Source organism: Streptopelia decaocto, assembly GCF_964273445.1.
Source record: "Streptopelia decaocto genome assembly, chromosome: 3".
In the NCBI taxonomy this organism is placed as follows: Eukaryota; Metazoa; Chordata; class Aves; order Columbiformes; family Columbidae; genus Streptopelia; species Streptopelia decaocto.
Window position 1 is genome coordinate 114,506,634 of NC_138656.1, and position 60,390 is coordinate 114,567,023.

Consider the following 60,390-nt stretch of genomic DNA (forward strand, 5'->3'; position numbering starts at 1 on the left):
TTAAAATACCTCCAGGGCTGGTGACTCCACCACTTCCCTGGGCAGCCTGCTCCAATGCCTGACAACCCTTTCTGTGAAGAAATTTTTCCTAATATCCAATCTAAACCTCCCCTGGTGAAACTTAAGGCCATTTCCTCTCATCCTATCACTTGTTACTTAGGAGAAGAGACCAACCCACCCCCTCCATGCTACAACCTCCTTTCAGGCAGTTGTAGACAGTGATAAGGTCTCCCCTCAGACTCCTTTTCTCCAGGCTGAACAGCCCCAGTTCCCTCAACTGCTTCTCATTAGACTTGTGCTTCAGGCCCCTCACCAGCTTCATCGCCTCCTCTGCACTCTCTCTGGTACCTCAATGTCTTCCTTATGATGAAGGGCCCAAATCTGAACACAGTATTCAAGGTGGGGCCTCACCAGTGCTGAGTACAGTGGCACAGTTACTGCCCTGGTGCTGCTGGCCACACTATTCCCGATACAAGCCAGGATGCTGCTGGCCTTTTTGGCCACCTGGGCACACTGCTGGCTCACGTTCAGCTGTCTGTCAATCAACAGCGTGAAGAGCAGCAGGGAAACCATGTGAGTCAGTGAGTTTGCAGTCATGGCTGCATTCAGGCTCTCAGCTGTAGGAAACATCCTCCTTTCTATGTCTTTTCACACCCAGCTCTTTATGACAAAGCCTGAGCTAACGCCACCACAAACACAATGAAAGCCCAGAGGGCTGTGGCTCCCTGTGGTGAGATCTCCACACTGATCTGCTCTGGTAGACAAGGAAGGTGCATCCTCCTGGTTTGTACCAAGGATGATATTTGGTCTTAGGAGAAGTCAGAGGAGGAATGAGTCAGGCTTCATGGGGCTGTTCCTTGTATGGGACCTACTGACTGCTCAGTAATTTTGTTACAGACCCTGTATAAGGAAATCTGCTTGTTGAACCTGATAGGTAGAGTCTTGTGTTCCCCCATTTCAAGGTGGGAGAGACTGTAAAGCTGTGAGTGGGAAGCAGAATCAGATGTCAGGGGAAGCTACAATGGGCAGCATTTGAGGGGCAGCAGGTGGGGAGTCGCCAGGGTGGTAAGGCATATCCCATACTCTGCTAGTTTCCATTGGAAGTTCCTAGGCACAAAGACACAGTCATCATGAAACAGTTGACCAGGTGCTGGTCATCTCTTCCTGAGGGAAACCCAGTGCCATGGACTGTGGGTGAGTCCTCTGGGACCAGCTGAAGGACCAGTGCTCCAGGTAACCTGACAAAGGCCTCCTTCACACTCAGTCCCTTGGGGCTGTTACAGACCCAAGGCCAAGCTCAGATCTACAATGATGGCGACACAAAAGTCACCTGACCTTCTCCTCTACCATCTCCATTTAAGCCTGTTGTGAATCTGCCCCATTGCTCCCGTCTGACCATGTCCTCCTGGGCATGGCAGAGGCTCAGCCTCAGGACAGGAGCCCGGCAGGCTGGGGCAGCCTGGAGGTGTAAGACTGGGCAGAAGTGAGGAGGGAAGCATGAGATGTTTGCTGGACCACCCATTTCTCAGGGGAAGCGAGAAGGGAGGTATCTTCAGCCCAACAAATCCCAGGACTTGGACGAGGGGATGATGAGAGGACAGTGGTACTGGCACACCTCCTGCTTGCCAGTCACCAGAAGGATGATGAGAGATTTCCACTGCTCTGTGTGCCAAGGAAAGGTGGGACAAGCCAGTTGGGCCACCGGTCCCCAAAGGACAGTGTGCCAGAGCCAGGGCTACAGCCATGCCCTGTGGCTGGGCACTAGCAAAGCTTTTGCTCTGTCTGGGCAGGCTCTTTGGTCCCTGAGCATTTTGTCCTCCGATATCATCTTTCTCTGCCTCTCTATCACACACATTTTTAGCATTACTGATGGTCATTCATTTTTAACACTGAATACACTTTTCCTGCTCAAAGCCTTTTCCTAAACACCCTCTAATGAAGCCTCTGCACTCCCCTTGGAGACTGGCAATAGGGCATGATTATCCCCGTGGCAAGGATTTGCCCAAGAGCATGAAACAGGTCATCTCCAGAGCTGGACTTGAGCCTGAAGCCAGAGAGCCCTGGGGCTGTGTTTGGGCCAAACGTGTTGTTCTGGAGCGTCCCACCCCTTCCCCTGGGAAGGGCAAACACAAGCAGTGAGTGAGGCCTCCAGCCAGGCTTAGGGTACAAAATGCCACATACTCTTTTGGGCTGATGTCCCCTGTGGGCTGAACTTCACACCTGAACTGCCATCACAGGTCTAGAGCCATATGCAGATTAGTGGGTAAGAACAGAACTGTCTGTCTGTACCAAGCTTGTCAGCTACAATTGCAGAGATGTTCGGTTCCCAGGAGAGACCACCAGTCACCCAGTTTAAGCCTACAAACAGCAGTTCCACAGTGAAGGAAGTGTGATAGTAGCCCCAAAGCCTCTGTGTCTGAAGGGTAAACTCATTAATCAGCCTGTCCAGGTTCTTGTTGCCCTGGTGTGCCTGGCCCTGGGAGCTTCCCAGAACCAGGAGCTGTCTGCATCCCAGCACTAACTGCCTTCAGGAATATTATTATTATTATTATTATTATTATTATTATTATTATTATTATTATTATTATTATTATTATGGCCTCCTCTATGTCTGCCTGCAGTTTCCTAGAAATGGCAAGCCACTAATGCGTTAGAGGAGCAGCGCACAGAGCAAGCAGAGCCAGAGGGGGTGGGGGAGCACCTCCATGCAAAAATATTTCCTGCTTTCCAGATCTCAGCTTTGCTTGCAAGTGGCAGCCGGATCAAGCTGAAGGGCGGGAGCCTCCGTGATCTGCAGTGCAGAGCTGCTGCATCTCACCACCGCAGCCCAGAGGTTCCTGGGGACGGCTGGGCACAGAGGGACGCCTGTGCCTGCAGGCTGCCTGCACATTCACAGCCAGCCCCTCGCTCTTTAGGTTGAGCTATTTCTTAATGCGTTTTCTTTCCAAGGTGGCATTTCATGGAATATGGAAATGCCACTGGTGTATTAAATGAAAGACAGGCTGAAATCCAGTGAAAGGTCCATAAAAATGAAATGTGTGTATGCATCACGCTTTCTCTTTCTACTCATATTTTTCCTTCTTTGCATCTGAAGCAAAACAGCTACAGTAAGAGGAAGAAAAACAGCAAGGAAGGAACTAGGCAGAGAGCAGGCTGGGAACAGGACATGTCATTTGCCTAAGCCCCAAAAGCCCATGAGTTAGAGTGGCAAAACGCTTATTTTTAATTATCATCAGCAGACCCAAACTGCTCTCTGCCCTCCGGGGCAGGGTGTCCAGGGGCACTTGCAAGTGCCTTGAGTCACACAATTTATTTGGAGCATCAATGAGAAGAAATAATACACATAGGGCCTTATTTGATGAGGCTGTTTTGGGGATTAAATAATATCTGTGTATAGGCACAGAGAGATGCTGTAATGGAGAAGTGCAGACCCACAGCCTTAGCTGGCTGTTATTTGAAAAGCAAACGCACAGACAAAAAGGTGCATCAGATAATTTAGTGTTTAGGTGATGCGTAATGATGCGGATTTGTATGTGCACCTGGGGAAGTTAGAGGGGGGTCTGTAGCATCGCTTTTCTAGAACATAAGTTACCCCAGATTTGCCAGAGAAACGCAGCAGCATGCAAGAATGGACATGATTGGAAGACAACTTTTATATCCAAAGACCTTGTCTCACCCCGCAGGATTATGACCGATAATCCCAGGGTGATAATAGGAGTGATTTTTGCTTCATCATTTCCTTCGCTCCAGCCTTGCCCGGAGGGGAGTGGTTCTGTCCCATCCCAGCCCCAGCAAAGCAGGAACACTTCTATCGTCAGCCACAGCCACGGAAACATTTGTCCTGTTTTATTTTTTAAATTTTATTTTCATCTCTCTGGCCTGAGGTTGCCATTACTGCAACGAGTCACTGAGTGCACGTACAAGAGATAATAATTGGCTAAATGCACAAAGAAACATTAAAATGTGCCAGAAATCAGTGAATTTACACCGGTTTTTACTCGTGGTGATTTCAGCCTGTTCGCCAAGCCAAAGTCGAATTTCTCCACTTTGTATATGAGCATCTATAAAATCAATATGTACAACCTACAAGGAAGAGAATATTCCTGGGTCTCCACAATTTACCGCCTTCCTGAAATTGTCCCTCTGTGAGTACAGAACAGATGTCGACATTATACTTCTAATAAATTCATTGGCCATCTTGTTTTGCATTCAGACATGCTCGTAATTTTTTGAAAATGGGGCAGAATTCAAAAAGATGAAAAAATTAGTTATCAACAACACCCTTCAAAATGGGAGAGTGCATGAAAAACCAGAAGACAAAGCCAAGATAGGAATCTGGTGCCTTGGAAAGTCTGCAAGCAGTTTTACATGAGTCATATTTAACCGTCTTGTCCACTGTGACATGAATCTCTCCCTAAATCTGCATGTAAAAATGCCACTGCCAAATTATTAGCTATTAATTATATGCTGAATTCAAGTGAGAATTACCATAATGTGCCATATCATCCATAAATATGAGATCCAACAGGGGCAGAATGGCCTTTTGTTTCCCTCTGCAGAATTATACGCATGACCCAGTTTTTTCTAATACTGCAGTGGCAGGAGAGACATAGCATTGTTTGTTCAACACAAAATGGGGAGGGATGAAGGGCTCTGTTTTGCAATGTACAGTAAATAAACTCTTGAACTGCAGAATAAAATCAGAGGAAGGGTGCTCGAATCTCTTGCTCCAGCCAGCAATATTAGCAGCAGCATCTCACAGCTAATTATAACATTTTCTTCAACTGTTCAGGGCCAACCTCAGAACCCAATTTTCATTCTAAATACCCCTCTTCTATATCCTGGGTGTCTTGTTTGTGATGCAGGTTGGCTTGACCTGCTGGTTTGAGTGGAAGATGAAATCTGTGAGCACCAGCCCCTGGTGCCTATGGGGTTTGGAGGGGCTCAAGGCTTCCCAGGTGGCCACAAAACCAAAGAGGGCTCAGTGCTCAGGTTTGGATGCAAGTAGGACATCAAAGCTGGGAGGTGCGTGGTCCTCACTCCAACCAAAGAAAACTCAACCTTCAGCCTGAGATGTCATTGGGATGAGCAGTGTGAGACATGTCAGCGAGCTCTGGCTTCGGATGAAGATTTTGGTGGCTGAATTTTCACAGCTGAGAACCCTCTGCCATGGGCAGGGGTACGTAAATATGGGAGATGGGATGATCTGGTTTTCCTGGAGAAATTCCAGTGCTGGGATAAGAGCGACCTGATGAAGGGAAAAGGGCAACACAGTGATTATCTACTATGTCTATGCAACATCCTCCAAGAATCTAGGAAAGAGAATCTAGAGGAGGCTTAGAGATGAGCTCATCACTCTCTAGAACTACCTGAAGGGAAGCTCTACCCAGGTGGGGATTGGTCTCTTCTCCCAGGCAGTCAGCAATAGGACAAGGAGGCATGGGCTTCAACTATGCCAGGGGAAATTTAGGCTGGCTATTAGAAAGCAATTCTGTGCAGAGAGAGTGGTCAGGCATTGGAATGGCTGCCCAGGGAGGTGCTGGACTCACCGTCCCTGGAGGTTTTTAAACTGAGATTGGACATGGCACTTAGTGCCATGATCTAGTAAATGGACTGGAGTTGGACCAAGGGTTGGACTTGATGATCTCTGAGGTCTTTTCCAACCCAGTCAATTCTGTGAAATAAATAAGTACGACATGAATTCTTAAGGCACAGCCACGATGATGACATTATACATGACCAACGCACAGCACAGGAACCTACTGATGTCCTTAGGGAGGAAATCTGGGAAGAGCAGAGGAAAGGAAGGCAGTGCTGGGAGGGAGGCGGCTGTGCCTGGGATGTGTCCATGGCAGGAGCAGGAGATGAGAGGAGGGGGTTCAAGAGATTTTTCCAATCATCAAGAACAGCCAAAGTGAAGGATGTCATTTTAATTACCCACAACTGGAAATGAGACAAGCAGGGACAGAGTCCACCAGGTCCCCAGGATGTTGGTGATCAAGTTCCAGCTCACATGGACAAACAGCTACGTAGGTTGGACTGTGACTATGAGAACACATCCGGGAATCAGCGGGAAGAGTGATTTTTGGGAGAGCAATCACAAAGTGGCAGAATTCTTTTTTTGCACAAACAGGGAGATGAGAGGGCAGGGAGATGCTGGACCTAAATCAGCTGATTTCAAGACAGGTGGGGAAGCCATGAGGAAGCTCCTGGGGAAGCAAGACAACCAACACAGTGCGGGGAAAAGTTGTAAAGGCACTGGGTGCTTTATCCTGCCGGGAGAAAGGCAGAAAACACGACAACCAACCTTGACCCTTGTGGTCCTGCTGCAAACCCAGGGTCAGCAACACAGGGCAGAGGGAGGTGGGAACCGTGGGAGCTCATTACTCATTTGCAGCAAAAACCACCCCATTGCGAAACCACACGGGAAGGGATGAAAGAGTTTCAGCTAACAAGGGTGGGAAGGCAACGAGAGGATCTACAAATACATCAGAAGGAAAAGAAAGAGGAAAAGAGAGAAACCAGAGGATGACTCAGAAAAGGCCAGTGCTGCATTCACAAAAAAGGTTCCTTGTTGCTAGCTGATTCACTTTAATTACAGGTTAATCAAAAACCAAGGAGTGGAGAAGAAAGAAAACAGCTGGAGACAGTTTAGGTGGGATGGAGAAGGCAGAATCAGCACAGGTGAAGGAAGAAATCACGATGATCTTCTCAGCCACCCCAGGCTACGAAAGGTCCCACGGGGCAGAAACCAGCAGACACAATATTTGTCTTTAAAAAGAGGAGAATTACACATAAAGAGGCTAATTTTGAGCCTTGGAAAGCTCTCACAGCAAGTTATTAAATGAACAGTTGATACAAAGCCAGAGGAGAATATGGGGTTAATAAGAGAAGGTGAATTTTGTCAAGAATAAATTGTCTAAACCAGACTAATGTTCAGCTTGGGCTCCCTCTTGGTTAGTCAAAACGTGCCTCGATTTAGGTAAAGCTTTTGAAATAGTTCTGTCTGACATTTCAAAAATTCTCACAAATTAAGGAAATATGGGAAAGAGAATTTAGGAACAATTGAATAAAAGACACTTGGAGTCACCAATGACAGTTTTCAGCCAGACGAGGAGGAGACTTTGAGTGTGGATGAGGCATAAAGGTGCTTCTATTCAATAGTTTAATTTACTAACTTGAATGCTGGCCCAGGGAACAGACCTCTAAAATATGCAGGTCATGTTGAATCACAAGCACCAGGAGGACCAGATCAGAATTCAAACTGATCTTTAAAAATTGGGGAAAAAGCCTGAAAGGAACAAGATGAAACCAAATAAAAACCAGAACAAACTGCTGCGATATCAAATGCTTGGTGCCCACCAGGGAGCTCTTACCAGGTGATGGTGTGGCAGAAACAGAGGAGGTACAGCAGGTCACAAAGGATGGGGATGAGAAATCTGCTGTTGGGAAAACACCAGCAGAGGAAGTAAATCTCTTTCTAGGATGCAAAAACAAGACTGTTGTATGTAAGCCAGAGGAGGTAATTATTCAGCTTTCCTCTGTGCTGATGAGGTTGTAGTTGGACCAAGTCTCCTGTTTAGGGTACACTTTGAAAAAGATGTTAATTAACTAAAAAAGATTAAGATATGAAAAAGTAGAAAGGTCGAAGGATTTAACTTTGTTTTGCCAGGAAGGAGAAGCTGTGATAAAAGCTCCAGGATACAGCCAGCTGTTATGAAGAGCAGATATTCCGGTGTTGCAAGAGAAAATCGCATTGAATGCCAACACAGCAGCTGCTCCATCCCCATTAACCATCTAATTGCCTTTTTCTGGCCTTTCTTCCCCCAGCACACCAGCTTTGGAGTGCAGAGACCAGAGCAGCACACGATGCTGACCATGGGGGTGCACCAAGGTTGGAGACAGCAGCAGAGTGGTACCTGCTGTCCCCTTCTCCATCTCCTCCTCAGTACCCTCTCCTGCCTAGGGTTCCTGGCTCTGGAAGGGACATCTCAGCTGGATTGACCCAACCAGACGAGACATAAGGAAGAAATTTTTACAATGACGGTAGTAAAACACTGTCCCAAGTTGCCCAGAGAGGCGGTGGATGAACCATCCCTGGAGACATCCCAGGCCAGGCTGGATGGGGCTCTGAGCAACCTGATCTGGGTGAAGATGGCTCATGGCAGGGCTTGGACTGGATGAGCTTTGAAGGTCCCTTCCAACCCAAACTGGTCTATGATTCTATGAATGAGCAGCACAGGTTTTAGCATTGCTGAGCACAGAAGCAGGGAAAACCAGCCATATCTCCTGCAGCAAATGAAGCAAGACTGGCACTAGATGGTCCAATTTAAGCATTAACTCATGGGTGTGTGGCCACCCTTGGAGTGGGTCTTCTAGCCCTCAGGCTCAGCCCTTTGGACTCAAATTGGGTTTAAGCCATTGTAAATAAACCCAGCAATAATTAAAACACTGTGTAATGCCTTTCTGTTTAGTGGGGGCAAAGAGAAAAAAAAAAAAAAAAATTGTATTTTTGGCCTGGTTTTCCTCATTTTTTGCCACAGAAAACAATTCTCCTTAATGATGACTGTTCCATGTACCCGCTCGTGTTCCTTGCTTTTGTTAATGTGAAGATTTAAAAGCACCATTTAATTCTGACATGGGCCGATGAACTCATGGTTACACTCGCACTCCCAGCCTGCGAAGAGGATGCACGATTTTATGACAGGCAATTTAAAAGCCTATTATAGGATCGTGGAATAAGAAGTAGATGATATATTAAAACAAGGAACATGTTTAATTTATAACTCCAAGTTATTGCATGCTGTGAAGGGCTAGGGAGAGAAATGAATAAAGAAAGGACTTTGTAGTGTTGCTGGCTATTAAGTATTATAAACAGCAATATATGTCTGACTGTCAGAGCCTCCTGGCAGCTTTGCATCTCAGGCTTCCCTGGTAACTCCTTCCCTGCCCCCACAGGGCAAATTGTTTCCTGTATTCCTAAATCCAATAAGAAATTTTGTTGCATTAGCCAAAAAAAAGCCCTAACCTCATAATTAGGGACCCTTTAATGCTAGAGACCTGGCCTTGGGGCCTGGATGTAAAGTGGAATTATGCAATTTCTCTATTAAAATTCAGCCCTAGTAATTAAAATTTTAATATTAATGGTAAAAACCAGCTCAGCACCCACTCGTTGCAGGGATGAGTTCCTTGGTCATACTTCTGTCCCATGTGCGCCTGGTGTGGTGGCCTGAGGCACCGCTCTCTTGGCAGCCAGGAGAAGGTGGGTTGCAGTGGGGGCCCTACTCCCCATTTAATTTTCTGGAGGAAAAGTAGAGGTATATCATGCGAAATACACAAATAATTGCATGGATGGCAACTGCACGGATGGCTCCGTTCTTCCAAGAAGGACTGATGAAGCAGGATGCAGCACTGGTATGAAAACCCCTTCGAGGAGATCTGTCAGGCCAGGCTGAGGTCCTGGAGAAGTGCCTGACCCCATTTCTCCCTCTGGATGGGAAGGCTGAGGCCTTTCCATAGAGCCATGCTCCATACATGTGTTGTAGTGGTAAGTCATCCTCTGAAGAGCGATGCCTCCTGCCACAGCAGCTCTGGTGACAGGGATGCTATGAGGAACGCTAGCATGGGATGACTAAAGCCCAGCAGCTTGCTGAAGGAGGTCAGAGGAAATCCCAGAAAGGAGAATTCAGGGCAAGAGATAACCCAAGGGCAGGACATCTCCAACCTCCTGGGAGGGCTGGGAGAGGAAATGGTCCATTAGCAGCTGTGGTCTGGGGGAATCAAAGAGCCATTGTGTGTTGGTCTCTGTGTCCAGCTTTCTCAGCATGTTTCCACCTCCCTGGGGACAATGCTCCAGCCTCTCACCTACTTCTTACGTCAATGCCTTTCCCAGCAGATTTCCCCATCTGTTTATCATCTCTGGTGGTGAAGGATCTCACGGGGAGCTCTGCCTGCTCTGCATCTGGTCTTGTGACAGGCTGAGCCGCCTTGGGGCAGGGAAGTCCTGGGAATAAATACTCTGGTCTGGGCAAAGGACCTTTCTATGGTGAGGGTGAGAAGCGGCACTGCTGCAGTGGTAAGCTGGGGAAGAATGGGACCTCCTTGTGAAAGCAGCCAAGGGGGTCTTTGTCTTCATCAACAGAAAAGAAAGGATATTTTCCTACATGTCTCGCTTCATATGGCCTTTAAAGATACTGTCACTCCTTGGCTAACTAGTGAAGAAGAACTTTATTTTGCCTTCCCTCTACCAAATGTGGTGACCATCTCCCAACAGATTTGTTGGCCAAAGAACTTGCACATAGCAAAGGACGAAACAGAAAAGGAAGGGAGGAAGGGAGGAAGGAGAGAAAGGAAGGAAGGAGAGAAAGAAAGAGAGAAGACTGTGGGGAGACCTTATTGAGGCCATTCCATACTTAAAATTGGCCTATAAGAAATATGAGGACAGACTTTTTAGCAGGGCTTGTTACAATAGGAGTGATGGTTTTAAACTAAAAGAGGAGAGATTCAGGCTAGATGTAAGGAAGAAATTTTTACACAGAGGGTGGTGAAACACTGGCCCAGGTTGCCCAGAGAGGTGGTGGATAAACCATCCCTGGAGACATCCCAGGCCAGGCTGGACGGGGCTCTGAGCAACCTGATCTGGGTGAAGATGTCCCTGCTCATGGCAGGGGTTGGACTAGATGACCTTTGAGGGTCTCTTCCAATTCAAACTATTCTATGATTCTATAATTCTGAGATGACTAACAGATCCTGAGCCAAACACACCTCACACAAGCAAAGGGCCATCAAGATGCTCAGGGCACTGCAGCACATGGCCTGGGAGCAGAGGCTGAGGGTACAGGGTCAGAGAAAAGACAGCTTTGGTAGGGAACTAATAGCAAGGTGGATATGAAGATGATGAAGGCAGGCTCTACACAGTGGTGCGTGGTGGGAGGACAACAGACATCAGGCATAAGCTGAAACAAGAGAGGTTCAGACTGGATATGAGGAAAAATGGTCCCACAATGAGGACAGTCCAGCACTAATACAGCATGCCCAGAGAAGCTGTGCTGCCCTCCAACCTCGGAGGTTTCCAAGACTCGGCTGGGTAAAGCTCTGGGCAACCTGGCTTGACCCCAGAGCTGGCTGGTTGGACTGGAGACCTCCTGCAGTCCCTTCCCACATGAGCTGTCCTGTGATCCTACGGTGCCTGAGGGCATCCTGTGCCCAAGTCACATCTGTGGCTGAGTCAGTGCCAAATGCTGGCCTCCCTGTCTAGGAACAGCACTGGTGACTGCTTCTTCTCCCTTGCTGTGGGACCTCCACCAAACCCACAGCTACCAGATGGCCAAAAGCTGCCTCCCCCGCCAGCGCTAGCAGAGAGAGGGGGCGCGGGGGGCCTCCCAGCACTCTCCCAGGAATCCCTAACCACAACATATTGTTCTGGGCATCGCACAATAACCCCAGATGGAGCAGGACATCGCGGGGGGGTGGGATCCGCAGTCACGTCCGGGATGCTGCACGTCACCCCTAGGAACAAAGCCTGGGGGGAGAGGACAGGGGGCTGTGCCCACTCCCCCTCTCTGCCTAACGCGGGGCGCAGGAGGGATGAGGACTGCAGTCCTCCTTCCCCTGTCACAATCAGCATTTGATTTTCCAAAACGAGCCGTCGTAAAAGTCTCCCATTCATCTGGCAACAATAACAGGGAACAGTTCCTCGCTCGCCTGGCACCACGTCATTCATCAGGCATCGCGGACAGAAATGCATCTCCCCATGCTCCTGTTCTTAGTGTCTCCTTGTCCACTCCTGCTTGAGCACAAGGTGAACCCAGAGGTGGGAACTGGAGGTCCACAAGCACTCCTGTTCCTGGGTCAAATTCACAGAATCATTTCGGTTGGAAGAGACCCTTAAGACCATCAGGTCCAAACATAACGTAAATCTAGCACCAAACCACATCCCTACAACCCTTGTCTACACATCGTTTAAACCCCTCCAGGGATGGTGACTCCACCACTTCCCTGGGCAGCCTGTTCCAATGCCTGACAACCCTTTCCGTGAAGAAATGTTTCCTCTTGTCTCATTATTTGCTACTTGAGAGAAGAGACCAAGCCCCTCCATGCTACAACCTCCTTTCAGATAGTTGTAGAGAGTAAATTCCTTTCAGTCCAGGACTTCAGAACTTTAGCCCAAGAGAACCACCATCAGAAATACTGCACAGAAAAAGGGCTGCCCTTGGGTTTTGACTTTATGTAGGAAGCCTTCTGAGAGAGGATAATATGGCATTCCTGCTAAGGGCACCACTGAATAGCTAATGATGAGTTGTGGCTAATGGGGTTGGCTGGCTGGCTGGCTGGCTGGCTGGATAGATGGCTGGCTGGCTGGATAGATGGATGGATGGCTGGATAGATGGATGGCTGGATATCTGCTGTCTGGGAGAAATGCACAGCCTGAGGCTTCAGACCAGTGAACTGAGCACAGCGGGAGGCTGTGGGACGGAGGCAGTAGCCAGCTTTCCTGGGAGGCCCTGGAAAAGCAAAGAGAAAGAGAGAGTTGAGCAGTTCTCTGTGTACTTTGGACGGGGTGGTTGTTTATTGTTATATTATCTGCTTTCCTGTTTCCCTAGCCTCTCTTCCTTTTGGAGAAGCGCTGTTTTCTTAAGTTTCTTAGTTCACGAGTGGGGAAGGATAGCTGGGAAGGGAAGCAGGGGAAGGATGGCTGGGCATGGCGGTGGGGGAAGGCAGGGTAGGGCAGTCTCTTGATTACCCAGGCTAGGTTGATTAAATCTTCCCAGATTTCTGGCTGGAGATTAGTAATGTGTTTTTAAGGATCCTTAGAAATCAAGGGTTCCTTAATTGCTCTCCTGCTGCCAGAAAGGTTGCATTATAGCCCCATCTCTGCTTCTCCTCTGATCCTATATCACCTGGGAACAGGCTCTGATGGCGCTTACCTCCATAAAGAGTAACCCCCACAAACATACTGCCTGAGACCTTCCTCCACCACCCCACCCCCCATTCACTCTCCCTTGCATCAGCTTTGGTGTTGCACAGTCTCCTCACACACCCAAACTAGTAATCTGGCACAAAATAACTGAGCAAGAAAAGAGAACAGGTTTCTGCTAAGTCAGCGCTGAATCAGCCAGCGTGAAGGCTAAGACAGAGGAAAGGACAGGCTGGTGGCCTGGAGCTGCAGGAGAAGGGACAGGAATGAGACCTCTGTGTTTGGCAGTGGCAAGCTTCTAGGTTGTAGACTCAGAATCATAGAATAGTTTGCGTTGGAAGGGACCTTCAAAGCTCATCCAGTCCAACCCCTGCGATGAGCAGGGACATCTTCACCCCGATCAGGTTGCTCAGAGCCCCGTCCAGCCTGGCCTGGGATGTCTCCAGGGATGGGGCATCCACCACCTCTCTGGGCAACCTGGGCCAGTGTTTCACCACCCTCAGTGTAAAAAAATGCCTTCCCCATGTCTGGCCTGAATCTCTCCTCCTTTAGTTTAAAACCATCATCCTTTGTCCTATCAGACAGGCCCTGCTAAAAGTCTGACCCCATCTTTCTTAGAGACCCCTTTCAAGGTCAGTTCAAGCTGACATGTTTAAGCCATCGCTGAAGGCAATTTTTGCTGAGGGAGTGGGACTTATCCTCCTGTCTCCTCCTCATCCAGCCTGAGCATAACTGCAGTAGCAAGCAGGACCAGAAACCATCCCAGGAGATGGTCTGAAAAGCTGACAAGGGAACAGACAAAAACTGCCCAGTCCCTAGAAAGGACCTGGTGGCTGGTGAGATGGGAGGGATGTGTCCTTCAGGTGAGCTTCCCTGTGACCTCTGCACTGCTTTACACACCAAGCCTTATTCTCTCCAGCAATAACCTGCGCTAACCATACTCTCTTCCACAGTTATTTAGCACCAAGGATAATACTAAATTTCCTGGAGGAGGATTTGCACACAGTTAAAATGTGTGAAGGCAGGAGAGTGCCAGACTGCAGGGAGTTTCCTACATGCTCTTCTTGCCTCTTAAACTGGTGCTTAAAGCAAAGTTTGAGCTCCCTTGTGCTGGAGGTCTTGCTCGCCAGGTCTTCCCATTAAAAGTTTCCATGGCACAACCACCTCCTTATACAAACCACCAAGATACTCTAACAAACATTAAGTATTTAAGTTAGTGTTTAAGCTATGTTTGCTTATGTGATGATTAAATAACCTGAACTGATTTAAATCAGGCAAACTTGGGCAAGGCTTTTAAACAGTTGTGCTGGCCTGTGGAAGCCCATGAAAGAAAGATGCAAATATCTCACTACCTCCAAACCACTTTGCCCCACTGCCCACAGTGCCGAGGACGTCCAGCTTGGACCCCAGGTAGCTGCCTACAGTCACAGCAGGCTGCCTGGGACGTGTTTTCCACCATCAACTGCTTCAGGGAAAAGCAGCACTCAGACGATGTGGCGGGGAGCACCTGGGACTGTGGTTGCACAAGTCCTGGTGATTCAGAGACCTGGCACATTTCCAGTTTCCATCACCTACATATGCTGTGAGTGATATGTTACTAATTCCCCCATTGGCTTTTTCTGTATCATCTATGACTTCAGTGTCATGTTCCCCGTGCTACCGTGTCTGCTGAGCCCTCCCCATCCAGGGCTCCTCCACACCCATCACCATCCTCACAGATGCAGGGGAGGCTGTTTGCCTTCCTCACCTGATGCTGTGCTGAGACCTGATATTCGGGGGAGTCTCCAAAAGGCTCTGGGATCTCATTCCTGGGTGGCAGTAACCAGTGTGGAGGGAATCTTTGTCCCTCTTGAAGGACACTGCATTTTACATGTGCTTGTATTGCCTGGTTGAGTGTTATTTTAAGCTCTTCGCAGTCACCCTTAGTGACCATGCTGGATAACTCTGTATCTTGCACAAAAAGGTAAAATAACATGCACAGTGCAGGGTCAGCAGAGCCCCTGTGAATTACTCTCACGCCGACCATCCTCCCACCATGAGCACCCTTATCTGGTGGCCATATGCCCTTGGCACAGCCCCGTGTGCCCTCAGCCCTGTGGCAACAGAGCCTTGAGGTCCCCCTGAAATCAGTGGGTGGGAGGAGACCTTAAGCTGTGACTAAGATTATCCATGATCACTCAGCAGTGAAGTCCGCCCCGCTGGGTGCAGCTGGGGTGGCCGAGCAAGGTCACTCGGGAAATGACATTCTCCTGGGGCTCCAGAAAAAAAAACAACAAGGCTGTACAGCTGGCTTTGAGCTTTAGCTCGAGCAAAAATAAGCGTTGTGCTGAGCCGAGCGAAATGGAGCCTGCTGGGTTAGAGGTGGTGGGTGTTATTTGCTGGTTCATCTCCGTACCAGGAGGATTTAAGCTGGATTAGGCAGTGGCTGCCTGTGCCACTCTGACGGTTCTTCTGTGGGCGATGTGAAGCATAAAGCCGGCAGCCTCACGTGCACCGGGTAATCTGACACAAAAGGGATCTTGTGTCCACAGCCGACATGAGCCACAGATTTGCGGGGGGAGGTTGATACTGTATTTTCATGATGTTGAACCTACAAAAGTGCACAACCCTCCCAAGAATGCACTTGGCTTTGGGGAACTCACGCTGAGTTTTGCAGTGCTCTCCAAAAGCTCTGCAAATCACCCATCACTCTTGCCACCTCCACATCCCACCTGGGCTGTGCTGGGCTCAAAGGAGCAAGACAACACGTGGTCTTCTGCTTCATGTGAAGCTCTCAGCTTTGCTGCCAACTCTCTGATCATGGATATACTGCTTAATTTGTTGCTTTGATTTCTCCAGTGTAAGCTTAGGGACATTGAAAGGCTTTCAGATATATGCATAAAAATTATTATCATTTTTCATTTTCAGCTTCATGACCATCAGGATGCCCCAGCTGAGAGCAAGGCTCCGCTTTGTTAGTCACCGTTCAAGCCTCAGCCCTGGAGCACTTGCACCCAAAGACAAGAAAGAAGGTGAACAAGGGTACTACATGATGTGCCCAGGGTCATTGTGATTTTTGGTGAGGTTGAGATGAGCCTTCAGGCTTCATCTGGGCCTCACTCCCCATCTGAGCCAAAGCACCTCCTGGAAAACAAGACTCTGTATAACCAAAAGGATAAAACCCAAAAAAAGAAGCCTTAAATTTACACATGCTCATTATTTTTCCCTTGAAATGTATAGACATGACTGCTGGGCTTGTTCCACCTGCACAGAACCTGGCGTACAGGCAGCCGTGGCTTTGAGAGGGAGATAAACTGTTCTGCTTTGCAGCACTGGCATGATGTGCTGCTCTGGGGCAGAAGGGAAACTTCTTTACAGCAGGCTACTGGCCTGGAAGGGATTCACCATGCTGTGTGCCCCAGTCCCCTTTCTTGCCATAGGTGAAGATGCAGCACCAGCTGTGCGTCATGTGCAGCCTCATCTCCCCATCCTACCTGCTGGTTATCCCACAGGTGTTACTCTGGGAGCAGGGTTAAAGTCATGTTTATGCATTTAACCCTGTCATCAGCTGCTGAGCTTCTCCTTTCTTAAAGTCCATTGGGAAAACATGCTTTTCAGATGTGCATAAGCCTTTTCCTGTGACGGGTCTGGAGCACAAGCGTGATGGGGAGTGGCTGAGGGACCTGAGGGGTTCAGCCTGGAGAAAGGGAGGCTGAGGGGAGACCTTATCACTGTCTACAACTGCCTGAAAGGAGGTTGTAGCATGGAGGAGGTTGATTTCCCAAGTAACAAGCGACAGGACAAGACGAAATGGCCTCAAGTTGCACCAGGGGAGGTTTAGACTGGATATTGGGAAACATTTCTTCATGGAAAGGGTTGTCAGGCATTGGAACAGGCTTCCCAGGGATGTGGTGGAGTCACCGACCCTGAAGGGGTTTAAAAGATGTCTAGATGATGTTCTTAGGGACATGGTTAAGTGCCAGTGTTAGGTTAACGGTTGGACTCTATGACTTCCAACCAAAATGATTCTATGGTTCCAGAAGACAGATGAGCTCATGAGTGATGGCCACCAAACCTGCATCGACCAGGGCTGCATTTCATTTCCCAGTTGCCACCCCTCAGGTACCTAGGCAGGAGATCCATCAGTGATAACACATGTGCATTAAGGAAATCTCTCTCCTTCAAGATGCTTCTCAGTCCGTGGAATCAAAATAATATACGAAAGCAACTTGCTGCTGGCAAAAAGTTTAAGGCAGGAACTGGATTCTCCACAGGGAGACCCAGACTCATCTTAGCTCTGCAACAGAAAACATTATTTTGTTTTCCCACAGCATAAGGTGAGTAAAGTTCATTTAATAAGGAGACAGCAGAAGTGCACTCTGTCCCAGTTCAGGCAAATGGCCACGGGGGAGCTGCTCTGTCTGCTGATCGGCAGGACATTCTCATGCTCTTTTTCAGTTACCATCTCACACTGGAAGACCAACGTTTTCTCATCTCACCTCAACCATCCAAAAGACCTTCCTACAATTGCCATGGATCCTGCTAGAAACCACTGTGTTTATATATATCCGTGTGTGTATATATATATATATGTTCCTGCTGGGAACATCTGCTTTTGGTAGATGTTTCCCAATTTCCTGGAGATCATAAGGAGGGCCAGAAGGGTGAGAACGCCCACCCGAACTCTCCTTTCCCTCACCCAGGGAAGTCTACAGGCTATGTTGGTTCAACTTCCCAATTTAGGTTAATGCAAATGAGAACTGTGGTTTCTATATGAATTGGAGCTACTTTCCCATTACAGCAACAGAACACAGAAGTGTTGTGTTTCTACAAGAGATGTGGAAGTGACTGTCCATGTACAGAGAGTGAGAAAGTCTGAAAGTAAATTACATCTGCCCCATTAGCCTGGCTTCTTTTATTGCAAATAAGTGATGAGAAATTGCTTCCCAGAACACCTCTGCTTTCCACAGGATGAAGCAAGTGACGATTCTGTAGCATTTCCCAAGAAAACTTCTTTCAGCAGAACAATTCCTCCTATTTCATTAATATGCTTTAAACAGCCTCAGATGACTAAGCAGGACCACTGGCTTTTCCTCACAAGAGAGGAGAGTTCGCTGTTGAAGAGAAGATGGTTTCTGGTGTCAAATGAGGTCAGTGGATGTTCTTCCATTGCTTGCTTGGCCTCCCACCACCATCTTAGCAAAAACCCAGGGGTCTCTGGTCAACATAAGCAGTGAGGTTCACTAACTATGATTAAAAACACCTTCTTTCTTGGTGGTTTTTTTTTTAAATCCTAGCAGTTCACTGACCTGCTTGATACCATGGGCCTGTATTTGCGTGACAATGCGGTGGCACAAAGGGAAAAAAGGAACCGAATGTGGGGAGGTGAGGAGGAACTTCTCAAGCTTCTGCTGCCACCAAAAACACTTAATACGAAACTTCAGTCTCAGCCACCCGCTTCCTTAGTTTCCTTTCAAAGAAAAAAATCATGGAGATGCAGCAAATTGGACATTAATAAGCAATTTATGCCACAGCCAGTATGAACCAGTCTCGGCAGCGTGACTGGTGTTTGTCATTACAAGGGCTGCAAGGGGGGTGGGATGGGGGATTTACAGATCAGCCCACGCTTTTTTGGATAATCTGTGGACTGCCTTTAGGTTCTGTGTAAATAATAATAATTAGAAGCGGATGTAACTAATTGGAATCCATTCCACGGCAGTAACATGATCCATCTTATTGCCAATCCCCTGAGTCACCCCGTCCTCCAGATGATTATTTTTCTGATTTTCCCTAATAAAATCTGAACAATTCATGCTGCTGATGGATCCATCGTGGCTCGGTGCTGCCAGGGCATTTCAAACCCTATTCTAGCCCAGGCACAACCAACCTAGTTATCTCCACACCAGCAGGACCAGACTTGTCCTTGTATTGCATCAACGCTGTACATTTTTAAACTTAAAATCCCCTCTACCATCCCCAAGTCTGGTGTTGACCTCGCTGTGTTATCACCTTCAATTTGCCCAATTTATTTTGGATTAAAAGCAGCAGTGGGCATCCCTGGTTTCCTTCTGGGCAGCCTCACTGCGTCTTGCTTTGCACGTGATGAGGTTTCCCTTCCTTGACCTCCTGGGAAGAGCACGTTGTTCCTGAGTTTGGTGGCCCCGGGGGAAGGCAAAGCCCAACGTGGGGCTCTGCAGCACTTGCACAGCAGCAGGGCCAGATGTGGAGGAAGGTCCTTGTCCTGCACATGTGACACAAGTCTGGCTCGTTCCCCCCTGGGAACAGCCGTCCTGCCACTGCTACCCCAGCTCTGGGAGGGAAGCTCTTCTCCAGGCTCATTCCCAGGCTCCCAAGGGTCGTTGCTGTCTTCCAGCTCCCTTCCAAGATTAGATATGGAGAGAGTACAGGGAGAAAAAGTCCACTTTCGCTAGGAGGGGAGCCTTCCAGCTGGATTCAAATCTCCCTAAAATCAAGAGGAGGCTTCTCAGGGGCTTCAGAAGGGCTTGGATGAAACTCATACCACACCACATTTTTTCCTTTTTTTCTTTTTGAGATTTTCTGTCATTCATGGGGATTTTGTGCTGTTCAATTTGACATGGCACTGAAAGCCTCCCTTGTTCCATCTGCCTTCAGGGTGCCTCCAGAATGTGACTGTTGGTCAACAGGATTTCTGCAGGCTCTGGAAATCAATTATTTGAATGTTTTCCTCAGTAGACAACCAGTTATGTAGAGAGGCTTATAATGCCTTGATTCAGTGCACTCATAAGACTTGAAGGCCCTGATCAGCCTTACCTGGGGCCTCCCCCACCCCTGCCCCTGTCTCCTGGTTAGACCTCGGACCCATCCTGAAGCATCATCTCTGTTCCTGTCTCCTGAAAGGACCTTGGAATTATGTTGCAGCCTTTCTAGTTCTGTCTCTGACCCCATCTGCTGTTCCTCTTGACTCCCCGGATAGATCTGGACCTGTTTCCATCACTTGCCATGGCCATTGATGGACACTGTGACTAGCACCATGCTCTGCACAGCCTGTTCAGATGCTGCTTGTGCTGTGGCCACCCTCAGCTTCCAGTGGGAAAGGACCTTCAAAGCTCATCCAGTCCCACCCCTGCCATGAGCAGGGACATCTTCACCCAGATCAGGTTGCTCAGAGCCCCGTCCAGCCTGGCCTGGGATGTCTCCAGGCATGGGGCATCCACCACCTCTCTGGGCAACCTGGGACACTGTTTCATCACCTTCATAATAAAAAATGTCTGAGTTGCAGAACAAGAATAAAAAGGAACATAAAAATCCCACCCCAAAAAATGATGCTGTTGAACACTCACTGCCCTGCAGTTTTTACATGTTAGCAGCCTCCGGATGGCTGAGCTCCACTTGAGAAAAACTACCATGGGAAGAGGAGCTGTTCCCACCCCATTTTTAAGGAGGACGATGGAGGGAGAGCAAACAAAGGCCAAAAGCCAAAAGCCCAAAGCAATATGAGGTGGAGACAAAGCAAAAAATAATTTCCTTTGCAGTCCTACACAGCGCTTCTATCCCTAGGGTTTCAGGTAGGTGGGAAGTAGGCAATGCTGCAGAGAATCATAGAATCATTTTGGTTGGAAGACACCCTAAAGATCATAGAGCCCAACCATAACCTAACTCTGGCACTAAACTATGTCCCTAAGAACCTCATCTATGCAACTTTTAAACACCTCCAGGGATGGTGAGTCCAACACTTCCCTGGGCAGCCTGTTCCAATCCCAGTTTTTGTGAAAAACTTTTTCCTGATATCCAATCTAAACCTCCCCTGGTGAAACTTGACGCCATTTCCTCTCATCCTATGGCTTGTTACTTGGGGGAAGAGACCAACCCCCTCCATGCTACGATCTCCTAGTTGTAGACAGTGACAAGGTCTCCCCTCAGACTCCTTTTCTCCAGGCTGAACAGCCCCAGTTCTCTCAGCCGGTCCTCATCCCACTTGTCCTCCAGACCCCTCACCAGCTTAAATTCTCTTCTCTGAACTCACTCCAGCACCTCAATGTCTTTCCTGTAGTGAGGGGCCCAAAACCGAACCCCAGCACAGAGGGACAGGCAGTAGGTGCACCAATGGGGCCCCCGTCTTCCGCACGCTCCATGCACAGATTCCCAGCACAAAGGTGGGTTAGGGGCAGCAGGGCCAGTCGCTTGCTCTGGCAGAGCCCCTGTGAGCATCACCCCCAGCACCATGGCTTCGTACACCCCAAGGACAGCCAGGCAGGGGGGATGCTACACGGGTGAGGAAAGCCATGTAGACTGCTTGGAGAAAGCGAGGGACGCGGTGCTGCAGGGCGCTGCGGAGTTTCCAAGCTGTGTGCAATATCTACGTGACCGCGCATGGACTATGAGGTGAAGGAGTGTGGGGGGGTATCACACAGAATCACAGAATGTCAGGGGTTGGAAGGGACTTCGAAAGATCATCTAGTTCAATCCCCCTGCCGGAGCAGGAACACCCAGATGAGGTTACACAGGAAGGTGTCCAGGCGGGTTTTGAATGTCTCCAGAGTAGGAGACTCCACAACCCCCCTGGGCAGCCTGTTCCAGTGTTCTGATACCCTCAATGTGAAGAAGTTTCTTCTCAAATTTAAGTGGAACCTCTTGTGTTCCAGTTTGAACCCATTGCCCCTTGTCCTATCATTGGTTGTCACTGAGAAGAGCCTGGCTCCATCCTCATGACACTCACCCTTTATATATCTGTAAACATTAATGAGGTCACCCCTCAGTCTCCTCTTCTCCAAGCTAAAGAGCCCCAGCTCCCTCAGCCTTTCCTCACACGGGAAATGCTCCACTCCATCATCTTCGTTGCCCTGCGCTGGACTCTCTCCAGCAGTTCCCTGTCCTGCTGGAACTGAGGGGCCCAGAACTGGACACAATATTCCAGGTGTGGTCTCACCAGGGCAGAGTAGAGGGGAAGGAGAACCTCTCTGACCTACTGACCACCCCACTTCTGATGCACCCCAGGTACCATTGGCCTTCCTGGCCACAAGGGCCCAGTGCTGGCTCATGGTCATCCTGCTGTCCACCAGGACCCCCGGGTCCCTTTCCCCTACATCGCTCTCTAACAGGTCATTCCCCAGCTTATACTGGGGTTGCTCCTGCCCACACCCAAGCGGTGTCAGTGGTGGGGGGTCCGTGTGCGCTGCGCCGCGCAGCGCGGGGGGGCGCCGTTGCGCGGCCGGTGACGCCACAAAGGCCGCCCCGCCCCGCCGCGCCGCCCCACGTGCGCGCCGCCCCGCCGCGGCAGAGCGCAGCCCGCGGCCCCGCAGGCAGGTGGGAGCGCGGCGGGCGGCAGGGCCCCCCCCGCCCGGCCCCGGCCCGCCGCCATGGGCGCCTGCCCCCGCCGGCCGCCGCCGGCCCCGCGCCCCGCCGCCTGAGGCAGCGCGGCTGGACGGGCAGCGCCTCGCCCGCAGCCCCTCCGCGCTGCCCGGCGGCCCCGGCTCCGGCCGCCACCATGGGGGCCGCCGCGGCGTGCCGGAGCGCCGCCGGGCTCGCCGGCTTCCTCACGGTGAGTGTCGAGTGTGTGTGTGCGCGGAGCGGGGTGGGGGGTGTCGGTCCGTCCCTGCGGCGCCGCCCGCGCAAGATCCGCGGTGTGGGGGGTGGGGATGTGCTGCAGTGCAGCGCTGCCCGCCCGCGCGTGGGGTGCGTGCTGCTCGGCTGGTTTGGGGCGGGTGGGCAGGGGTGTGTTTTGGGGGGATATGTGTGTATTTGGGTATCCTGTTGGCCCCCCCTCCGCCGTCCGCCGTGCCGTGGGGTGTGCGGTGCTCCCCAGTGCCCACCCCGGGGGTGCTGCCTGCCCCAGCCCCCGTGCTCCCAACCCTGCCAGCGGGCACTGGCTGGGTCTGACATCCCCGGCTCCATCCTCTCTGTCCGCCGGCTCCTTCCTCTCCATCCCTGCTTTACTGCAGGCAGCAAAGGGCGGCATTCTCCCCAGAGGCTTCATCCAGGGCTGTGCCGCACCTCAAGGTCTGAGCGGATCCTTGCTTCACCCCCCTGCCCTGTTCCCTAAGCTCAGCACTGTTCTGGAGTCTTTCCATCCATCCATCTCTCCCTCCCAGCTGCTTTTCTTGCCACCCCTTGGACAGGCAGCAGAACTCACCACCAACACTAATTGCAGGCAGCCGCCCTGGCTTAACACAGAAATGTTTTTCCTCTGGGTTCACCCTCAGGTTTACCTTTCCAAATAGAGCCCTTCCCAGTCAGCATTTCAGAGCTACATCCTGTCTTTTTGGCGAGAGACGGTAATTTGGTGTGTCAAGCACACGCCGCAGCTGCTGCGGCTGGGTTGTGTAACCGAGGAGTGCACTTGCTCTTGAACTCAAGGTGGATCTTAGCAAGCTGGTGCTGGCTCGGCAGGAATCCGAGTAAACAAAAAATAATCTAAAGCTGAGAGAGCATTAGCTGGGAAACAGCCTCATTGCTTTGAAGGCGAAGGGTGACTTCACGCAGTAGCGAAGCAGCGCGGTGCTGGCCGGGTGCTCTCGAGCACTGGTTTCCCACTGGGAGAGGCGAGTGCTGCCGCACATCTGGAAGATGAGATGCTGATGGGAAGCTTGAGATATGGAGCTCCAGCCGGGATCCTGGAGGTCAGCCGAGAATGACGGGTATGGAAGAGCGGGGAGGGGGAAAACAGAGTGATATAAAGCAGGGGTGTCAAACTCATTTTCACCAGGGACCCGCATCAGCCTCACGGTTGCCTTCAAAGGGCCGAATGTAATTTTAGGGCTGTAAAAATGTAGGAGTAGTTACATTTATACAGTCCTAAAATTACATTCGGCCCTTGGAAGGCAACCGTGAGGCTGACGCGGGCCCCGGTGAAAATGAGTTTGACACCCCTGATAAAAAGGTATAGGGAAATGCAACAGCAATTTTGCAAAATGAAGCCAAGACTGAGCAAATGTGCATTGCTTGTGCATGCGTGTTACTCACACTTTGCGTGTGCTGATTGTACGAGCAAACGAGCTGTAAGACAAAATTCCTGTTGTCTCGTATGCTGGCAGGATGCTCCCTTGGCCACCGGCCAGGGTTTCTTCATTTGACATCTTCATCTTCAAAATTTTGGGCAACTCCCTTTAGCACCACAAGGAGTTAATGTTTTTCCAGCCCGAGGGAAGTAACTTCCAATCAATATTTGGTGGGTCTCTTAGTGGTGCAGCAAACCCAAATCTGCCTGGCTGTTTTTTGAGCGATAGCTGCTCGGCAGCGGTTGCGTAAGGTTGGTGTTGGTTGTGGTTTCCCTTGCTTGGTGTGGGCTTTGGGTGTCCACCAGCAGCTGCAAGATAGTTTCCAATATCTCCCCTGATACCCAGCATGATGTCACCTTGCTTCGATTTGGAGGTTTGGGGACCCTGGGCATTCCGTCTGCTTGGAGCAAAACCGTGGCCGCCGGGGATGCTTGTGAGCTCTGGTCGGCTCTGGCTGCAGGAACAGCTGCTGGGTTTTCCTTCATGGGGATCAGATGTGCCGGTGCTGCCGTTTTGGCACACTCGGCTGCCTGCGTTTTGCTCTCGAGATGTAATAAAGGGACTGCTGAGCAGGGTAAGCCCTGGACTCTTGGTTTCACAAACCCCAAACCAGCTGAAATAGCTGGATGCTTTGCAAGAAGCAGAAAATTGCTTTGTTTCTTGGTGCTCTCCTCACAGGCAACTTTTTTCAGAGAGAGTAACTTGATCCTTTTTACAGTGAGCGGGGCAGGAGGTGGGCTCCTCCCGGCTGCAAAGTTACTGTAAAACTTCCAGACCAGTTTATTTGTCTATCTGGGTTTGTTTTATTATTTGTTTTTTCCTCTTTAAATGTCGCAAGAGACTTCCCGGTGCTGGTCGGCGGACGGTGCAGCTGACCTTTGGGAAGGGCTGTGCAACCCATCCCTGACCTCTGCCAAGGCATTGCCATGGAGCCAGCTGCCATTTCTACCATTCTGCTGATTTTGCTCAGAAACAGTTCCCCAGAGTATTAATTTAGCACCGGTGGTCTCTACTGTCTTACAGCTCTCTGGCCCTGCTATTCTCTACCACGGTCAAGTGTCCTGCGATGACCTGTCTTTTTTAATATATTTTTTAGGTTTATCGGTGCCTCCCTGCAGGGCTGGCAGCAGGGTGGCACTGTACACAACCTGAGATTGTGACTGCCTGGAGGTGTCACGCTGTTTCAGGACACAAATGCCTGTAGTTCTACCAACTTTCTCCCGGTGTTGTGCCTCACTGGGCCACCAAGTGGGTTTGGGTCGCAAATGAGCTGTTGTATTGCCAGCCACGTCCCCCATGCGTGTTCCCAGGAAGCTTGTGACCCCTAAAAGCTATTAACCGTGCAAATTACCCATTTGCAGCATGCAATTAATTAAGAGGGTGATGGAGGCATGACTTACATGCAACCATTGGGATGGAGACATCAAGCTGGGGGGTGGTAAGGTGGGTCATGCCCATGTCAGCTGTGGCTCGAGGGTTTGTTTGCAGCCGAGCATGAAGGTCCCCTTGTCTGAGCCATTTCCCTGATGTGGGAGGTGAAAATGAGTGTTCCCCAGCCTGATCTGCTTTCCTTGTACCATGAAACCTCCACACGTTGGAACAGGTGGAAGTGGCTGGGAAGCACCTTTGCCTGAGCGGTGCAGGGCATCAGTGCTCAACTGGGGATGCTCTTTGGGATCATGGTCACCCTGTCTTCCTGATTCTTTTGGCTTCATTGTCAAGACCTGCTCCTGTGTTGGGCATGGAGAACAGCACCAAAACGTCTTGAAACCAAATCTGCTCTTTAGTGTTGTATTGCACCAATTCCTTTTTTCTGTGGTGGTTCGGTGTTTGTCTCTTCTCCCAAGTGACAAGCGATAGGATGAGAGGAAACGGCGTCAAGTTGCACCGGGGGAGGTTTAGATTGGATATCAGGAAAAAGTTTTTCATTAAAAGGTTTGTCAGGCATTGGGACAGGCTGCCCAGGGAAGTGGTGGAGTCACCGTCCCTGGAGGGGTTTAAAAGGCACAGAGATGTGTTTCTTAGAGACATGGTTTAGTGCCAGAGTTAGGTTATGGTTGGACTTGATGACCTTGAACATCTCTTTCAACCAAAATTATTCTATGATAAGTAGCAGATGCTCAACTCTGCTTAGCCTTCCCCCACTGGGACTTGCTGTTGTCCCTAAGCTTGGAAGTGCATGTGCATCTGAAGATCTGGAGATGTTCAAAAGCACCAGTACCTCTTTGCTTGAGATAGGTTTGAAAAGAAACTTCAAACCCAACCAAAAAACAAACCCGGTCCTGTTACAGTAGCGCAGATCCCACGGGCTTTGGTTATGCAGACGAGTGATGGAAAAATGCTGGAGATGAGCAGAAAAGGGAGAGCAGGATGGGACCCGTGACACATACTTGTAACAGGGTTGTGAATGGGTTTCCCAGGGTATGGCTCAATGCAGAGAGAAAAATCAGGATCTGAGCTGGTGGCAACACAGCTCATCCGTGGCAGGAGAACCAGGGCTTTTCCAGCCCCTCCCGACACTCCATCCTGTTTGGTGGTGGGGCAGGGAGGAGGATGAATAACACAGGTGACTCCCCTGGGATCCTGCTGCATCTGGTTTGCTAATTCGGGGTTGCGTCATGAGGATTATGGGCAGCAGGCTTCCTTACAGCCAGCTAAGCGCTTCGTTAAATCATGTCTTAAGGAGGGGAAAAATAGAGTGCATCCTGTAAGCCTTTGCCACCTGCCAAGGCAGCCCCGCTTTTTGTTTTTAATTTGACGTGCTGTAATTAGCCCGGCCGCTGCAGGATCCTCGTCAGCTCCTGCGGGCTCGCCTGCTTCTGCCTGCTCTGTAATTGCTGCTTCAGGAGGGAAAAAAAAAAAAAAATTTAAAAAAATGAAGTGTTTTGTACAAATCCCAAGCTGTAAATTATTTAGCAGGTGAGACAGAAATGTGCTGTGTGTTTCCAGGAAGCAAGAGACTGCACCAAAAATGATGCGGCGCGGCTTGCGGCTCTGCTGCGATGTGCCTTCTGCAGAGTCATCTTGTTGGGAGGCTTTTTTTTTCCCCCCTTATGAATGTGTTCTTGCTGGCTGACAGCCCAGAATAGGTAGCAGAGCAAAAATAAGGGCTTGTATAACATAGACAAGTGATTTATGTGCCTGGCTGTGCCGTTAAAAAGCGTTAAGGTCTCTGGTCTTTTTACCTTCAGTGTAGAAAAGCGTCTTTGGAAATTCAAAGTAACGTTGGCTTGTTCCTCTCTCTTCCTCCTAACGCAGCCTGCGGCTGTTTGAAGACATTTTTTCTATTGCTTTGTATGTTGTATGAGGTTGCGTCAGCCTTTCTTTTGAGATGCCTTTTGTTCTTGGTGTCTTATCTTTGCTGGCATAACTGATGTTGAATCCGTGGTCTTCTGGAGGAAGCAGAAGTCCTGTTTGGTAGATGAGGCATCTCTTGGAGGTGGAGCAGCCTCAATGCAAAGGAATTAAGGGAATAAATCCCTGGGATTTGAGATAGGTAAATAGATTTGTACCCATCATGCAGCCAAGCCCAGCTGGGTGCAGTTTGGTGTCTCAAAACCTTTTACCTGTGTCTGATGCAATGAGGAACTAAGTTACAGCAGAGCTCCTCAAACAGCTTAAAAATAGCGTCGGGTTTTCTTTCCTGTTGCTAACACATCTGGTTTGAAGATGGTTCAGATGCGGTTGGACGCTCGAAGAAGAACATCCCCTGCGGTCTCGCCAAACCCTAGGCTTGCATGGGGCTGTATAAATTCCGGAAGGGCAGCGGGGCTGAGAAATAATCCGGTAACACCCGATAGCCTGAATTTCATCCAGTTGTGCATTATTTGGAAAGGTAACTGTTTGAACAAGTGCAGATTAACAAATAACAGAAGACGAAAGCTTTGCAGGTCAGAGCTGCCACCTGCATGTGTGGTTTTTTTGTCTTCTTGGCTTGTGCTGGAACCTCTCAGCCTTGAAACGCAAAGCTGCTCTGAATTCTCCAGGGGTGGCCAGGTAGCACGTACTGCTGAAACACAATTAGCAGTATTTACCGCCCTGGCAGGGTTGCAGTGTAAATGATGCTTAGTCTCGCTGAGAAGCGTGGTGTCAAATTTAAGGAATTATAGTTGTAGGTGGCTGTGTGTCAGGGAGAGCGTGCTGCCATCTGCACAAGTTCTTTTCCACCCCGACCTCGCTGAGGTCCCTCCCCTGCGGAAACATCTTCGTGGTCCCACAGCTCTGGGATGTGTTTCGTGATCCCACAAGGGATCGCTGGCAGAAAGGGCTCTGGTCGTGTGCTGTTGTTGATTAACAACCTCCTGTCTGTCTTCCAGCTGTTTGTGCTCCTGGGCACTGCTGACGGTCAGTCGAAGCTGACATCCGAGCAGAACGCCATCAGCCTCCCCCCCGGCAAGTACCGCCACCTCGACCGTGCCACCAACAAAGAGCTGATCTGCGACAAATGTCCCGCAGGAACCTACGTGTCTAAACACTGTACGAAGAGTACCTTAAGAGAGTGCAGCCCCTGTCCAGATGGGACTTTTACTAAGCATGAGAACGGCATAGAGCGGTGCCACCCTTGTAGAAAACCCTGCGAACTGCCAATGATCGAGAAAACTCGTTGTACTGCCTTGACCGACCGTGAGTGCACTTGCCTGTCGGGTACGTTTCAGACGAACGATACCTGTGTCCCTTACACAGTGTGCCCGGTCGGCTGGGGCGTCCGCAAGAAAGGAACTGAGACGGAAGACGTGAGGTGCAAGCCGTGCCCTCGTGGTACCTTTTCTGACGTGCCTTCTAGTGTGATGAAGTGCAAAACATACACGGACTGCTTTGCGAAAAACATGGTGGTCATCAAGCCGGGGACAAAGGAGAGTGACAATGTCTGTGGTTCTCCAGCGTCTCTTCCCAACACGTCTTTGACTTCGTCAAGCACCGAAGCAGATGAAGAGCCCTATGAAGTTCCACCAACCTCTCAGCTTCCCAAAGGTAATGTCCACCACTAAAACACAGGCATGTTTTTGGTCATGGGGTTGTGTTCCTGCCTCGGTCAAGGTTGGGTTTAGTCTGTTAAAGGGCAGTCTGGTCTAAAGCATGGATGATGCTTTTGCTTTGTGGCCAGAAGGCAGCTCCAGAGTGCATCAGGTTGCCCTCAGTGGTGTTAAACCATGCTTAATACCATGCTTAATACTGCGGTTGTGATTTGACTCCCGCCTGTCCTGCTGTTTGAACTGAAAGGACATCACGTTCCTCAGCTGCTTTTCCCATCTGTATGTTGTGCTGGCACAAGTCTTTGTGTGTTTGGGGCAAACCTGAGCAGTGCGCAGCCAGAAAACCCCAGCAGGAGAGGAGCTTCACTGCATCAGGCTGTTTCCCTGAGGGATTCTCTGCTTTCCTGCCCGTGCTTTCCCTGCTCAGTTTCACCCCGTGGTGTGCCAGCATATTGGTTTGAATGGGAACCGTTGCCAAAACAGCTCTTCCAGGAGCCTGGGCTGTGCTGTAAATTATTTTCTTTAACCTGTGAGATTTCCATTAGTTGTCACCCGTAGGGAGAGCCAGGCTGAGCTTCTCATTCTCTTGTTTAATTGGAAATGATCGTCACAGTCTTTATGGAGATGCTTTATCCACGGCTGGTGGCAGTGGTGCTGTGGGACCCCATTTGAGGTGGTGCTCAGCACTTTCTGAGAAGCTGCCTCCTTACAGTGTCTCAAATGGGGCGTTTTAATAAAAAAATGCAACTTTTGTTGGCCTTTATACCTGAGTTGGTAAATACAATAGCAGGGAAGTGTTGACAGTGGTAGACACCCAGTGCTTCTCCTTTGTTAGGTCTCAAAGCTTGATATGACATTTATGTGTCATTGGGAGAGGACGGGAGGGTGTTCCCTGACCTTTGAAATCAACTGTAGACAATTAGGTAAAAGTTAAAGCATTTTACCTGTTTGTATTCTAGTCAGAGTGTTTTGGATAAACATCTGTAACCTGATTTTGCTTCTGCCTTGTTTACACTCACTTTCTGGCTCAACTGGGATGAGATATGCTCTTCAAAAGCCAAGTTTCCAAAGTAAGCTCTAGTTCTTGTCACAACAGCCCCTTCCTCTTCTCACCAGGCTTTGGTCATGCAACTGGCTGGGACCGGAGAGCTGTTGGTTGATAAGAAAACTCAATAAAGACGGAAAGTAGATCTTAGGAGGAAGTTGTTTTTTTTTCCTGTTGCTTCAGAAGCCGGTTTTGTAGTTGATGCATCTGCAGCTGCTCGTGGTGCTGATAAAAATGTTTGTGCTCCCTTGACAAAACCCACTAGAGAGATACTAAGCCTTCAAATTGTTACTTATTTCTAGCCCAAATACCGGATTCCACAACTGGAGTAAAACTATCATTCATAAACTGAAGAAAGAAGAATCAACTCCCTCAAAGTTGTAGGTTTTCCAAGAGACAATGTGGGACAAACACAGATTGACAACATGCCTTTAATAACTCATTTTTTTTTAAAGAGCTGCCACTAGCCTTAACCAACAAGGGTCAGTTTTACCTTGAACCTACCTCTGTAACTGTACCCATCTGTTCCCAGAGCCAAACCCCAACTTCACCTCTTCCCTTTCTCGCTGGCTGGCATTGGGTTTCTGTCTGCTGGCCGAGCAGATGCTCAGACAAGTCTCAGACCGTGACATGATGCCGTATCGCGTCTCCGGTGCTGTGACACTGAACTCTCCTCTCCTCTTGCAGGTCTGAACTCCTCAGTTCCCGACTTTGTCCCCTCTCCTGTGCCACGCACATCCAGTGGCACGACGGAGCCAACAGGCTACGACAACGAAACCTCTGCCAACGAGACGGACGGTGCCGGCAGGACCCTCGCTGGTTCTGGCATCACCAGCCAGGCACAGAGCTACCGGCACAAGCAAACCAGCCGAGCGCTGGAGAAGCAGTCAGCGCTGGAGATGTCGGGGGGTGAGAAGTCCAGCATGCCATACAGGCCCCCCCGGCGAGGTCAGCAGAACGTCCACCAGCACTTTGACATCAATGAACACTTGCCGTGGATGATCGTCCTCTTCCTGCTGCTGGTCCTGGTGGTTATTGTCGTCTGCAGCGTCAGGAAGAGCTCACGGACTCTGAAGAAGGGACCCAGGCAAGATCCCAGTGCCATTGTGGAGAAAGCTATTATGAAAAAGTCCACCACCCCCACACAGAACAGAGAGAAGTGGATCTATTATTGCAACGGGCACGGTGAGTGGTACTGACTGGGGGTTGTGGGTGTTAGCATCTTCTCCAACATCCCACACAATGCTTTGGAAAGGCTGCTCCAATGTCCAGTGACTTGTTGCTCTTCTGACTTGCTGAGTCTTGTAGCAATGACAAAAGCCACACACTGGTTCCTCAGATGTTTATTCATCCTTGGCTTTTCGCCATCCCTGTTCCCGTGGTGTGTCGCTGTTCCCAAAGGAGGGGTTAATGGAGGGAACGTCACCTGCTTGCCCCAGTTCCTCTCCATTTCTTTCCCACCCCTCCTTGGTGGAAGGACCTTGAGCAAAGGTGGCTTCTTTTTTTTTTTTTTTCTTCCCCTTTCCACCTCTCTGCCTGTTTTCGTGGTGACTCAGGTGTGGGTCTGTTTGTCTTTCATGTTGTCCTTTTTCCCTCACCCCATCTGTTCCTGGAAGGTTGAGTCATCCCCCACCTCTGGGCAGCACCTCAATTTCAGGTTCTTAGTCCTAAATCCCAACCACTGGTTTCTGTTTCCAAGACCTGTGTCCATGGTGGAGCCTGGAAGGTTGTCCTTAAAGACCATGTCATAGAGGCATACCGCTCCATCAGTGTCATGAGGTCTTTCTGGAGGCTCCAGTTTGTATTGTTTTCTCTCTTTTTGGTGGATGTCTTGCTGCCAGCTTTTTGATGAGACTGTATAGATGACCCATTTTGGTTATATTGAAATTTGTAAAAGTCAATGATAAATTAATGGTGGCATGAACCACCAGGCTGCCATGATCTCCCTAGTAGGATGTGTGGTTCTTCCTCTGCAAAGCTGCGGTTGCAGTTCTGACCCCTCTTATCTTATGCAGACAGCCCTGACAAGGCCTTATTTTGGGTTAAACTTCCCTTCACACTTAACCTTTAGAAAAGAACATTTAACAAGGCAGGGACATACAAAGAATGGATTGAAAAAAGATTGGAAGGTTTAAGAGAGATCAGTGCTTGATGCAAGTCATCCTTGAGCGCTTAAGTACAAAGGAAAGGCAGCTTTGAGTAGGGCGTCTTCTGTCATGTACTCTCTTCTCCTTCCTGCTGATTAATAAATCTATACTTTGTTTGCCTTCATTTAATGCATTTATAGAACCAGTAAGATCTTGTTGGAATTAGTTTTGTGCCTTCTCTTGTGTTTGTTCTACTCGCTGGTTTCCTTTTAACTCTTTTGAATTCTTGGGGTGTGGTTTCTTGTACTTTTTTTCCCTTTGCAATAACTTTTTGCAGTAACCACTGCAATCCATTGTCCCTAAAATCAGTGGTACCCAAAGTATGGTCCTTGGGGCAATGGTGAGTGATCTACAACCAGGTTGCAGAACCTTATTAAACATCCTTATTTGTGGGTGCTGCCAGAAATACTGCATGGCTTTGGCCATGGCTCATTGGCCAAAACCAGCTGGTTGTTACTAACGCGTAGTAACTTTTTTCCATGTGACCTTAATTACCAGTTGATTGAATTTCTCACTTTCCTATTTTTTGGAGCAGCAAACGTTTATCTCAGAGCAGAGGCTGAATTCGAACAGGTTGGGGAGTACTCAAGTGCAGGGACCAGACCAAGCTGCTTTGGTTTCTAACCTGGTATTTCAGACCCTCTGCTGAAAGGCCCATCTGACCCTTCTTCTGGAGGCCACATGAGAGCTGCCTTTGTGAGCAGCGCTGTGTGTTTGGTCACCAAGAATGATTCAGGCTAAAGAAACTGCAGGTGATACACGGTGAGCAATGAGGCTATGCTAACCCACTTATGTACAACCCCACCTCCCAGATATTTTCATTCTCTGGGATCAGCATCGTTCATGGATCATGTTGCGCTTCCCAAGATGAGTTGTTCAAGTCTTTGTCCTTTAACAGATGGATTGAACTAGTGCATCAGATTCATAAGATATTGGCCAAGTTTTCTCTTTGTCTTGGGAAGTAAGCTGGACATGATAGCAAAACCACGTTTGGCTGATAAACTGGCCCAGTATCTGATCAAGCACCTTAGGTCTGGAGACAAATTAGAATCATACAATCAGAAGAGTTTGGGCTGGAAGGGACCTTCAAAAGTCATCTAGTCCAACCTGTACCATGAGCAGGGACGTTTTCACCCGGATCAGGTTGCTCAGAGTCCCATCCAGCCTGGCCTGGGATGTCTCCAGGGATGGGGCATCCACCACCTCTCTGGGCAAACTGGGCCAGGGTTTCACCACCCCATTGTAAAAAATTTCTTCATGTGTGGCCTGAATCTCCCCTCCTTTAGTTTAAAACCATCACCCCTTGTCCTATTGTAACTGGCCCTTCTAAAACATCTGTCCCTATCTTTTCTTATCAGCCCCTTTTAAGTACTGAAGTGTCGCAATAAGGTCTCCCCAGAGCCTTCTCTTCTCCAGGCTGAGCAACCCCAAGACTCTCAGCCCTGTTCCTCGGGGCTCCTGGCTGGGTGGTTTGGCACATCCCTCCCAATCATTCTTGCAGTGGTCACGCTGGTTCCGTGTTGGCCTGGGTGGCTCCGTGACTTGCTCCCGCCTCTTAATATCCTCAGCTGAACTTTGTGCAATGAAGGCAGACAGACAAGCGCAAACCAATTAATGCTTTGTCTTGCTTTTTACAGCAGCACTGGTGTTGCGTAAGTCTCGTTGGGTTTAGCTGGAAGGGCATGGCTCATTAGTTCTTTCCTGGTGATGGTACTCTGCTGTGTCAGATATGGAAATTGTTCTCCTCTGTGGTGGTGTGTAAATCCCTCTTTGGTTTTCCTATTGAAGAAACTGACTCTTAAGACTCTGTTTACTTGAAATGAGAGAAAATGTAGTGACTTTTTTAATAACTGCTTGTTATGCTAAGACGGGTGTCAGACTCATTTTCACCGGGGGCTACATCAGCTTCACGGTTGCCTTCAAAGAGCCAAACGTAATTTTAGGACTGTATCAATGTAGTAGAAGTTACATTGATACAGTCCTAAAATTACGTTTGGCTCTTTGAAGGCAACCGTGAAGGTGATGCGGCCCTCGGTGAATGTGAGTTTGACACCCGTGCGCTAAGATGTACTTGCAGAGCTGCAGTGTCATGGCTCAGCCTTCTGCTGCTCCAGCAGTGTTTGTATACAAATCAGGCTTCATCCTGAGGCAGCATGTCAGATAAGGGTGAAAACAGCCAGGGGCAAACTTCAGGCTGTCACAGAGAGGAAATCTTGCCCCTCCCATGCAGATCCCTTTATGGTAAGCAGCCAGAGCAAAGCCTCCATAGATGTGAGGACCACAGGTTCTCCCCAGGTCTTCAGGTGCCAGCTTGGTTTGTGATTGCATTAGGGATGTGGAGGGCAAGAAATCATCTTCTGGGGCTGAAGTCCTGGGGTCTGGTGCTGACCATGTGCCAACATCCATATAAACTCCCTACCTATACGTTGGCGGTCACGCCAACAAGGGATTGGGGTGTGTTTATTGCTGGGGTGAAGCCTGTGTACGTGGCTGTTGCGCACAATCTCCCCCCGTTTCCTCCTAGTTTACCATCTCCTCCCTCCTAATCCTTTCAGTAAACAGCTTTAACCTTTGAAAGGGAAGTCCAGGTCTGACGTAGCTGATGCAACCTCTGCTCTGAGGAGCTGTGCTTGGGCGGCTGCCATTGCTCTGGCACCTTTCGCACCTCCCGTCGTGCTGGATGGGCACCCATGCCTGTTTGGAGGATTTTATTAGTGATGGTTGCAAGGCCATCAGTTCTGGGTGACACATGGTCAGGGTGACATCAGCCCTGCTCAGCGCTGGAGCAAAGACATCTCGCTGTGGTTGGGCTATGTCCCAAAAGAGGAGGATTTTAAGGTGGAAGCAGCTGCTCAAACTGTTGGCCAGTTCCTGGTGGCACTTAATATACTGAGTTGCTTAAATAGTTGAGATATGTGTGCAGTCTTGGGCAGCATTTGTTGTCCTGGGGCGTTTTGCTTGTCCTCATCTTCCCATGAGCTGGTGTCTCTGCCTTGTGCTCCCTCTGGTTATAATACATGCCTTAAATAACAGCCCAAACTTAAAAATAGCAGTAGCTTGGGAGGCCGGTGTTAAAACAAGACCCATGTCCTTAACGTGGACGTGTTCCAGCCAAGGCGGCAAATGCCGATGATTCTCCCAGGATTAAATGGTTCAGAGGTCTGGGAAGAGCTCTTGATGACTAATGGTCTGAGTTAGCAGCCAGCCGACCTCCATGTCTGTCCTTGTGTCCGTCCCAATGACAGGGGCTCTCCCAAGAAAGAGCCCCAAGATCTCACCTACGTGGGATCAAGAAGGTAGAGCAAACACCAGTTACGGTTGGGGAAGATGGACCTCTTGCTGCTTCAGCTGGCTCTTACGTGGTAGCCCTGCAGATGGGAATCCAAAGGGGAAAAGCAGTTTGCCAAAGATTTCCAGAGAAAAAATAATCAGTGTGGTGCCTGAACGACGTGGGTACTGGGCTGATAGAGCTCTGTGGTTTTAACCTTGTGTGACGGCTTTCTTTAGAAGATCAAGAGCAGCCTACACACTGGAAGCACTTTCTTCTAAACAATCCCTTCACTTTAGCAAATACCCAATTCCTTTCTTCATCTGTTGCCAAAGGCAAGGAGTTGAGCTTGTAATAAAAACGGAGAATTGAAGCCTCTCTCCGAAAGTCTTGGGAATGCTAAATTGGACATCAGTCTATGCCAAACGTGAAGATGGACTTGAAATAATCTTGCAGACATTGTTGGTAGTGTTGCCTTTGACTTTCACCCATTGAGTAGCAGAAGATGAAAGGCAAAGGCTGTAAAATGTTTTGTTTGGGGGTAAAACCTCCTGTGTATGGAAGAAGCTGCCTAAATGATGTGCTAAGAGGCAAGAAGAGAGTTTGGTGATTTTTTTGGAGTTAAAAGACCGAAGAACAGATCTTGGCAGTACTGGCCTGGCATGAGATGCTGCTTCCCTTTGATTTTTCCTCAAGTCTGGTAATTGCACATTACTGCAGTGGGTGGTGAGAGCGAAGCCAGAAAGCCTCTGGTTGAATAATTGGAGAAATAAACTGTTCTTTGCAGCCAAGGTGGAGCCAAGGCTTGACTGCAAGTAGATGAGCATGTACTGAAAATAGTTCAGGATTGAAAGCAGAGTGGGGAGTTGAGGGATGAGGCTGAAAAGATGGGGGGAGTGTTGGGATCTGGGGTCTTGGTTGCTCAGCTGTTGGGATGCTCAGTTGTCATCACACTGGGAGCCAGGACCATCTTTGTTGGGGATTTGTGTGAGTAGCTCAGTTGCTGTAGAACCAGGGCTAAGCCTGAGCTTGGTCTTGTCCAAAAGAGGTCAGTGAGGGTGTTGGAAGAGGGACAAGAGCTTTGCTGGAAAGCCCTGTGCCCTGGAGAGCCTGGCCCTGCGCTGCAGCTCCAGGGTGTCACTTGTGAATACGAGTAGCAGGCGCATTGGCAGTTCGCATTGGGACATCTTGGGTCACTGAAGGCTTGTCCTCATGTGGAATCAGATACTCATTTATGTTTAGTGTTGGAAGATGCTTATCAGAGTAAAATTACTTGATTCTCTTCTTTTAAAGAGACAGCGCGTTGACTAAACAAGCCCACACATAACTGTAATCTCTCTTGTAGATCCATCCCCTAATGAAGGGAAGCGAGTGCAGGAAAACAACCCAGCAGTGGATATTCTTAAGCCTTAAATTGTTTCATACTCAGCTGCTATCATAAATAGGGAAACCCAGCTACAGGGATGGCACTTGCAGGTCTACAGGGTGGCTCCCTGGCACTGGATGTTACTTCAGGACCCCTCCTTGTTGCTCATATGGGTAAATGAGATGAAAGGCACCTAGTGTAGTGGTTTTGTTTTGCAGAGGTGTTCTTTCCCTTTGATCAGCTCCCGAGCAGGTCACAGCTTGGTGGCAGGACCATCACACCGGGAGGCAGGGTGAGGATGGGGGAGCTACTGTGGAAACACACCCTTGGGGACTCTGTCTCTTCCACAAATCTGCAGAGCATGGGGAGGAGCGGTGGGGTTAAAAGCGTCACCAGTCTCAACCTGTGACCTCAGGGTTTTGTGCCCAGACCACAGGTAGAGCAGCGATGGCTGACAGCGTCTCAGGAGGGCAGGTGTGCCCATTGCTGCTCACATAATTTGGTAATTGCGGTTATGCTTGGCGAGGAGCAGCCTTGTGCTTGTGTGCAAACCCTAATATGACTCTGGCACGCAGAGCATGAGATGAGGGATTAATGTCTTGTCTACCTGCCAAAACAGAGAGGCAGAATGTGTTGGGTTTTGTTTGCGGGTTGGTGGGTTTTATTTATTTCAGAGGAGTCTCTTTTCTGGTATCTGCAGCTTAATTATCTACAGGCATATGACTGCTGGTCCTCTAACATCAGCCTGTCCACCTCTGCAAAGTGAGACCTAGGCAGAAAAGGAGCTTTTTAAATCGGAAGAGGAAGGGGTGTGCTGGGCACCATGAGAAATATGGATGCTGTGGCACAGCTGAGCATTAAAACAGGGGTGCCCCTCACTGGCGCTTATTTGGCTGCACGGGAGCTCTGTGTTTTAAGCTATATTTGCTCCAACATGAACATGATACTCCACTTCAGGGTGGGATGAAGCAACCCTTCATCTGCAGCGCAGAGCTCTGCTGTGGGAGCTTTGGGGTGATGTCTCAGGACTATTTGAAAAAAACGTATTCCTTAAGCCACTTGTCTTAAAAATTTGCTCAGGTTGGCCGCAAACTCATCCTTGACCTTTTGGGAAGCTGCATGGTTTCCAAAGGGCGTATGTAGGAGCTGACCGAGGCTTAATGGTACAAGGGAGCCTTGGAAAACACAAATGAGGGAGGCTGCTGTTCTGTGTAGAGAGGAGGAAACTTAATCATGTGCAGGTTTATCATATCTTGCTCCTCAGCCTTGCTGCTTTAGCCGGCCTGAAGACCAGTGCTTGATTGTGTTGCTACCATCTATCCACAATGTGTGCATGGCTCTGCAGAGCTGCCCTGGGGAGCTGGTGCGTTTGCTCCCAAATCTGCTTAAAAAAATGGGAAAAAAAACAGGGGAAAAAAAAAATTATTCCATGGTTAAAATTCCTAGGAGGCCCCTGAATTAATTGAATAAGGGATGAGAATTTGTGCCTTGCCTGTTAAGGTGTAGGTGTGAGTGTTGGAGGCAGGGCACCTCGGTGGGGAGAGAAGGGTTGTCCTTGCAAAAAAACACACTGAGCCCAGGTGCTTTATGCCAAAAAAACCCCAGTGCCGGTTTCTGCACTGGGAGGGCTGTGATTTCTCACATTGGTAAGGCTTTCACATATAACTTCTCAAATAACAAGGCAGATATTTTTTTTTCCTTGCTTGCCAAGGCTTCGTCTGGGGAAAAAAAATACAGGACGCATATTCAATCCTTAGGTTGGCATCTGTGGGTGTCTGGATATTTATATCATAGAATGGTCTGGGTTGAAAGAGACCTTAAATACCATCTAGTTTCACCACCCCTACCATGGGCAGGGACACCTTCTGCTGGACCAGGTTCCTCGAAGGCCCATCCAACCCATCCTTGAACACTTCCAGGGATGGGGCATCCACAGCTTCTCAGTGCAGCCTGTTCAGTGCCTCACCACCCTCACGGGGAAGAATTTCTTCCTTATATCTAATCGAAATCTACCCTCTTTCAGTTTAAATCCATTACTTGTTGTCATATCACTACATGTCCTTATTAAAAGTCCTTCTCCATCTTTCTTAAAGATCCTTTTAGGTACTAAAAGGCTGCTGTAAGGTCTCCCTGGAGCCTTCTCTTCTCCAGGCTGAACAAGCCCAACTCTCTCAGCCTGTCCTCCCAGCAGAGCTGTTCCAGCCTCAGATCATTTCTGTGGCTCCTCTGGCCCCTCTCCAACAGGTCCATGTGTGTCCTGTGCTGAGGGCTCCAGAGCTGGACACAGAACTGCAGGTGGGGTCTCACCAGAGCAGAGCAGAGGGGCAGAATCACCTCCCTCCACCTGCTGGACACGCTGCTCGTGATGCAGTCCAGGATACAATTGCCCTTCTGGTCTGCAAGTGCCCATTGCCGGCTCATGTCCAATCTTTCATCTCCCAGCACCCCCACGTCCTTCTCGGCAGGGCTGCTCTCAATCCCTTCATCCCCAGCCTGTACTGGTACCAGGGGTTGCCCCAACCCAAGTGCAGGACCTTGAGCATCTTCCAAACCTCCTCATTTAGGACATAAACTATATTTAGGGGTGGGGATAGGGTGGGAGGTTTGTGTTTAGTTTTAAACAACCTCGCCTTTTTTGTGGGGAGAACGGTGAAACTTTCACATTTTGGAAGGGTATTTGTGTTGGGGATTTGGGATTTCTACATGCTGGTTTGGCTGAGCCGTGGTGTCCTGTCAAGTGGAGCTGGGATGTGCTGCATCCTGGCTCAGTTGCTCATGCAGGCGCTGGGAGGTAAAAATAGGCTGTGGCTGTTTCGCATGAGTCAGGGTGATATTTGGAGGAGGTGGGTGGGATGAGCTCAGGCACACAGCTCAGTTCGCAGTGATTTGGAGCTTTTATCTGAAAAAGCGAGGGTTGGGCTGCATCACTGTGGTTCTCCTGTCTGACTTGTGTGTGCCCTTGGGCTGGGCTCTCCACCCATGATGTTTCATCCTCTGTCTCTGTGCAAGTGCCGAAATCCAGCCAGTTTGTCACGGTCAGGATTTGTCATTTCGCATGGTACCATGTGCTCTGAAATGGGCAGATGGAGAAAGTGATGAAATGGCAGCTCTTCCCATGTAGGGTGAGGACTCAGTGATGGCAAATCCTGTCCTTTTGCAGAGAAAAGTTGAATTTCAATGTCTATATTATGGGAGGTCTGATGAACAAGCCATTGGTCTGTGTGTTGGGTGGGTGTAGCAATTAATATTGCCCACCTCTGGGATACCTGTGTTACTAGGCAGGTGGTGGAAGCTCCAGGTTGGTACTGGGATGGTGGAAGTCAGTTCCTGCAGGTGTCATGGGTGGACTGGTGGGACTCATCCCTGTGAATGAAGGGATGGAGTGTGGATTTCCTGAAATCCAACCTATCTGGAAATTCATGAAGCTGGCTCTGGAGGCCTGGGCATATGGGCTGCTCACTAGATGAGACCACATGTGTGACACAGGTTGTGGGGTATCTCCTGACCTTTCCTTCCCAGCTGTATAAGACAGCCTAGCACTTGAACTGATGTTGTGTTAACTCTTCTGTGCTATATCCCTTTGTTATGAGTGGGACCACAGGACATGTGGCTTGGGAGGGCTCTGTAGACTTGAGCATGAGCTTTCTCCTTGAAGGCGGCAGCTTCTCAGTGACCAGTTTTCTGCAAAATAACAAATTACTTTTGGCTTGAGCTCTGAAAATGAGAATAGTGGTGTTTTTTGTTTGTGAGAGGGTGGGGAGAGGAAGGAACCAAAGCTCCTCTGTGGCCGGGCTGTGGTTAAACTTTACCATATCTGCTGTTAGGTGCTTGGGTGTAGCCTTCTGGTGGGGTAGCTATTCCACTCTTCTCAAGTTCACTTGAAGATGTTAATAAGTAATGTCAGAGAGGAGTGAGGCTTATCCTGAACAAACCATTAAAGCATTAAAGGTTGAGTCCCATGCACTTGTGTGATGACCATCTCAGTGACATTCATGAGTGGAAGGGGTGACTGCTCTGTCTATGTCAAACTGCACACATGCAGTGAGGCAGGAGACATCCAAAGGAGTTGGAAACAGGTGTGGAAAACCTTGAATCAGATTCAAAATAAGCAACTGGAAGTCACTGAAATAACATTTGTGAGGAAGACTGGGGCAAACAGCATGGTTGGAGGTGAGAGACCTCTTTATAGACCTGCCCTGCCTCTCCACGAAGGTCCTTCTTTCAGCTCAGCATCTTTGTAGATGAGCTGAACACATATTCGGCATTGCTGCTCGCTTGCACTGCCCTGGAGGCGTCTGTCCATCCTGCCTGTGTGAGCAGAACTGTCTACATTAGCTCTGTTGACTGTAGGCCTGCCTAGAATCATAGAATGTCCTGAGTTGGAAGGATCCACAAGGATCATCGAGTCCAACTCCTGTCCCTGCACAGGACAACCCCACAGTTCACACCATGTGTCTGAGGACGTTGTCCAGTCTCTTCTTGAACACTGTCAGGCTTGGGGCTGTGACACCACCCTGGGGAGTCTGTTCCAGTGTCCAGCACCCTCTGAGTGAAGAACCTTTTCCTCATGTCCAACCTGAACCTCCCCTGGCACATCTTCCTGCCATTTCCTCGGGTTCTGTCACTGGTCACCAGAGAGAAGAGCTCAGCCCTGTCCCTCCTCCTCCCCTTGTGAGGAAGCTGTGGCCGCCATGAGGTCTCCCCTCAGTCTCCTCTTCTCCAGATTGAACAAGCCAGGCGACTTTGAAATACATGGAGTTGGTTCATCGCAATGTTTAGACGATTCCAGTTGAAATGCCTCTTGTCTAGGTACCCAAGACAAGATGGATGTCCTGCATCCTTCAGATGCTGCCGTTGCCCTTTCCGGGATGGCCACTGCACACACAACTCTGCTGGACTCATCTCAGGAGGCTTCACAGCAAGGGCTCCTCTATAATTCCAGTGTCCTTTCAGGCAAGCGACGCTGGGTGATACATGGTGATGGTTCCTGCTGGTGGTGATGAAGGGGGTGATGGTGCCTCCTGCATTAGCAGCAGGGTGGTGGCAGCTCTCCCAGGCTGTTCCCATGGCCTGTCTCAAAAAAAGGAGGGGGACTCAGGCTGTTCTCTGGTATTTGCAAGCTCAGAGCAGCTTTAGCATTGCACTGACGTGGCTGTGACCAGCCTCACGTGTGAAACATGAAAACAGGTGGGTTAAAGTACCATCCCTGCCAAGCTGAGCCATTTCAGTTTGGATTACTGTGGCCTGGAGGGCTTTGAGTGTTGTCTCCAGCCTTGGTGTGCGGATGAGCGTGGTGGGAGAAGGTCCACCTGGTTTGGTGGGTGAGGAGGACCTGGTACCCAAGGTGGAAGTGTTTGTTTTGCTCCATGCACCCTGGTGGGCACCTTTCCATCCCAACAGGATGCTCTGGTGCTATTAGCGCGCTACAGAGTAACCTGTAGGGCTTATGGAAATATAGAAATAATAGGACTCTAAGCTTATTATAAGCATTAACATTTTATTTTATTTTTGAACAAGTGAATTAAGTTACTGTAAATGGCTTGAGCAGTAATAGTTGGCAGTGTGCAGCCGCAACTTGTCATGTAATGGTTATAATCTCATTTTTCAAGAACAGAGGGAGCAATGGTTTTCTAACTGACTGGAGCCAAATCTGCGCTCACATCTGTGTCTCTTCCATATCTCTTTGGGGTTTTGTTTGCACAATATTGTGGTGGATGGAGCGAACATATGGGGCTTAAATTCATTTAATAGTTGCAAGAAAATGAGTTTAAGGTTCTTATAGTATTAAGGTAGACATTTCCAAATTTGTTTTTAATGGAACATTTGTTCTCCAAAGATTATTACGCGCCATTAAGTCCTCTGCAGCCTGGTGCATTCTCATGCCCTGCGATATTATTGCTAAGGGATATAAACATGTTTATGGGGCCACTTTATTGAACAGTGAGATTAAATATACTGAACTTGAAAATGTCAATAGGAGCATGAGTGTTTTGTCATAAATCTTGTGCGAGAACATTAGGACATAAATGTCGTGCCACCGCATAAAACTGGTGCAAATCAAGTTGTGACCAGCTGAAAACTTTTCTCACTAGTACAGCAGCTGTAAATACTGGGATTTATCAGCATTAAATACGTAGATGGGAGCAGGTAGTGCATGGGCTTTTCCTTTTCCGGGAGGACTAGATGTGCCACGCAGAGGTCATAAGCCAGCAAATTATGTTTTAATGCCTCTATATGGCTGATGTGTGTGGGAGTGGATGTGGGCAAAGCTCCCACCTGGCTGTAATGCTTTGTCTTACTGCAGGACAGCACTGTTGGGGGGACCCAGTTCTGCTCATTTCATGTATAAAATGGGCAGCATTTTATGTTTTTAAATCACAGAATCACAGAATGTCAGGGATTGGAAGGGACTTCAAAAGATCATCCAGTCCAATCCCCCTGCTGGAGCAGGAACACCCAGATGAGGCTACACAGGAAGGTGTCCAGGCGGGTTTTAAATGTCTCCAGAGTAGGAGACTCCACAACCCCCCTGGGCAGCCTGTTCCAGTGTCTGTCACCCTCACTGAGAAGTTGTTTCTTCTCAAATTTAAGTGGAACCTCTTGTGTTCCAGTTTGAACCCATTACCCCTTGTCCTACTGTTGGTTGTCACCGAGAAGAGCCTGGCTCCATCCTCGTGACACTCACCCTTCATATATTTGTAAACATTAATAAGGTCACCCCTCAGTCTCCTCTTCTCCAAGCTAAAGAGCCCCAGCTCCCTCAGCCTTTCCTCATAAGGGAGATGCTCCACTCCCTTCATCATCTTTGTTGCTCTGCACTGGCCTCTCTCCAGCAGTTCCCTGTCCTTCTGGAACTGAGGGGCCCAGAACTGGACACAATATTCCAGATCTGTGATTTATATACATGTATAGATATAAATGGGCAGCATTATCTGTATATCACTCAACCCAGGAATAAAATAATCCCTGAATATGAGGGTAGAAAAAGTTCTGGCATAACGACTTACACACTGGCATGACAACTAATGCACTGAGATATATCTATATCATTATATCTATATATATCGATATATGTATATCGATATATATAGATATATAACAGGCAGCAGCAGACCTGCTTTGCACTGCCGTTGTTACCTTGGTGCACAAACCTTGCAGAGCTATTAGTACCCTCAAACTCAGGGATTAATATTTTTTTCCTGGGTCAAGTGATAAAGTTATAAAATTAAGCATTGGCTGCGTAAACCCAGTGATTTGCTAATTTTTCTGCCAAAACTGGTTGAATTTGCTGGTTTAAAGGATTTGACTTCAAACCTGAGTTGGCTTTTGGGCTTCTTACCGACAGAGGGGTGTGATACCCAAAGATGCCAGCATGACCTGGGCTGTCTGTCCTTCCTGTGCAGGACTGACAGCCAGCCCCAGTGTAAGGACGTCAAGGGAGAGGAATTTGTCTTTGAGAAACGGGAGGAGTTAACAAGGCCAGGCTTAATTCCTGCTAGCATTTTGAAGCATGATGGATGATAATATGTATTTATGTGCCTCAGATAATTAGCCCCATCATAAATCTCAATAGCATATTCACAGCCTTTTCTTGTTCCTAAATGCTGGGGAACATTGTCTTTGTCTTGGGCTTATTTTGAATAATGAAAAAGGCCTTTTTTCTTTTCAAATTCCTCTTCTGAGTCTCTCTGCAACTAAAACCAAGTCTTGCGCTTGGTTTGGTCTTTGGGAGGCTCAGCACGCTGGACTGAGCTTTTATGCCAGGAGAAACCCTGGCCCTCCTATATCCATGATTAGAGATTTACATTGCTGTAAATCAGCTGGGGAGAGGGAGGTTTGGTGGTTACAGTGGGAGGAGGGTAGGGATATGCAAAATGCGGGTTGTATTTCAGCTGTAGAGCCGGTCAAACACCGGCTGCAGATGCTCTGAGCACCGTGGGGTCATGGCTACATTATCTGGCTCAGAAGCGATAACTAAAGTCTGTATATAGCAGGTCTTGATAAGCTTGTTTTATTAGTCAGAAATGTTCAAGTAAAAAAAATCTGTATCAGTCTGCATAGGTTTTTTTAATATGTGTGAGTGTATATAAGCATATATACACACAGTTATAAAATATCTATATTATATAGAGAGAGATATAAAAGTATGTATGTATATACATATATACACACATAGCAAAATTTCTATATCAGGCTGTATAGTTTAAATATATCTATAAAAAGATATATCAATATTCCTCTGTCAGGCTATATAGTTCATATATTTTTGTATATATATACCTATTATATTTATCTATTTGGCTATATCAGGGCTGTGACATGAAGGTGCAATTGGGAGGTTTGATCTAAATTGTGTTAGAAATTGTGACATTTTAGGCCAGCAGGAAAGACTCTGGCTATGATAATCCTCCGTAAGCAGCTGGTTTTGCTGTCACCGCTGTCATGCCTGCGGAGGGACGGAGAGACTGTCTCTGTAGCAATAGACGTGTGTGTTGGTCCATGAGGAAACCCCAGGTGTGGTTACCTCTGGAAAAAGTGAGTTTCTCATTGCAGGTCACCTACACCAACCCTTCATGTGGTAGTTTGAAACAAGGTGGTGCTCAGCTTGATTAAACAGGGTTGATAAGCTATTATGGCTTTATGGGGAGGTTTAACTCCTGACCTGTGAGGAGATGCAAGGCTGAGGTGCTGTTTGCAAGGCTGCCAAAGCTAAAGGGAGGAAACCCTCCCTGTCTTGAACTAACGTGTCTTGAGGGCTTTTCTGGGGGAGGCTCTGCATTTTTGCTTTTCAGATCCCATAGCAGATTTTCCATTCACTCAACACTTGCTTGGGGAAGGGTCTCCTGTCCTGTAACTGAGTCATCCCACGAGTCTAGGCTAGAAATGGCTCTACATGCAATCATAACTGCTGTAGGTGCTCTGCTATGGAAATGTTCGTCTTTATAGGGATGCTTTGGTGACTCACCTCTTAATCCAAAGTGGTGGCTGCGATGCAGATGTACAGGCAAGTGTGTTGTTATCTTGCTTGCTCCTGCAGCCGTGTGGTGGCCAAGTACCAGGGTTTTTCCTGTGCTGGAAAGTACAGGAAATTTTGCAGTTAAATTAATATGGTCAATTTTAGGGTGGGTGTGCCTCAATTGGAGCAACCTGTGTGTCTGTCACCCCTTACTTGCATAGGAGGTATTGAGCACATTACGTGTGCTGCTTGTCTGCAGAGCTTCATAAAAGGTCTTTCACAAATGGCTGGGGTTGGAAGGGACCTCTGGAGATCATCCAGTCCAACCCACCTGCTAAAGCAGGTTCACCAGAGCAGATCACACAGGAATGTGTCCAGGTGGGTTTGAATGTCTCCAGAGAAGGAGACTCCACAACCTCTCTGGGCAGCCTGTTCCAGGGCTCTGGCACCTCAAAGGAAAGAAGTTTCTCCTCATATTCAGATGGAACCTCCTGTGCTTCAGTCTGTGGCCAGTGCTGCTCGTCCTGTTTCTGGGCACCACTGAAAGGAGTCTGTTGTCTTGACCCTTGAGATATTTATAAACATTGACGAGATGCCTCAAAAATCTCCAAACAAGCACCACCTAAAGAGAAGAAAAGCTTGGCTAATTGGGGATGGGAAAAGCTTTGCTAAAACTTAGAATTGCAATGCTGGGAGGCTGCAGACCCCCATCCCTCACCTGTAGCAATTCTGCCCCACAGGCATCGACATCCTGAAGCTGGTGGCAGCCCAGGTGGGGAGCCAGTGGAAGGACATCTACCAGTTCCTCTGCAACGCCAGCGAGCGGGAGGTGGCGGCTTTCTCCAATGGCTACGCGGCCGACCATGAGCGCGCCTACGCCGCCTTGCAGCACTGGACCATCCGCGGGCCCGAGGCCAGCCTGGCCCAGCTCATCAGCGCCCTCCGCCAGCACCGCCGCAACGACGTGGTGGAGAAGATCCGAGGCCTGATGGAGGACACCACGCCGGTAATGATGGGCTGGGCTTTGGGTGCTCTTGTATGATGTGGTGCATGTCTTGTCTGGCCATGGTGAGGATGTGGGTGTGTGGGATCAAGCCTAGCTAAAAGCCAAGTAGCTGGGCTCCACAGAATCATAGAATAGTTTGGTTTGGAAGGGACCTTCAAAGCTCATTTAGTCCAACCCCTGCTATGAACAGGGACATCTTTACCCAGATCAAGTTGCTCAGAGCCCGTCCAGCCTGGCCTGGGATGTCTCCAGGGATGGGGCATCCACCACCTCTCTGGGCAACCTGGGCCAGGGTTTCACCACCCTCATTTTCAAATTTCTACCCCGCCCCGCCCCGCCACCCCATAGAACTTCTCAGGGGCTTACATTTAAGTCTTATGTTACTTTTGAGCAAAGCTTTGCCAAATCTTGCTCAAAACTTCGTCAAAGTTTTGACAAGGTCGGTAGTCCCACATGTTGTGGTTTCCATGTGTCTTTGAAGGTTGTCACTAGCAGCTGGTACTTGAGCCATCGTGTTGGGGACATGAAGGAAAAAGCCTTCACCTTTCAGCTTCCTCTTAAATGCTAAAACTAAGTGCCCAGGATTTTGTGAGAAGGGCCACGCATCTTTGAGCACTAAATGTTGCTGTTGTGGAGCAATGAATTGCTTCCTCCAAGTGGGTGATGGGTGGCATGGGGGAGTCTCTGTGTACTGTCCTCTAGGGTTTTTGCCCTTCCGTGGCAGCTCTGGCCTTAAAACAAGCTGTCCCATATTTAGGGAGAATAAATAAATTGCTGCAGAATATCCTGCAGCAGGGTCTCAGCTGACTGTAAATAATTGGAAGGTTCCTCAGTCATGTTTGCTTTGGCCACCACTGCCTTAGCTGTCACTGTGCTTTTGGGTTTTTGCCTCTGATAGTTTGGTGGTCTTCTGCAAGTGCTTGTAAAGGTGGTGGTCCTGTACAGCTTTCACTTGTTTGCCTAGAAACTGGTAAAATTGGGTTGCTGATCTTTTGAGCAGGTGACTCAGGTGGGTCCATGTGAGAAATAGGGCTCATTTCAGCAAAGGATATGTTGTTTTTTCTTAACAAATTTACCTGAGCTGGCATATCCTCCTCCCCCATGCATCTGATCAGACTTTTTTGCATGAGTATCCCTCATGATCAGCCTTAGGTGTTGGCTGTTCTTCTACCCTGAAGGTCCTGGACCAGTTGCTGCACTGAAGCGACACGTGGGATGTCAAAACTCAAAATCACCCCAGGGTGCAGATTCAGCACAGCAGCACACTGCGTTTCTGCCAGGTTTTACCTGCTGTAACCTGTCTGCCTCCTCTGGCTGGATCGGCTCCCGCTCTGCGGGTGCAGGCAGTGATGGAGTGGCCGTGGGAGGGATGTAGAAAGCTGTGAGAAGTGGTTTGGGCAACGGGGGCCAAATCTGCTGGTTGGAAAGCCTTTAATTAGAGCTAATTCAGGTTTGACTCTTGGTAATTGTTCTGTCCAAAATGCAGACAAATTGAGGCATTTTCTCTCTGCACCAAACTGGTTTGGTGGAAGGAGCGGGTTGCCCCATTGGTGGCACATGGGGATGCTGGGCTGCACCCGTCCAGCAAGTGGCCCTGCAGAAGCGGGATTGGGAAAAAAAAAAAAAAAGAGATAAAACAGCAATGAAAAATAGAGCTTTTTTGTTTTGTGAATGAAACATCTATTCTATGTGGAGAGGCTGAGAGAGTTGGGGTTGTTCAGCCTGGAGAAGAGAAGGCTCTGGGGAGAACTTATGATGGCCTTTCAGTACTTAAAAGGGACCAATAAGAAAGACAGGGACAGACTTCTTAGCAGGGCCTGTTGGGATAGGACAAGGGGTGATGGTTTTAAACTAGAAGACAGGAGATTCAGGTTAGACATGTGGAAGAAATTTGTACAATGAGGGTGGTGAGAGCCTGGCCCAGGTTGCCCAGAGAGGTAGCCCCATCCCTGCAGACATCCCAGGCCAGGCTGGATGGGGCTCTGAGCAACCTGATCTAGGTGAAGATGTCCCTGCTTATGGCAGGGGTTGGACTAAATGAGCTTTGTAGGTCCCTTCCAACCTAAACTAGTCTCTGATTCTGTGAAGGGAGTGAGGACTCTCCTAAGCAATGCACATGGATGCATCTTCCCGGCACCTAGCAGTGTGAAGCCCTTGGGGTGACCCAGCCCAGCAACAAGCATCCCATATGTGCCATGTGTCTTAGATGAGCCTGGGAAGGATGTGTGGGTGGTCGTGCCCTCTGTGATGCCTTTGGCCCCTACTTGGCATCCCTGTGTGCAAATGGTTGCTTCCTCATCTCTCCCCATGGCCCTGTATCCTGAGAAAGCACCAACACCCCTAACTCATAGGTAAAAATTGTGTTACTGGATGACATATCTCTTGGACAGCAAATTGGTACCCTAAACCCAGCCCACCTCCCTTCGCCATCCCATCCCACTGCTATCACATCCTCATCCCAAATTCTTTATCTGGCTTCAGCCTGTGAAACCTGCAGAGGCAAAGCTGCTCCCTCCTGTGATGCCCTATTCCTTCAGCAGCCTTTCGGGCTCTGAAATTCAAATATTTACATCCCTCAATAGGAATAAGGGAATTAATGAGAGTCCCTGGAGTGTTTCTGTACATGGCAGGAACATTTTCTATCGGGTGGGGAAGGACTCTGCTCAAGTCTCACTGCCTTTTTTAGCTGGGGAAGATTATACTGGTTTTGCGTTGCGCTGAATGAATTTAGGTTAAAACGAGATTAGCCCTGTGAATCACTTTGCTAGGCTTTTCTGGTGGGTTTTTTTGGTGTTTTTTCTTTTCAGCTGATCCAGAAAATACGGTGAGCGCAGCAGCTGTGAGAAGGCTTTTTTGGGGTGCACTTAACTTGTAGGCTCCTGCTAAAGGCTGCCCCAACCACATACACTTGTCAGGCTCAAGGTTTGCAAAATCTTGCAGGCTTGTCAGGAACTGGCACACAAGCCCGGGCAATGTTTAGTGAGCGTAGGCACACCCCAAATTAATGGTGCTGACAACAGCAAAATTAGAGGGTGAAAGGGGGAAAGGGAGAGGTTTTCCACTGCTATTGCAGTAAATTGTAATTTTCCATTTTGGGGTTAAAAGTGGAAAAGTTCGGTACAACACAGGTGCTGGGTAACTGGATATTTTTGGGGGTGCGTAACAGCATTTTGCAGATAGCCAGGGGTGTCTGTGCTTGCCGGGGGTATTGCTGGGACAGCTGGCCATGTTTGCTACCATGAATGTCCTACTGTGAGCAATGCTTGAAGCTGTTATCTTTTTATTTATGGCTCATCTGGGCTTGGCTGTAATATTTCAGGGAATGGATGGAGGGGAAGCAAACAGCCTTGCTCAGGGTGTTCAGCAGCACAGCCTCAGCAAAGCTTAAAAAATAATCTAATAATAAGGGAGATGTTGAAAAATGGAGGTGGGGGAGCTGCAGCCCTGAGCCCGATGAGGTTTAGGTCTGTGGCTAATTGCACATCACGGATAATCCTGTGAATCAGCAGATATGTCAGGGCTGGGTCTGGTGTGAGGTTAAGCCCTGGGGTTTTTAGGGGGTGCTGGGGAAGAAGAGGATGTGAAAGCAGCCTCGTGTCCAGGCCGTGGCAGTGCCTTTGGCTCCCGTTCTTCCTCTTTTGCAGGTCAAAACCCTGGGGAGTGGGAGGGAAGGGGCAAGAACCTCGAGCAGCATTTCTCAAATTCAGGCCCAAACAGCTTCTGCCCATACCCTTTGTCTCCTCTTTTGGCAAAGCAGAACTGGGCTGGACCCAGTTATTAGCAATTAGTTTTGCACTGCGTTAACATCAGGCCTCGGTGGTGGAGTGAGGGTGAAGCTGTTGGCTGGATTTCCCAGTTGGGGGATTGGCAGCAGTCCAATGGCTGGGAGATGCCCAGGGAGCCATGTACAAAACCAAAATTGTATTTAGTTTTCCCTTCTGGACTTGAAACTGGTTTTATTTGAGGCACAAAGCTGTAGGATCAAGTGGTCGAAGCCTCAGGGCATGGCTATGGCTGGCTGGGTTTTGCTGAAGTGAGTATCGCTGGTTTTGACTCGGTTTGTTCTAAACCACAGGTTGTTTTTTGGCAAACCAGAGGCTGGGTTTGAACCAGCCTGGACAATGTGCAATAAACAAAGAATTATTAATTTATAAAGTAATATAAATAACATGAACACAAAAATGTAAGCTTTGTAGTAGAAGTGGTTATTAATGAGGTTTCCCTGTTGTGGTAGCCGCATCTCCTTTGCTCTGTGTGTTTGATGTATGTTGGACTTGGGAGCACATGGTGAAACTAGAAGATGATGGGGTGAGAAGATGCTGAAGTTGGTACTGACTAACCTGGAGTTAAGTTTAAAAACTCTTCATCATGGCTTTGTCAATTCTTCATCATGGTTTGAGTTGAAAAAAGTGGATGTCCAAATCCATAAACAGAAGTCACAAGGAACTCTCCTGAACATATCTTCTCCTGCTTGGAGAAGCACTTGGCCCACAAATGGCTGGGGCTGGTGGGGAAGAGCTGCTTTCTCTGTGGATTGCTGTGGTTTGGTCTGGTGTCTAAACCCTCTCCAGTCCTCACTTTGTCTGTCCTGGGTGAGGCTTGACTTGAGTAGCTCTTCTCCAGGGCTGCCTTGTGTTGAGGAACACCAGCTCCACCACAGAGATGGTGTTAAGCAGTCTTATGAAACCTGGCCTGGAGAAGAGGAGACTGAGGGAAGACCTCATGGCAGCTACAGCTTCCTCACAAGGGGAGGAGGAGGGGCAGGCACTGAGCTCTTTAGTGACCAGTGACAGAACCTGAGGGAATAGCAGGAAGATGTGCCAGGGAGGTTCAGGTTGGACATGAGGAAAAGGTTCTTCACCCAGAGGGTGCTGGACACTGGAACCGGCTCCCCAGGGAGGTGTCACGGCCCCAAGCCTGACAGTGTTCAAGAAGAGACTGGACAATGTCCTCAGACACATGGTGTGAACTGTGGGGTTGTCCTGTGCAGGGACAGGAGTTGGACTCGATGATCCTTATGGGTCCTTCCAACTCAGGACATTCTGTGATTCAGTGAAGTGAAGGACATGGGAAGGACATTTGGGCTTTCCTACCACGGGGTGCTGAGCACCCTCATGCTCTTCCCATCTTGGCCAAAGGGGTTGCCTTCTGCTCTGCAGCATCTGCCACCTCAGTGAGACCTTGTGGCCTGGCCAACGGTGTTTTGTCTTCCGAGGTCTGGTCTGCCTTGAGGGTGGACCTCCAACTGTCATGTGTGCCATGAAGCTGCTCATCCAGGTAGATCCTCCCTGTACGTGGGGCACCATAGCAAGAGCATCCCCCCCCCAACACCACCTGCATCCACAGCATCACCCAGCCCATCCTGCCTCATTTTCCAGGGTTTCTCCCACCGCATCCCCTATGGAGACGCACCAAACCTGGGAATCAGGCTGGTGTCAGCTGGGTGTCATCTTTTTGGCAGGGAATCTGGGAAACAGTGGCCTTGGTGCTAAATTTATCCCCAATCCCAAGAGGGTGTGGATCCAGCCTCTGCAGAGGTTGCTTCTCTAAACCCAACTCCCTGACAAATTTTCCTAGTTTTGTATTTATATTTATTTTTAAACGAGCAATAGTTTTGAGTCTTGTTTGTGTTGGGGCAAGAAAACCCAACCCAAACATGGCTGCACAAAGCTGAGCTGATGCAGCAGCAAACCCGCCTCCGGCTTTTCTCACCGCCTGGTTGCTGCAGCAGGAATTTCAGGGAAGCATCACCCAAGGGAGGGGTGTTTTTAATGCCTGCGGCTTCTCCTTCCTTACATTAGCACAGCAGCTGCCCTGTCTGTTTGTCCAAGTTGAGTTTTTATTGCCGTACAGTAAAACATAGGCAGAAGGTGGGACCAACCAGTTCAAACAGAGCTGTTTGGAGCAGCTGTGAAAAGAAAACAAAGTCCCAAGTCTGTGTCAGGTTCTGCACCCATCCCTTTTCTTTCTTTTAGAAAGAACCTTCAGACCCCCTGAGCTACCTAGAGCATCCTCCCAGATGCATTAAGATCCAAAAGGATGTTGGCGCTTGAGCCGCATCCTAAAGGGCTCCGAGTCCACAGGAGCTTTTAGCAATATTTTTCTTTGGCATTGTAAACCTCTTGCTGCAGCGCTCAAAAATAAATTGGTGGGGCGCCCTGGTACGACTAACGGGTTGCAGGAGGTTGCTGATGTGTCAAAGCCACCGCGGCGCCTTTGGGTTTTCATGCTGGACCGTGTGTCTGACAGTCTGCTGTGCGTCTGTCTGTGCAGGTGCAGATGCAGCCGCAGTGGCAAGCGCAGGACCCCTGCAAGGACGACACAAAGGTGAGAAATGCGGCGGCTCTGGAAAGGCAAAAGGGCTGCAGAGTGGTTTGTTTTGCTTGGGTTTTTTTTTATTATTATATTTATTTTTTTTCCAGCCAGAGCTTGGTTTCGCCTGAGCACCACCATTCTCAAAAATAGGAACGGCCAAGGTGGTTTCAACCAAATGAGTCATTGGCTATGAATAGTGTATTTTTACACCTATTCCACAGGCTTCACCTCGCAGCAACCTTTTGCTTTTCCTCGGCCTTTTAAAACCTTCATTCCCACTCGCTTTCTTCCCGCAGTTTAAATATTAACACAAATCCAAGCATCCTGTTGACTTTGTCTCATAAGCCTTGCAACCGTTGAGCTATTTGGGAAGCTTAAGGCTCCCGGGATGCCTACAGTCAAATAACCTCGGGTGATTGTCTTTTTTTTTTTCCCTTAAACAGCTTTAGCAGCTGTTTAATTAAACTCCAAATGACTTGCACGCTTCTGGGAAGGGTTCTTCCTCTCTGCTGGGAAGGCAGAACCGGGGCAGCCGGCTGTTCCCTGCCCCTCCCAGTCATTGATCCTCAGTTATTGGGTCCCTTTTTGGAAATTGGGAGTTAGGTTTGTGACTGGATATTTAATAGACAAATTGCACGAGGGAAAACAAACCCCGAAAGCCTGTTTGTTATTTTTAAAGGGGAAATCAGGGCGAGTTGCAATTTGGAAAGCGGCCAGACACTGTTCTGGTGCTTCCCTTGCTTTTCCCCCATTAATGGCAATAGGCTCATTCTCGTCGATGAGCTGTATTGGAAAGGGACTTTCAGAGAAGACAGATTCTTTTAATTAAAAATTAAAGCTGACTTTTATTTTTAACATGCCTGTTGCATAACATGCTGAGCTAGAACAAATCCTTCCCTGTTTATTTTCAATGCGGGGGGGGGAAAGAAACCCTTTTATTCTGCCACGAACAGGCTTCAATGTTAATTTAATATCACAGTATCACAGTATCACAGTATGTTTGGGATTGGAAGGGACCTCAAAAGATCATCTAGTCCAATCCCCCTGCTGGAGCAGGAACACCTAGGTGAGGTCGCACAGGAACATGTCCAGGCGGGTTTTGAACGTCTCCAGAGAAGGAGACTCCACAACCTCCCTGGGCAGCCTGTTCCAGTGCTCTGTCACCCTCACTGAGAAGAAGTTTCTTCTCAAATTTAAGTGGAACCTCTTGTGTTCCAGCTTGATCCCATTACCCCTTGTCTTATCATTGTTTGCCACTGAGAAGAGTCTGGCTCCATCCTCATGGCACTCACCCTTTATATATTTATAAACATTAATAAGGTCCCCCCTTAGTCTCCTCTTCTCCAAACTAAAGAGACCCAGCTCCCTCAGCCTTTCTTCATAAGGGAGGTGCTCCACTCCCTTAATCATCTTCGTTGCCCTACGCTGGACCCTCTCCAGCAGTTCCCTGTCCTTCTTGAACTGAGGGGCCCAGAACTGGACACAATATTCCAGATGTGGTCTCACCAGGGCAGAGTAGAGGGGAAGGAGGACCTCTCTCGATCTACTAACCACCCCCCTTCTAATACACCCCAGGATGCCATTGGCCTTCCTGGCCACAAGGGCACAGTGCTGGCTCATGGTCATCCTGTTGTCCACCAGGACCCCCAGGTCAACAACAGGTGGACAGGTGGACAACTAATGGGCTTCTCAGCAGACATGTGATTTGTGGGTGGTGAATTCCTCGACATGGATGAGGAATGCGCAGGCACATCCATGCCAGTGCAGAGGTGGCTCAGCGGCTCCCTGTCCTGCAGCCTTTAATCTGAGGTTTGCATTTTAATCCCTGGGTAGCGGGCAAAAGCGTGTGAGCAGGAATTGCTGGGTCTTTCTTCTGTGGGAGGAGAAAACAGCGTTGAGAAGAGGGTTGGGAGAGTGGGTTCCACGTGGACAAGGGTTTGCAAATCTGCTTTGACAGGTCAAGTAGGGATGCAGGGCTTGGGAAGAAGTTAAATATTGGATCAGGAGTGTCAAACTCACGTTCACCAGGGGCCACGTCAGCCTCATGGTTGCTTTCAAAGGGCTGAATGTAATTTTGGGACCGCATAAACGTAACTACTCCTATATTTATACAGTCCTAAAATTCCATTCAGCTTTTGAAGGCATCTGCAAGGTTGATGTGGCCCCTGGTGAATGTGAGTTTGACACCCCTATATTAGAAGGTCCTCTGAGCAACCTGCCTGGGGGGGACTTGGTGACCTGCCCAAGCTGCCAGGCTGGGATGTGGGGATGTTGCCCAAGCAAATCGCAGTAGGATAATGAGAAATAAAACCAAATCTTAAAATCACCTTCCCCCCTGCCCCTCCCTTCTTCCCAAGGTTAACTTCACTCCCGATTTCTCTACCTCCTTCCCCTCAGTGGCACAGGGGGATGGGGAATGGAGGTTGGGGTCAATTGTCTCTGCTGCTCCTCCTTCTTCAGGAGGAGAACTTCTTGTGCTCTTCCCTTGCTCCAGCCTGCCCCTTGGGCTCCCTCCCACAGGAGACAGTTCTTCACGAGCTTCTCTAGTGTGGGTCCTTCCCATGGGCTGCCACACAACTCCTGCCAGCAAATCTGTTTTAGCCCGGGCTCTTCTCTCCGTGGGGCCACAGGCCCTGCCAGGATCCTGCTCCAGTGTGGGCTCTCCATGGGGCCACAGCCTCCTTTGGGCACCCACCTGCTCTGGTGTGGGGTCCTCCACAGGCTGCAGTTGGATCTCTGGTCCACTATGGACCTCCATGGGTTGCAGGGGGACAGCCGGTCTCACCATGGGCTGCACCATGGGCTGCAGGTGCTCTGGTGCCAGGAGCAACCTCCTGCCCTCCTTCTTCACTGGCCTTCGTGTCTGCAGAGTTGTTTCACATATTCTCACTCCTGACTCTGGCTGCAATTGCTGTGTCCCAGAGGTTTTTGTTTATTTTCCCCTCTTCTTAACTATTTTATCCTGGAGGTGCTACCCCTGGCTCAGCTTTGGCCAGCAGTGGGTCTGTCTCGGTGCCATCTGGCATTTGTTCTGTTGCACATGAGAGATGCTTCTGGCACCTTCTCATAGAAGCCACCCGTGTAGCCCCGCTGCTACCGCAACCTTTCCACACAAACCAAATACAGAGTGAGAAGGAAGACCAGGTTAAAATGCTCTGCTGTGGTTGCTTGTACCAAGAGTGCAGGTCAGGTTACCCCTCCTGCCTGTTGAGATCTAGGGTGCCAAATCCCAGTGCGGATGTCCACTCCAGGTCACCTCCAGTGCTCATTCTGCATCAGCATGTCCCCAGGGAGGAGGAGGAGAGGTGCACCTGAATTCATGGACCACTTGCCAAGGACAGGCTGGGCTGTGTTGAAAGCTATGATGTAGATGGGTTTGAGTGTGAGCCCACTGCATAGCATCCCTCCAAGTTAATTTTCCCTCTCTTTCTTCCCCCCAAAGGTGGAGGTTGACAGACTGGCGCTGCCCGTGAGCCCCAGCCCGCTCAGCCCCGCGCCCAGCCCCAGCCCCAAGCCCCCCGAGGCGGCCGTCCTCACCGTGGAGCCCTCTCCTTCGGAGAAGAAATGCTTCTTTGTCGACGAAGCGGAGCCGCTCCTGCGGTGCGACTCGACCTCCAGCGGCTCCTCCGCGCTCAGCCGGACGGGCTCTTTTATTACCAAAGGTACCAAAACCAGCTCTTGGGGGTGGGAAGCAGGAGGACCAAAGGGATACCATGGCATGTCCCGTGTGGTCAGCACATGTGGCAGAGCTCACATGTGGCTCAGCTCAACAGAGAAGGGCTGTGGAAGCCATTCAGAGAAGGGCAACCAAGCTGGTGAGGGGTCTGGAGCACAGGTCTGATGGTGAGCGGCTGAGGGAGCTGGGGCTGTTCAGCCTGGAGTAAAGGAGGCTGAGGGGAGACCTTATCACTGTCTACAACTGCTTGAAAAGAGGTTGTAGCATGGAAGGGGGTTGGTCTCTTCTCCCAAGTAGCAAGTGATAGGAGAAGAGGAAATGGCCTCAAGTTGCACCAGGGAAGGTTCAGATTGGATATTAGGAAACATTTCTTCACAGAAAGGGTTGTCATGCCATGGAACAGGCTACCCAGGGAAGTGATGGAGTCACCATCCCTGAAGGGGTTTAAAAGACATGTAGATGAGATTCTTAGGGCCATGGTTTAGAGGTGGATTTGGCAGTGTTAGATTAATGGTTGGACTTGATGATCTTTTCCAACCTAAATGAGTCTATGATTCTATATCATTTAAGTAAATAACTGGGAAAATTGGCTTTCTGGCATATGTATACCACATCCTGATTCCACACCAGAACATCCTGTTAGCGGAGGTGATATGGATTTGAGAAGGGAAAACACCTTTAAAGGCTTTTAAGTCTTTGAAGTGCTGCCAGTGAAGCTGTAGCATCCCTGGATGTTGGAGAGGGTTTTCTTATGACTTTTGGCTGTTGTGTTGGCCTGCGGGTTATTGCACGAGATGAAACCACAAAAACGTCATTTCAAGACTGAATTTTTTCCAGCCTTGGTCCTGCTTGCTGCAGCATGTGGCTTGACATGTCAATCACCATTAGTCACCCCCTCTTTTTTTGAGGAGGTTTAATTTACTGCTTTTAATTTGCTGCATTTAATCTTCTTTAACTTCTGAAGATGGTGAAACACTGAGCTCAGTCAACCTACCGAATTTGTACTTGAGTGCAGAAATGAAGCAGGTCCAATGAAAACAACACAAAAGAGCAGAATTCAGCTTTTTTGGCTCCTCTTCACTTTTCAGTATTGACCATTTGGCATTTATAAATGCTGTGTTTGCTCTAGCGGGATTCTGGATTTAGGTGCCTCAGCACTGATGGCTTCCCCGTCTCGCCCCTTCCCCGTCTCGCCCCTTCCCCGTCTCGCCCCTTCCCCGTCTCGCCCCTTCCCCGTCTCGCCCCTTCCCCGTCTCGCCCCTTCCCCGTCTCGCCCCTTCCCCGTCTCGCCCCTTCCCCGTCTCGCCCCTTCCCCGTCACCCTCCACCTTTTCCCTCAGTTCTCCTGGTGGTGTGTCCCTCCTCAGAGGTGACACCTGAGTATGGACCAAGGTCTCCAAGGAGAACAAGCCCTGGTTAGCAGATGTTTCTGGAGGGGTTTCTTGACCACCTTCTCCTTCCCTCCCACAGAAAAGAAGGACACCGTCCTGCGCCAGGTGCGCTTGGACCCTTGCGACCTGCAGCCCATCTTTGATGACATGCTGCACATCCTCAATCCCGAGGAGCTCCACGTGATAGAGGAGATCCCACAGGCCGAAGACAAGCTGGACAGGCTATTTGAGATTGCCGGAGTCAAGAGCCAGGAAGCCAGCCAGACCCTCCTGGACTCTGTCTATAGCCACCTTCCCGACTTACTGTAGGCACTGGGTCACCGCACGCTCTCCAAATATCTGCTAGAGCTAGCTTGGCACTCGTTAAGACGACCGACAATATGCAGGCAGGTTTTGTTGTAGAATATATGGCCAGTATTTTTGTTGAGGTGTCCCTGGTTTCTGGAGGGGGTGCAGTTTACCAGCGCTGCACCCCTCCACCTTAACTATCGCTAAGTCCAACTCTTTGCACCCTCTGCCCCCTTCCCCGAGCCTCTCTGCTCCTTGTTCTCATTCCAATCAGATCAGTCGATGCACTTTAAAAACAAAAAAAATGCAGTTAACGAACTAAAAGACCACGAATCTGGTGTAATTTAACACATCAAATCGGGGATTGCTCTGTAACGCACTTCTTCTGTCAAAGCTATCGCTCGGAGTGACCGTCTCCCACCGCCTCCCTTCGCCTTGGAGCGGTAAATGGCGAAAACACGCAAAAAGAAAATCGTTGCTGGTTACCGTCTCTTAAAGCAGCTAAGCTTCCCACCTGAGCTATTTTTTTTTTTTTTTTAACGTACTATTGTATAGCTCATATCCATTGCCGAGATTTTACTAGCACGGTTATTTATTGTATGGTTTTCACCCGGACAATGCATCGCGCTCCTATAAGCTAAAGCAAAAGCGCTTTAACAACAAAGAAAAGGGTTAGTCCTACCAACCTTTGAGGTGATGAAAAGGTCCTTTGCCTTCAGTCGAATGTAAGGAATTCTCTTGCCTTGCGGCGTGCGGGAGCGGCGGGGCCCCGGAGGGAGCTGACATGGGGAGGCGAAGGTGGCCGCCGGTGCTCCTGCTCTCCTCCTGCTGTAAGACTTAAACCAAGCTCTGCTTTTACACTCGTGTCTCTTGGTTGTTTATTTTTTTTTTTTTTTTTATACAGACGTGGCCGATAGGTTTTCCAAAGACCTTTACCTGGTCTTAATAGTCTCTTCAAATCACACTTCACTTTTTATTAAGGAAAAACAAATGGGGGGCGAGGGTGGGGGGGAAAAAAGCTGCATCGTAAGAAGTCTGTCTGATTATATTTGCAACTATTATGCTCCCGTAATGAACAGTCTGTACTACGCTCAATTTGAAGAAATCATGATATGAGGGTGGCATGTGCCACCCCGTGGGAAGGGGTGGGAGTGAGGGAAGAGGGGAATGAATTGAAAAATTGCCTTCCAGTGTACTAATTTATTAATAAATACTAGGTGTTTGTTACTTGACATGATTCTGTGTTAACCTGCTTATCACCTGCCTCTGCTCGGGGACACCTGGGTCAGAGCAGGGGCTGCTTAGGGTGCCCGTTGGCGGGTGAGGAGGGAGATTTTGGGGTGGTGAGGGAGTTCTCCCCTTTAGTTTTGGGGCCAAAAAGTGGTTACTTTCTGTTCACAGTGCTGCCTCGAGCCCCACAGTCACTGCTGGAGCGCTCTGCAGCCGGGGGCAGATGCACCCCAAGGGGCAGGTACCCATGCTGAGCCGGGGTGGGGGACACATGTTAATCCCCATAGTGGTGGGGAGATCAGGTGGCTGCCGGGGCTTCCAGGCTTGTTTTTTTGCAAGCTCTGAAAGGCTTTGCAGGCATTTGGCGTGGGCTGGAGTATTAATTTTCCAGGATGCAGCTGCTGTGCTGAGTCACTCCTGAGCGAAGGTCTTGCAGTCGCAGCGTTTCTCTTGCCCTGTCACGTTACCCATGTGCTTAAAATCTCTGCTGCAAAATAACTCATCCCTTGTTATTCTGTCTACAAATGGAAACCTATAATGGGGCAAATGCTTCTGGTTTATAATACTGTCATTTTGTATACTTGTCTTCAGAGTGTTTTCCATTAACTGGGATACTGTGTTTTCGTTCTGGCTGGTGCTGAAAATTACTGTTGCAGGGCTGTGCGTAGGTGCAGGATTAAAACTTTTCAACATACGCACGGATGAAATACAGTGCAAAATAGCAAGAGCCTTTATTGAGAGTGCTGGGGTGAGATATTCCCTCACTGGCAATGAAGCATTCAGCTCAGTGACAGCAACGTGTCTTCAAAGCACTGCGAAGAAACAGAGCATGGCTTTTGTGCCTGGCTTGTGCCAGGTT

General features: G+C 49.1%; 1 protein-coding gene across 2 annotated transcripts; it reads left to right on the forward strand.

Moving 5' to 3' along the window:
• The first annotated feature begins 22,259 nt into the window (after positions 1–22,259).
• On the forward strand, positions 22,260–59,533 carry TNFRSF21 (TNF receptor superfamily member 21). 2 transcript variants are annotated; one of them, XM_082048996.1, is made up of 7 exons: positions 22,260–22,415; positions 28,188–28,842; positions 30,577–31,074; positions 46,367–46,632; positions 52,906–52,959; positions 56,390–56,609; positions 58,093–59,533. In XM_082048996.1, exons 1-7 carry the CDS (start codon positions 22,362–22,364, stop codon positions 58,320–58,322), a joined length of 1,977 nt encoding a protein of 658 aa, XP_081905122.1. In that variant the 5' UTR covers positions 22,260–22,361; the 3' UTR covers positions 58,323–59,533. The 2 variants fall into 2 exon arrangements, with proteins under 2 accessions (XP_081905122.1, XP_081905123.1); XM_082048997.1 differs by lacking the exon at positions 52,906–52,959.
• The last annotated feature ends 857 nt before the right edge of the window (positions 59,534–60,390 follow it).

What these genes read in the sequence shown, in the direction of transcription:
- TNFRSF21 (XM_082048996.1), top strand. Translation starts at nt 22,362, where the DNA reads ATGGGGGCCGCCGCGGCGTGCCGGAGCGCCGCCGGGCTCGCCGGCTTC. An exon ending in CTATTATTGCAACGGGCACG is followed by an intron (nt 31,075 to 46,366) that starts GTGAGTGGTACT and finishes TCTGCCCCACAG; the next exon opens with GCATCGACATCCTGAAGCTG. An exon ending in TGATGGAGGACACCACGCCG is followed by an intron (nt 46,633 to 52,905) that starts GTAATGATGGGC and finishes CTGTCTGTGCAG; the next exon opens with GTGCAGATGCAGCCGCAGTG.